This window comes from Microtus pennsylvanicus, chromosome 1 (genome assembly GCF_037038515.1).
Source record: "Microtus pennsylvanicus isolate mMicPen1 chromosome 1, mMicPen1.hap1, whole genome shotgun sequence".
Classification (NCBI taxonomy): Eukaryota; Metazoa; Chordata; class Mammalia; order Rodentia; family Cricetidae; genus Microtus; species Microtus pennsylvanicus.
In genome coordinates, this window is record NC_134579.1 from 74,386,797 (window position 1) to 74,458,885 (window position 72,089).

Below are 72,089 nucleotides of genomic sequence, written 5' to 3' on the forward strand. Positions count from 1 at the left end.
AGTGACGATCTGCCACCTAGTGGACAAAAAGAGAAAGGCCATCACTTTATCTTCAAAATCTAATTTACTAAAAATGTCTGTTAAGGCTACTTTAAATTCACTAATAGCTTTATTTGGCAAATTTTCCTCAATTTGTTTAATCAAAATCACAACTTATAAATTTATTAAATTTGGATTACCCTAAACCATGCAGGGTTTATGTGGTGTGAGCTATAGCATCCATCCATGAAGGTCTGTTGTTCACTTTTCATCCCTCCCATCCTACCTCCAACCAGCACTCTTTTTATTCTACCACACAGCCTGGACATGTCTCCAGGACTCACATAACATCTTCTTTGCCAGCTGTTGGCTGCCAGGACCAGCCCTTCTCCAAATTTCCTAAGAATGTATCATTTAAGGGTTTACTATTATCAAAGCAAAACATCTGTGAATCCCCCCTCCCCATGTTGTGTGTGTGTGTGTGTGTGTGTGTGTGTGTGTGTGTGATCTTAAAACTACTCTTATAACTTGATTTTTCATCCTGAGTGTTTATAAGGATGGGGCATGGCAAATAACTAGCACTCAAGAGCACTGACTGCTCTTCCACCTTGTGTGCCAGCAGGTGGCTCTGTAGTCCCTAATAGCTCAACATTCAAGCCTTTCTGGGTCACAGGTGGTTGTGACAGAAGACAAAGTCCCTTGCAGACCTTTCAGGAAGACTGTCATTTTGCATCCGCACTGATGCTCCTGGCATCAGTAGACACCAGTGTAGGACAAGCACCCTAGAAGATGTCTCTTGTGGATTTCCTACAAGAGGCAAACATCCCTGAGCCAGGTTCCTCTACTGTCTTCCCTCACTCATTTCCCATGTATGGATTGACTATTTATAGCCATCACATGATTCCCAAACTTAAAGCTACAAGAGATGACCACAGTTTTCTGTGGCCAGCTAAATAGTTCTGGGTTTCTTTCCAGGGTACAAGACACTGCTAGGAAGTGTTGTATGTCTCTGAAACTCCATCTAATCATTGATGTTGCAGTGCAATTTATTCTGCAGAGTAGTTGGAACTTGCCTTTCAGCTCCTGGGTTACCTCGGTTCCCACCAGGGTGCAGAAAGCACTTCAAATGTTTCTTCTTTAAGATTTTTCTTTCATTTTTTGAAAATATAATTTAATGACAGTATCCCTGTTCCCCTTCCTCCTTGAAAACCCTCCCATGTACCTCTTCTTGTTCTCTTTCAAAATCATGGCCCCTTTTGATTAACTTATTGCATGATATATATATATATATATATATATATATATATATATATATATATCATCAGATGTCCTTGTCCCCTCAGCCCTTTCCCTCCCTTTCCCAATTCTCCCTCATTAACACCTGGCCTGATCAGGAAGTTGAGTTTTGTATGTCACCCAAAACCTTCTTGCTAGTTGGGTTCTGGTTACAACTAGAAGGTCCTGTTGAGAACCCGAATAATTAGTGCAGGGAATTTCCCAGTGGGCCTTGTCTGGGTCAAAGCATTCCCCTGTTGTTACTATGAGGGTTCACTCTTGTCCCCTCCTCCTCGTCTTGTGGGGCTTTTCCAGTTGGATAATAGCTGTGAAAGCTTCAAATCAGTTTTCCTGGAGAGGAGAGAAAGCATGAGGGAGATAATGAGGGAGAGGAGTAGAAAAGCTGAGTGTGTAAGAGGAGCTAGAAATTTGCTGTCTAGTGCGTCTCTGACTTTCTTCTCGGTGTTTAAGGACCACCAGCATCGTGGAGGAGCACTTACTCCAGGGTGTTGTCTGGCTCTCCTGTTGTGGGGGGGCGGTGAAGACTGGTGTTCTGGTGCAGGTGGTATTGGTGAGGGCAGGATGCATGAGATCCTGCCCCTGATGACTTTCATGGCAGTTGGCCCCCATCCCTGCCTGGCTATGTTTGTGCTTAGGAGAGAGAGGCAGTCATGTGGATTTGGTCATGGGCCCCAAAGGTGCAGAACAGGCTCTGCGTCCTGCCCTGGGAATAGCACAGTACAATTCTGGGATGCCCAGGCAGGGACTTCTTGACTGTGAGTTTTGTCAGATGTAGTCAGATAAATCGTTGTTGAATCTGGGCTATGCAGTGTAGGGTGTTGAACAGCAGTGTTTGCCTCTCTTCGTTAGTTTCCCGTAACACATTTCCTCATCATATATCTGCTCATACATTATGACATTAAAAATGCCCTTCTACACTGCCAAATTTCTCTGGGATGGGATGGAAATCAGTTGACCCTTTCCCATTCATGCTGGGAATTTGGCTGTGTTGATCTTATGCAGGTCAGGCACATGCAGTGTAGCCTCTGTGTGTCCATGTGAATGTGCTGGCAGTTCTGGCAAATGCTTTTTCACTGCTGGTGTCTCCTCTCTCTGACTCAACCTTTGACCCTCTTCCATGATAACCTCTGAACCTTGGGTATGTGTATATGTGTGACGTAGGTGTTCCATTTAGTGCTGAGCACTTCACAGCCTTATATTTTCTGCATATTGACTAGTTATGAGCCTGTGTAGTAATCACCATCTACAGTAAAAAAGAAGTTTCTCTCAGGAGGGTTGGGAGATACACTGATCTATGGGGATAAAGATAAAAACCCAGAGGTCAGTTATTAGTATGTCAATTTAGTAGAATAATAATGCAAGGTTATTTCCTACAGCCTATCACCTAACTGGTCAGATTTTTTAGCCAAGTTAACTGCATCAGCATGACTTCTATCCTATATAGTTGGTCTGAAATCCAACCCAAAATTGGTTGCTTACTCTTTTAATATTTGTTCCACAATTGAACCTATGTGCATAACTTTCCAGAGAACCTGCTATTAAAGCAGACAGTTCACAGTGGCTAAGAGTGTTGTTGACTTTTCTCAGCCAGTAGTGTGCATGGCATCTTCAAATACTGAAATCTAGCTGTTAAGAATAAAGTTTCTAAGATTTGGGTACCAGTCTAATGTCTCCTTGCCCTTGATTTCTTCATTCAACTATGTGGTGTCTTTTGCAATGGCAACATCAAGTTCTATAGAGCAATCAAGAGCAATGGCAATAGTCTGCAATGTGTTTTCTTTTGCATGTATAATATGGAACCTGGTTCTGGATTTTTTTTTTTTGAGACAGGCTTTCAGTCCTGGCTGTCCCAAAACTTGCTTTGTAGATCAGGCTGGACTTGTACTTAGTGAGATCCACCTACCTCTGCCTTCCGAGTCCTGGGATTAAAGGTATGCTCCACCACCACCTGGCTTGGTACTGGGATTTTTATTTGATAAACTGTGGTGTCTTTGAGCGGGCATTACTCCTCTTCATGGAGGGTAGCCTGTTTGTCTGACTGGTCTATACATTTTCCCAACTTACTCTACCTGGGCTCTTTGTGTTCATATGTCAGTGATGCCACAGCCGGGACCCCAGACAGCTTCCAAGAGCTGAAGGATTTGGTATGTTTAACTTTTTTGCACCCTGAGTGTCTTAGTCAATGTTCTATTGCTGTGAAGAGACAGCATGACCACACGGCTTTTATAAATGAAAGCATTTAATTGGGCCTTGATTACTGTTTCAGAGATTTAGTCCATTATTGTCATAATGGGAAGAATGGTGGTACACAGGCAAATATGGTGTTGGAGGAACTGGAAGCTCTACATCTGGTTCAGCAGGCAGCAGGAAGGAGGAGCCACTGGGATTTCCTTGGGCTTCTGAAACCTCAAAGCCCACTCAGGTCATACACTTTCTCCAATAAGGCTACATCTACCCCAACAAGACCACACCTCCTAATCCTAAATAGTGACACTCCTTGATGACTAAGCATTAAAATATATGAGTCTCCTGAAGCCATACTTATTCAAACCACCACACTGATGTAAACAGTCCCCTTTCTCTATACATTGCTGCTTTAAGTCTCTTGTTGTGAGGGGCTCTTCCCTGTTGTGTACTTCAGCTCCATCAATAAAAGGTTTCACGTCTGAATTGGGGAGCAGCTCATCATTAAAGTTTGGCTATGAGAAGAAAACTCTTTTATAATTTCTCTGTAATAATGGAGGGGTCCCTCCCTTGTTTTTAGACAAATCTGTGGCTGGATAACATAGCTACCATCATCTTGGGGGGCCAAGAATTTTCTGTAGTTGATACATTGGAATTGGCTTGCCCTAGAATGCAGTGGGCTGGAGTCTGGCAGAGCTGGTTTGCTGGTGGAGGCCAGTGAGCATTGTATCAGGTGGATGCCACTGACAGGGCAAGAACACAAATTCAGAAGTTATACATTCCCATTTTAAATTACTAGTTTGTCTGTTTCCTTGGAAACCAGTGTCACTTCAGTATCCCAAAGATGCAATCTCCTGCAGGGTGATCAAACCCAAGATGGCTCTTAACTGGTCTGGACCTCCAGCTCTTTCATTCTCAGACTCTGGTTCTGGGACTCACATTCCCTTGGTTACTGGAAGCGGTGCCCTGGAACCCTGACCGGAGCATGTGATTCCCAGATTTATAGACCTTTGGTGGCTAGAGGCCTGGGATCAGTCTCTCTGGATCAACTGGGGTCTTAGTAAAGGGAGATCTAGCTGGGGCCTCCAGAAATGTGGGAATCTCTCTGGAATAAGCACTCCAACACCAGTGAGAGTGGAAGAGAGATGTCACCAGTAAGCTGAAGCCAGGACAGCTCCTGAGAGGCTTGACTACTGGGTCCAGTTTGCATTCTCATTTTATACTTTAAAGCCACAAGGTCCATGGAGCAGATAAACAATCAAGGTTTTATGGAAACTTACATGACAGTCAGGAGGTTGTTAAGGACGAGGGCCCACTGTTTCGGCTATGTTTCCAGGTTATTCTGATTGAGGTAGCAAGTAAAGTCATGTTTGGCAAACAGGCAGTACATGTAGTGCTGTAAATAAATGCTAACTAAATCAATGCCTCGGCATCCAATAACTGGCCTTTTCTACTTATTTTATTTCAGCATATTTCAGGGTTGTCCCAGAAAGAAGCTGTAATGCTGCAGCTGTTCGTTTCTGGGTGGTACCTGTATAACAAGCAGAGCTATCAGTAAACCAGACCCTGATCTTCTTTCTCCCATGATCAACTAACTAATCATGAGGATAAGGCTGCATTCATGGGAGCAGAAGTCAGGAACTGTAGGCATTTGGGCATTTTCTTCAAGTAACTTGCTTGTGTTCTCAGGACTTGCTGGAGCCTGGCCATGTAAATGCCACTTTGATTTGATGATGGATTGTTAGTGCGCATGTCCTACTTTATGACTTGGTGGATTAGATAATACCTAAGTCATGATGCACAGCTCAGGTCTATGGGAACTTGACATCCAACTGTGAAGTGTTTTGTTCCCACTAAGGTTCAATAGCAGGGCAAGGGCCATCTCTCAAAGAGAGAAACGCGGTTTGTTCCAAAATTCTAAAGTTCTTTTCAGGGATCCATCATTATGCTTCAAACAGGATCCCGTTCTGCCACTGACACCGCAAGCCCCACTGGTGTGTTGGAACTGAAGAGACTTCTCCTGTCCTAGGCCCACTCAAAGCTTGCAGCTTTCGAAGTCATTTGGTGTATGGGCCAGAGCATCACACCCGAATGAGGAATGTGCAGCCGCTCAGATCCCAGTCTGCTCATTGTGCATCATGCTTCTTTCTCGGTAGTGGGCGGAGCCAGGTGCAATAACTTATTCTTCACCTTGGAAGGAATAGCTCAGCATGCCCAAACCACTGGACTCCTATGAATCTCACTGAGTTAGAAGGCCCTTGAAGTTTTTTTGATTTATTTTCCATAATCTGATATGCATGTGCACTATCAACAAGTCCAATATAATTAATTGCTACCTCCTGCTCCTTTGGTACAATCAGCATATTGTCATCAGTATAGTAGATCAGTGTGATATTTTATAGAAGAGACAGTTAATCACAATCCCTCTGGATTATGTTATCACACAGAGCCGGAGAATTAATATATCCTTGAGGTAAAATTGTAAATATGTACGGTTGGCCTTGACAACTGAAAGCAAATAGCTTATGGAAAGGTACTGAGAAAAAGGCATTTGCTAGATGAATAGCTGCGTACCATCTTCCAGGAGATGTTTCAATCTTTTCATGTAAGGATTTCATGTACGTCTGGTACAGCTGCTGTAATCAGTGTCACTACTTGATTAAGGTTTTGATAATCAACTGTCATTCTCTATGATCTGCCTGTCTTCAACACTGGCCAGGTAGAAGAGTTAAAAGGAAATGTGGTAGGACATCTTTCAAGTCATTTATGTCCGCCCTAATTTCTTCTTTCTTTAGTTTATCTTAGTCCCATTGTTGATGTGGCGGCTTTCTCTGTCCCTCTGTTCACGCATCTTACTGTGCTCTCCGTCCATCTCCTCATTCCTATGTCTGCGTTTGGTCCTGTCCTTTCACCTGCAGCTGCACTCAACTTCATATTTTCTCTTCCACACCCATGACTTTTCCACCTTCTTCCCTAGGTCTCAGGTAGGTCCCTGTCTTCCCAATAGGGACTCAGTTTATGTTCCTAAAATTTACATTTAAATTTCTTCTCTCCTCTGCCTGCTGGAGTTTTGGACTTGGGTCTCTTCCAGAGCTAAGCAAATCTGCTTGGATCTGCTTTTGGGGCTTCTGCCCCTCACATGGAGCCATCGTAGATGTTAACCCCAACTGTGAACCAGAATCTCACCAGGTGTTCTGAGAACAAAATTCCTCCAAAGGCTCAGAAGGCCTTCAACCAGAAATGTTAGCAAAGGATCTATGAAAACTGACCCTCCACTCCAGCACCAAGCTTACTTTCCCTCCACCAGAATAGTGCCAGACCCAGGACAGAGGGAAAGACTCCTGTGGGAGGTTAAAGGTGTCTTTCCCAGGGACAGGGTCAGGAAATTTCTGACATTGCAAAATGATCCTATAGCAAAGTTGAAAAGATTTATGTGGGTTGACAGCAAACAAAGAAGTGCTGGCCTTAGTGGAGACCCAAATGAGGAAAGGAGGGTTCTGTTCAGATGATGCACCCGAGCGTTTGCCTGTATCGTGCATGGGATCCTTCTGAGAATGCAAATGAAGGAGAAAGGACAAAGTCAATGTAGACCTAAATCCCACACTGTCATTTACTGCTGCTGATGCCAGGCAACAAATGCGAAAGCTTTTTAAAAAAATATTAAACAGTATAGCAGTCATTTTGAATAGTCTGTGTGAGTTCTCTGATATCGTTCATTTCTCCGGTGCTGGGCTTGCTTCCCGATTTATCCCCAGTGATCTGTATGGAATAGGCAGTTTGAATGCATATGACTTCAATTTAACTTCTTGTTTTAATTTGATGCAACGAAGCACAGGTGAGTCTTAATTATTTTGTGACTTTAGAAGCCTCAAATCTGAGATGAAATACATGAACGTGAAAGAATATAAATAGAATTTAGGGTAATTTGGTTAGGAGATTAAAAAATAGAGTGTATCATTGGATTTTTCTAGTTTTCAGAAATATTCAATAAAGGAAATTTTGCCATTTTAGTTTTTAATAATAAATATATAGAGCAGATTAAAATAGGAAGAAAATCATTTCCAAAAATTCTTTAATTCTGTTGTGACCTCTTAGCTTTTCATAGGTATTCTGAAGTTCTCTGTCTCTGTCTCTCTCTCTCTCTGTCTCTCTATGAGGCATGGCAGTGTGAGTGATCTGATTTAATATTAAAAATCAAGATTGGAATAAAGAACCCAAGCATAGCAGAAATACCTGGCAGTTAGCTACCATCAAACCCATGTGTTATCCAACAGATCCTAACATTGTGCGAAAACATCAATGTGTTTTTCTATCTTTTCATATCAGTATACACGCAACAAAAAGTAACCAGAGTAATTCATCTGATGAACGGCCTGAGCCAGATTCAACTCCCCATGTCCCTAGTTCCCACAAGGTTCCAAGTGAGGCAGCTGTGAACACCACACTGGCATGCATCATACTCAGAGACAGCGTTCTAGAACTGCTGCTCAACCTTGTGCCTGAAGAACTGGCTGACAAGGGCTTACAGGAATGTCCTCAAGGTCTTACATAAAGAGGAGAGCAAAGTCTTAGGCAAGGAGCTGCCACAGATCTGCCACCTTTTTCGGAGAAATGATTTCTGCCGCCCTTCACCCTCGCCAGTCCCCACCTACACCTTCACCTCCACAAACACTCCAGGAAGAGGCAAGTGTTTACTTTGCCACTGTGAGCTGCCTGCGGTTTCCCTCACCGTGCAGCAGGATCCTTAGCTACTGCTCTTCATGTGAGTGAGGTCAGCGTCTCTGCCACAAGTGGACAAAGGACGGGGAGTTTGATGTTCCTACTGTTCTGTGCACTGCTCTGAAACCGATTCCATTCCTGCAGTTCAGAAGGTTCCGCTGTGCTCAGCCAAGCTCGCCTGCCATGCCTGGGCAGCTCTCTGCCGTGGCCATGCTCTTCCTGTCCCTGGATGGTAAGTGACATAGCCCATTTTCTGTGGTGGCCATGCTTTATCTAGTTATTTTAAATCCAAATGGTTGTCTGTGCCGTGGACCTGAAGTGAGGCAGGAAGGGCTATAGATATGGTTTCTGTTCCTTCAGGTATTTATTGTGATGACATTTAAAAGTGGTTAGTGTGTTCAGGCAGGGACCACCTTCTCTTTTTCCCAAGGGCCTTTGTGATTTGAGTAGAATTTCTGTGAACTAGAATGGATATCAACACCAGAAGACATTGTCTTAGACACCCACATTAGTTTGGATATTATAGATCAATGTGAGTTTATAAAAATCACCTTAATCTAGGATAACTGAACCAGGGCTTAGCAATCGGAGCTGTTTTCTAGTCACATACTACATTCTCTATTTTTTTTAAAAAATGTGACTGCTGTTTACATAAACCGTGACATTCAAAAATACATCTGACCAGTTACAGCAATTCAGAAAGTGTAAATTCAGGCAAATAAAAGGTTATTAAAATATTGTTATTGTACAACCAACTCAGAAAGGTTGCCTGGGAGGCCAAGCTTAGAATAATTACTGGCTGTCTTAAGTACCTACTCTCCCCTGAGTATTTTATACCCAAGATATTGAGTTCTATTGGGTTGTTGTTCTGTTCTGCTGTACCAACTAATTTCCAATTCCTTCCAGAACCATGGAATTTAGCTTGTGAGACCACCGACACAGTCTACACTGCACTGCTGAGATGCTCTAGTGGAGGACACAGGGGCTTTAGATATTGCACGGATGTTATGGAAGCTACGTGAAACTTCATGGTAGCTGCCTTAACACACATAGTTTTCTTTGTGGCATTCTTTCAGGATTATATTTTCATGTTCTCAGAAATACATAAATAAAGTGACTTGATTTGGGGATCTAGGGCAATGATAGTATTGGCTTAGCATTGGATCCAGTCACTAGCACCATGAAAAAAAACTTCCACAACTTATTGTTTTAAGCTAATATAAAAAGCAAAAATTGCTGCCTATGAACATACTCTCACCCAGCTAGAAGAGGAAGTAGGATGAAGGGTTCTTTACGCCACAGAACTCAGGCTCAGCTTACAGTCAAGGTTTCATTGCTGAGGAAGAAGAGGCTGAGTTTTGGAGGCAGCACCTTCCCATCTTTTGTTCTGTGGACACATTAGTAAAAGTTTGCCTTTTTAACTACCGTTTCATGTCCTTTTTTCTCAGTGTTATACTGAACGCACACATACATTTGTTTGCTTAAGTGTATACATTATTGGCTAGTCCTTACATGAGGGATAGATGCTTTTTCTTTTTGAGATTGGGTGCCATCACTTTTTTATTATTTAAAACAATTTTTAAATTTAATTGTATTTTGATCATAGTCATCCCCTCTCCAAAGTTATTCCAGATCATCTCCCCACCTTACCTACACAACTTTAAGTTCTTTCTTAAAACACAAACAAAACCCCAATACAACAGCTCACAAAACAAGTAAACAAAATAAAACCACACCCCAAAAGAAAAGCTAAACAATAAAAACAACAATAACCTCTCCAAACTGTAACCAAATATAAGCACAGTAAAAATTTGTGCATTGCATGATATGTTGGTCAACTGCTTCTGAATGTGAGGCCTGTCTTGGAGTGGTTGATATATCCAATATCACTCTAGAGGAGAAAAGTTCTTTTCTTTTTTTCCAGCAAGTATAAATAACAGTTCAGTCCTTAATCTTTACCCTAGGGATTAGGTTTTCATTCATTCATTCACTCATTCATTTAAAAATATAAATATAATATAATTAGAGAAAACTACCACAGCAAAGTTGGACAAAATAAATCAACAGAAGGAAAAAAGCCCGAGAGAAGATGCAAAAACTAGGAATCCACTTATTTGCATACTCAGGAATCCAATAAAACAACTAAACTTGAAGCCATAATACTTAGCCAAAGGTCCGGTATAGACCCATGCAGGCCCTCTGCATGCTGCTTCAGTTTCTGAGTTCATATGAGCTTTGCTTGTGCTGATTTAGAGGGCCTTGTTTTTTTGTTGCCCTTAATCCCTTCCTGTTCTTATACTCTTGCTACCTCCTCTTTCACAGGACTTTCTGATACCTGAGGGAAGGGGTTTGATGGAAGCAAATTAGGGTTGGGTGTTCCAAGGTGTCTCACTCTGCATAGTCTGGCTGTGGGTCTCTGTATTTGTTCCCCTCTGCTGCAGGAAGAAGCTTTTCTAAGGATGTTTGAGCAAGGAACAGATCTAAGGGTAGAGCAGAATGTTATTAGAAGTCATTTTTATTGCCTTTTTGTTAGAACAGTAGTATTTGATTTTACTCTAGGTTCCTATGCTGTCTATTATCTGGGTCTTGGTCACCCAAACAGTGTTGGGTATGGGTTCCATCTCATGGAGTTGGTCTTAAGTCAAATAAGATTTGGTTCATTACTCCTGCATATGAGCTTTGTGCCACCATTGCCCTATATATATTTCAGGCAGGACAACATTGTTGATCTAAGAGTTTGTGGCTGGATCAATGTTCATGTTTCTTTTTAAATTTAGTATGCAGAGTAGTGTCCTGTACCAAAGACGCTAGCCCATGGGGTGATGGTTCTATGTATGCACTAGCTTGATTTCTCCATGTTCAATGAGTTGTGTAGGTTTTGTCTTCAGCAATGAGGCCTTGTTGTCAGTTTATAGAGAGGAAAAAACTCAAGTCTTTTTTAAAGGAAATTTTTTTCATTTATTTTCTCAACTGACCAGTCTCCCCTTCCTCTTCTTCTCCTGCCCCCACCCCCAGCCTCCCATATGACTGCCTCACCATCCACTTCTCCTCTATTTTCATTTAGAAAGGGTCAGGCCTCCCATGGGTGTTAACCAAACATGGTACATCAAGTTTAGGCAGGACCAAGCTCCTCCCCCTGCTCTATCCCTGCTGTGTGAGGTAATCCAGCATGGGGAACATGTTCCCAAAAGCCAGCTAAGCACTCCAGGGACAGGGCATGATCTCACTGCTCAAAACCTCACAGTCAGACCAAGCTACACAATGGCCTCACACATGCAGAGTGAGTGCCTAGGCCCATCCCATGCAGGCTCCCAAAGTCCAGAGTCCATGAGTTTTCACAAGCTTAGAAACTGCTAGTCTTGACAATAGCTTGGATTGTTTGGGTCTAGGATTCCTCATGCAGTATGTTTTATTTTTTTTCTAGTTATATCCGTTTACCTGTAAATTTAATTTTTTTAAACTGCTGAATTTTGTAAGTGTACCATGTTTTCTTTAACCATTATTCTGTTGAGGGACATCTAGGTTGTTTAAAATTTCTTATTATTATGAATAGAGCAACAGTGAACATGGTTGAGCAAATGTTTCTGTGAGAAGATGAGGAAGCATCTTTTGTTTGAAGCCACCATGTAGAATGAGTCCAGTAATTGGAGAGTGTTATGGGTATGGAATATAGCTCAGTAGTAAAGTGCTTGCCTAGCATATACAAAGCCTTGGATTTGATCCTCAGTAGCATAAGTGCCGAGGTTTTGTTGTTACCTATTAATATAGAAAAATTAGACACTTAAAATGTATTGAATGGAAGAAGAAGAAGACCTAAAGATTCTTATAGACTATATTGACTGTTATAAACTCATAAATAAATACCAGGGTAAAGTTATGTTTCTTCTCTTTGCATCTTTTCCCATGTCTCAGCCCAGAGTCAACTACTACAGCTCCTGCAAATGTCTGAGTAAATGCAGTAAGACCAAGAAGTTTGAAGGGACAAAGCTGTTTCCTAGCGCATCATATCAAAAAGTTTCCAAGGGCCAGTCTCAGAATTTTGTCTACTTCTCTGGGTTTATATATACTTACAAAGAAGCAAAGATAGAATCTGGAAGAAAGAGAGACAGAGGTCTTAAGCTCCTTAAAAGATATTCTTGGAGAGAATTTGTGTCAACAGCAGTCACTATATACTCAATGGTCCTGAAGGGTTTCAAAGAAACAAACTTGTTTGAGCATTATAACAACTCTAGAACATCTCTAACACTAGCACCCTCCTTTACTCACTCATCCAGCCCATAGCTCCTGAACACCTTTTATGCGCAGGCACTTGTGGTAAACTATGCACACAGCTCTCAACTTTAGGCTTTTAATCTAGTGACTGAGATGCATAACCAACAAATGAACTAGCAAGTGAACATTTTTTTTTAAGGAAGGAATTCTACAGCCTACTGTCAACGTGATGAGTAAATATCTGGATACTTTCCCCATATGTGAGTACAGATGTGATAGGTGAAGCTGAAACAATGACCATATCACCAGAGGGAGAACCATGGTGATGGAGTCATTTTATATAAGGAAGAAAAAGGGAAGGCACTCTGAAGAGCTAACACTTAAACCAAAACAAGAAGAACCAGAGCTATTACACCTTGACTTTTTTCTTAGTTAATAAAGACCTGATTGCTCAAAAAATTAATAGAAGTTGGTCTATATTTAGAAAAAATAATACAAAAGGGACTATCTTGTGAGAAAATATTCTCTCATCATTGACAGAAATTAAGCATAGATTGCATAAATATATATCGATTAGTCACAATTTATCTATCAAATTATGGTTGGAACTAAATAGGTTGTGAGACTTATTTCAACTTGGAATTACATGATTCCATGAACAATCTCAAACCATATAAATCTCTATTGCTGCCTCAGGCTATAAAATAATCACAGCCACTGTTTATTACAGGCCATTTTATGACTTCCTTTTGGTTTCACAGTTGAACATTATCACTTTGGTGTTCATTGGTACCAAAACCTATGCAGATGAAGGGATTACATGAAGAATGCGTGGAATACAGTCATAAACTTATAAAAAACACATGTGCAAACAAAAATATTACAATGATGGCCTGGCACTAGAGTCTTTGGTGTTCTTCACTTCATTGTTGCAACTTTTGGAAGTTTTCCCCAAATGTGAAACTGTGAATACTGGTTTGCTTATGAGCGCATTACAATGGGAATGGAGGAGGGACCTTGTAAGCATTTGTCCAGTGCTTATAACATTTTTGCTTTCTTAATTTGCAGTAATTTTACATGGCCATCAAATAAGAGAAAAAGACCTTCCAAAAATCAGAGGGTATCTTCAATATACTTTAACAGCAACAAAACAGACCACAGCAAAACCTCTTCTACAGCTGACTAATGAAACAGGTCATGTAACATTAGTAGCAAGATCAAGGGATGATCACATTCAATTAGCTGCTGAAACCTCCACCTCTGAAAATACAGCTCACAGAACAATCAAAGCAGTAATTCCAGTAACCACAAAAGGTCTTATACCCAGCAGCCCAGTTAATGACACCTTAGTCAGACCTAGTAACTCAATCGTGACTGCTTCATCTACGGAAGGTACCATTGGCCCTAGATCAATTGCACATTTACCAATTCATACAACTGGAGCTAGTATATCTACTGTCAACCATATAACTGGGAGAACTACACAGCTTGGTGGTCAGATTATCCTCCCCCAAACATTTTTCACAGCTTCACACAAAAGCACAACCAACGAGAAGCCAACTCCACTCACCTATGTCTCAGGAACATCAGTACCTACACACAAGGACAGCTTACCAATCTCCACTGCCCCCGAAGTTCCTGGGCCCACTCTTGCAACCCAGTTGTCACCAGCTAAAACTGGAATGTATGAAGTCCTAAATGGAAGCAGGCTTTGTATAAAAGCAGAGATGGGACTAGCGCTGATTGTTCAAGAAAATGATACGGTAAGTTGAGGTCATAGGAAGATAACGCTATCTTCAAAGTCTGACTGGAGCTGTTTTCTTGAGAATGAGCAGTTCTTGCTGGGTAGTGGTGGCACACCCCTTGAAGTGCAGCTTTTACAAGGCAGAGAAGAGCAGTTCTCTACATCACTTCCACTTCTTTAGGTGAGACAGGTACCTAGCTGTGGGTTCATCTTTCCAGTGTTCTCTATCATAAAGGAATGCGTTCCAAAAGAAGAGTAAACTAGAGAAGGCAAAGAGAACTTCAGTATGGATACTTCTTACTTGGAGCCAGCATTGCTAATATTAGGGAAGCTGAATGACAATCACAGCCTGGCCTTGTCCCTCTGCATGTCTTCCCAGCCTCAATTCCTTTCTGACATGAAATGTTGGAATCTGATGTTCTCCATGGTTCCAGTCCACTGAGACATCAATACAAAAATCCAAGTTAACAAGAACATTAGGGAAAGAGGTTATACAAAACATTTTACTTACGAAGGAACCATCATAAATTATTTTCTTTTTATCCAGAGAAAACTCACATGTCTGTATTTGAGGCCAAAGTACTTTAGAATACAAACTCCCCCTTCTATCACTTTTCAATACATTGAACTGAACAAAAACGGAATTCCATACAATTTACCTCCTATGAGTTACTCATTAGATGTCCTTATCATGAAAGAATTTCTTCTAAGAAATCTTTTAAGCACATGCTTGGAAGTAAGAGGGTGCCATCCACCAGGGGAATGTGTGGGTCTCAAATGAATATTCATTTATTTATTACTCATTTAGTAGCTTGAACTTCTGGGTCTCTGACTTGGCTTGAGGTTTTTTCCCCTGCTCTCTTACTGAATGGATCTATCTTATTTGGTTTAGGATTTTGCAACTCAGAGACACTTCAACATTGACCCCAGACTAACCCACGCATCTGGGAAATGTGGCTCCCAAAAGTCCAACCTTTTCTTGGATTTCCAAGGTGGATCAGTGAATGTCACATTTATTAAGGTGAGCATGAATTTCATCCCACTGACTGGCTCTCGCATGGCTTGACCTCTCCTCATTCTAGTGCCAGTACTTCAGCTCTAAATTTCAAGCTAGGACCTGGCAGAAGAACACAAAAATCTCTTGAAATCTTTTCAGATAAGAATAAGGAGCTTGAGAGGGAAAGGAAGGAAGTGTTGACATCGTGTTTGCCTTCTTCTTCAGTCTCCTCTGAAAAGTACAAGAAGGATTTCAGTTCCTCTCAGGAGAGCCTTAGCTTTATTGGGGGTCTAGTCACCAGTGCCCTTTGCAGATTACTCAAGGATGAAAAGATTTCTGGAAATTCCCAATGGACACCAGATAAATGGGGTTATTCTAAAACCAACAGCAAATACCAAAATGGGTTCTTTCTAATCCCCAGAGACTAGAAAGGCTCTGAGTTTTCCTAACAGGAAATAGAGACATCAATTGGAGTGGAAAAGGCTTGGGCGTTAAGGGCAGAGTCAGCTGTAAATTTGACGTTGTCACTGATTAGCTTTGTGGCAGTAAGCAGGTGACCTTAATCTGTTTAACTTCTATTTTATTACTTAAAAATGAGAAAAGGGATCATTTCTATAAGAGCATATGCATTGCAGACAACATGGTGAATATTCAACTGCTGCCTATTATATTGAATAAATTACCATGGACAGATATCTGGGGGGAAGGCCAAACAAATACACGTGGTCATGCCACTGTCCAGAGGAACTTATGCCACTATGGAGTCCGTACCAACTGCATGTGCATATACTTGGGGGATATTTCTTAATCTGGAAAATGGAAATTATGAGACAAGTTACTGTGACTTTTATAAACACAGCATCCACCATATTCCCAAACTTAAAACCCTTCAATAGTGCCTCTTTTTACTTTTGCTGTATAGTAGAGTACTTTTTTTTGTAAGGGGTTGAGATAGACTCTTACTATGTAGCCCCGACTGGCCTGGAATTCACTATGTAGATCATATTGGCCTCAAATTCCTAGAGATCTGCCTTCCTCTGCTTCTGAAATGCTGGGATTAAAGGTGTGTTCCACTACAGCCAGCTCAGGCCAGGGGTCTTATAGCCTGGGCTACGAATGCAGAAGTAAAGGTCTCTTTTATGCTGAAATAAATCCCAGGTAAGGAATAATATGAATAGATGATACATAAAAGCAACCTAGACAGGACTTGGGCCACAGATACTTTCCCCTGAAGTATATAGATGGCCCAAGTGTGTGGTTCTATTTGCCTCTAAGACTGATGAGATGGAGTACTTCTGCCTTGTACAATGTCTGACATGGAGGGGATGTTAAAGACAAGTTCATTTTGGTTTGGGTTTAGCAAACAGGGATATGAACTACAATGTATTTATAATTATTTAATTTATTTCATGTATAAATGTGAAACTTTTGAAAGTAATTTTATTTTATATTCTGATTTTGGTTATACTATCATTATTGTTACCCCTTTCTGGTAATAGCAATATGAATCACCAACTTTGAAAAATAGAAAGGGCTTAATGACTTAGCTCAGTGGTAGAGTACACACTTATTATACATGAGACCCTGGATTTAATTCTCATCACCAAACAGATACACAAATTTAATTTTAAATTGACTCCTTCATTCCCAAATTAAATTTGCTTGAGCATTCTGTGCCTCCAGTCTTTCAAAAGATTGTAGGGATATTGTGTTTTTTTTTTTTTACTCAAAATGAAACTCCCCACATAAAATGTGGGACTAAGATGTGGATTCCAGGAAATTGTAGTCTTCTCATTTTTGGTGGTCAATTTAATCTGAAAACACGAATCTATTTAACTCTCTAGACTGATTGACATTCTACCCAGGGAAATGCATATAAAATTTTGTTTGTTTTATTTTCTCCAGAGGATTGATGAAGCCCTCAAATTCCACCCAATGTATTCTTGAGCATGGGTAGTCTGAGTTAAGCCCCTTCATCCTCATTAACCATTCCTACTGCCTTTCATTTTGCCTATTTGCCTGTTTGCATTTTGGAAACTTGAAAACACTGAAATTCTTCTGGTGGAATTTTAGTTTCAGGCTCTAGCAACAAATAAGAAATAGAGAAACCTAGATCCAGGAATCATTCATTACCTATTTTCATATATTGTGTAATATGTTGACTTTTGTTGAATTTTTCAAATATAATTATGACTAGCACAAATATATGCTCTAGCCCTCATATCAAGGACTTAATAGCCAAGATTAGAGATATTAAAACTGAGATTCTCCAAAGTTTAACACACTGCTATTTTACAGGAAGAAACGTCATATTATGTCAGTGAAGTAGGAGCCTATTTGACTATCTCAAATACAGGTAAGACAGCAATGAGCATATCACTTTGCTTTGCTTATGTCATTGACGCCGATACACTTTGATGCTGTTTTTTTTTTCTTAAACAACAAGAAAATAGTCTATAATAAAATAAAGCTTTGGGAGAATTTACAACATATATGTACCTCAGGTTATCTGATCATGGAGGATGGTGGTCTAGATTATATTGGCGACTTATTTTTGGAAATTGCAAGTTCAGTATCCTTTAAACTGATTTCTTGTTGGAGTGCAATTTATTCCGTACTCTGAAATGCATATTAGTCTACAAAAATATGAGATAGCTAGGTACCATGCTCTGTCTGTGTTAGGCACCAAGGAGTCATAATTATCCAAACTGATAAGATTCTGTCAGAGTGAAGTTTGCATTCCAGAAGGAAGTGTACCATACAGAGCTATGTTAAACTACATTCTTATGTGGTAATGAATCCTAGGGAGAAACCCAAACCAGAATGTCAGAGGATGGAGAACTATTTTGTGTGCCCTTTGGGAAGCCTCCAGAGAAGAGACACTTCTTTAAAAGATATGAGGTTTGATCACAGTCTCTCCATTATCTCCATATGTGGATGCCTGGTTTGAGGCAGCTTTTCCAGATGACAATAGTGAAAGAGGCCTGAGTCTTCAGGAGTGAGCTTGCTAAGGTAGCTGTATTCATTACTTTTCCACTGCTGCAGTGAAGCTTTATGGCTAAGGTAACTTAAAGAAGGAAGGATTTATTTGGCTAATTTTTCCAAAGACATAAGAGTTCATTAGCATCAGCATCATGGCAAAAAAGCAGGGCAGCAGTTAGGCACGGTGACTGGGGCATGGGGCAAGAAACAGAAAAACAGAGAACTTACATCTTAATCTGTAAGCCAAGGTAGAAAAATGAGAGGAGAGAGAGAGAGAGAGAGAGAGAGAGAGAGAGAGAGAGAGAGAGAGAGAAAGTTTCTGAAAATTCAGAATTTTTGAAAACTCTAAGACCAACCAGAGTGATGTACTTTCCCCAAGGCCACACCCACAAGCAGTGATACCAACTAAAGACAAAATATTCCATTTATCTGAGCTCATAGGGGACATTCTTAGTCAAACCACCACAGCAGCTTAGGAATAGCAGGATACTAATGTGCCCTAGAGAGTGAATGTACAGCAGATGAGGTCCCAGGGATGTACAGCCCAGGGCAGGTAAGCTAATGACTTGAGATTTTATTCTAAAGTATATAAATATATTATGAGCGGATTTGGGTTAAGGAAATGGGGTATCAAATTTGCACTTCCAAAAGTTCCCTTTAGTTCTCTCATGGAAAATTACCCATAGTGGAGCATGTCTAAAAATTTTTTACCAATGTTCACATTTAGAGAGATAATGCTCCTAAATAAATCTAACAAATCTACAGAAGGCCTCAGTTACCTCCCCAGAAAGTCTAGCCTTAGATACACATTTGTATAGAGCTACTCTACTATGCCAGTTACTGGCTTTGGATTTTTTTCTTCTTTTCAAAGTGGTATCATCTGATTGGTTTAAACATTATTAATTAATGATCTCTCACTAATGAAATTTGCTAAGAAATGAAACCATGTTGGCAAAGTCTATTTAAACCATTTGTTATATTTTATGTAGTTACTCAAGAGAATTTTGTCAGTTATGCTAGTTAAATGTAAATAAAAATGTTACAACTGATTACCAGATGTGTTAACTTACACCTGCCTCATCTAAGCTAGAGAATAAGTATTATGAGTGCCATTAGAAATTGCTTAATGTTATCACTAGGGATGGACCAGTTTTAGCCAGTGGGAGGGTGGTCAACTCTCAAGGAATGTGGGAAAGAAATATTAGAGTAGAAATTAGCATTGAGGCTAACAGATGGGGAAACAATTCTAGGTTCATATGATCAAGGGCTCAGCATTATTAGCATGTGGAACAGTAGATGCTGTAATGATGGTTTTCATGTCAGTGTGGTGCTGGTGCTAGTATTAGTAACATAATTCATTATCACTACAGTACTGATGGATGGCAGCAATAGGCTACCCAGGAGAGACAGACAGATGATATATGGATAGGCAGGTCATATGTAAAGAAAGCTACAGATGGACATCCCATGATGCAGCAGTATAGTATAAACAGATAATTTAGTACATCGTCTCAGGACAGCTTGTTAACTTCATTTTTTCCCCCAACTTGTTAATTTTTGTGAGATTATTCCCTACTGTAACTGGCAAACAGACAAGACGCTTTGGCACTCTGGCCCGTGAAATATTTTTGTCATTCATGAAGGCACAGCATGATTAGAAGAGTGCTTGGTAAGTGCCGACTGGAGCAAATGAAGTTTGGCATATGCTTAGCCCCATCTGCCTTAACAACCTTTTTGGAAAGGGTATACTGACATAATGATCAGGTCCCTTTCCTGGACAGCAAACAGAAGGAGTGGGATACATTTCCAAGGATGGGTGCAGCTTCCCTCCTGGACTGATCGAGTCTCACAGTACGCAGATACTCCATTTGTGGACTTGTCTGTGTTTGTTCTGGCTCACTCTCATGCACTATATGTGTTAAAACAATCTTACTCCTCTTTCTAAAGTTTTTAGGAAACTCTCTATAGCCTCAGGAAGTGACAGCTCTGTCTCCAACAATGTGAAGGAATCCAGAGGAAAAGTACTCAGTTCACTCTTGCCAACACTTCACATAAATTCCAACCAGGGCTACAGAAAAAGCTTGCGTACCTAGAATGTTGTTTTCATGAAGCAAAGATGGCAGAACTCCAAGGGCACACCACCCAAAGGAAGGTGACTAACGTATAGCAATACATTAGCAGGCCAGTAGCACCTGGAACTCAATTGATAGTGTCAGGATTCTTGAATATATCACATTTTATTTTTTTTTCCTCAGAGAAGACTTACCAGGGCATGAAACATACTATGATGCTGTTTGAGACAGTAGTTGGGCACTCCTTCAAGTGTGTGAGTGAGCAGAGCATCCAACTGTCAGCTCAGCTTCAAATGAAAACAATGAACATCCGTCTCCAAGCCTTTGATTTTGAAGGAGACGGCTTTGGAAATGGTAAGTTAACCATCCTTAAGCAGCCCTTAGAAACCCAGGGTTGGTTCCAAGGTATGTTTATTCTGAAGCTTCTAAGAGACCAGAGCACATGACTTATTATAAGATAATAACCCTGTGAAGCTCTAAGAGTTGTGTTAGTATATAGTATATATGCCATATATGATATAAATATGGTATAGATATGGCACACACAAAACTAAATGCATGTCCACTACCTTACTTCAGTAGGATGACTCTTAACTGCTGTAACATTCTTACTCATTTAAACACACACACACACACACACACACACACACACACACACACACACACACACACACACAAAGGGAGGGCACTGTGGGCACCTCTTGTAAATGCTGTTAAAGGCTAAATAACTCCAGCATGTTTAGAGAACACTTTAAACATCTTCACTAAGAGATTTTTTTCTTTAAAATTTCATAATAGATTCTTCACACCTGCAGAAAGGATAAAACAGGATGCATTTTTCCACATTCAAGAAAGAAATAAATTCTGTTGGGGTACCTTTTTCTGGAATATAAGACATTTCATTGGACATTTCTTCATAGCCAGTTTAGTTCATACCTGACTTTTTCTTTGCTTTTGAACTACTACACAGAACTTGCCTGGTACTTCAAGGGGTAAAAACTAGCGCTTAGATGAAGGCCAGCGCAAGGCAAGCCACTTTTTAGAAAAGCTCTTGTCTTAGTCACTGTTCTGCTGTGAAGAGACACCAGACCACAACAACTCATAAAAGAAGGCATTTAACTGTTTCAGAGGGTTAGTCCATTATCATCGTAATGTGGAGTATGGAGGCACACAGTAGGCATGGCCCTCGAACTGAGAGCTTTACAACCTGATCCATAGGCAGCCGAGAGAGAAAGAGAGAGAACTTGGAATTCCCATGGACTTTTGAAGCCTCAAAGACTACCCTCAGTGATGTACATTCTCCAAGGCCACACCCACCCCAATAAGGCATATCTTCTCCAGTAAGGCCCCATCTCTAATCCTTTTAGTCCTTCTCAAACAGAGCCATGAGCCAATGACTAAACATTCAAATATATGAGCCCATGGGAGCCATTCTTATTCAAATCACAACCGTTTTTCATGTCTGAGAACAGTGTTATTAGGACTTCTACATCTGACCAGAAAGATCATAAACCACCTAAAATAATTTTCCTAGAGGAACTCAAAAAACATTGTAAATTATTTTTCAAGCATTGTGAATAGAGGCTCTGTGTGAAGTTCTGATATGAATTTTACTTTGGGCTCCTTTCTAAAACTAAAAATGTGTCTAGAAAAAAAGTCTTCTTATTAGGCAAATAAAGAATTCAGGTGTTGTTTGTGTTGGATCCTGTGTCTTTGAAGGTTTTCTCCAGTCTTTGAGTTTCTGCTTCTACTTGGTGCCATTGCCATAGGGTTCATGTAAGTAAGCATCACTACAGCTAAGCTGTGGAAAGCTGGTCTTAGAGGGTCTGACATCTAGGAAATATTTATTTCTTTGCAAATTCACCATGAAAATTTGAAAAAATCTCTAACACTAATCATGTGGCTTCAGCATAAGGTAGATACTTGCTTGTTTACTTGTGAAGAACCTCTGTGAAGCAGGAAAGGTCTGGTGGATAAAACTTTTCCCATGTCTGGATACCATTACTACTGCTCACAGGCAGATGTATAAGAGAAAGAAAACATCATCAAAGGGAAAAAAATCATCATCAATTCAAGAGACCCTGGGCAAGAGAGTAATGCTTCTTTACTCTTTCTTTGCTTCCCCTTTTCACTAAACTTTCACACCCTACTGTTCTGTCACCAAAAGAATTCTCTTTTAGTCACTGCTTTAGCTCCAAGTCCTCATTCCTAGATTTTGTAATTCATTATTTTAAATAATGCTCAACTGGAAAAATAAATGCCATTCTGTAAACACTACATTTTTTTACCAGAAACAACTATTCTTTAAAAAAGCTACTATGTGAATGGAATTTAAAAAATATATGTGCAAGGACCATAAACACTCAAAGAGAACAAGATTAACACAATGCTGATAGTGAGGGGTGGATCAAAGAAGGGAAATTTTCTATATTTTTCATATTTTCTCCCATTATTTTGAGCAGGAAGTTCATGCAATTTGGCAACTATTCCATGATTACTGCTCATTTATGAAATGCACGTGTTCCTGAAAGTGTCTTAGCTCTTTCCACAGTTTTGAGTGGCTGAGGGAAGCATCTGGAAGACTCAAGAGAGCCTGAAGAGCCCCTAAACATACCCAGAGTACTCAGAAACACCCATTTCCTTCTAAAACAGGAGGTGTTGATGAAAAAGTAAATGTGAGGGCCTGGCTTTCTCCTAAGTGATTCAGGTAATAGCACACACTTGGCTTGGAGAGACGTGACCTCATTTGTCCTCGGTCAAACACTTTTTCTTTAGGCTCCAGCTACGCAATGTCAAGGGCCCTTCTAAAGCTCTGCAGACCAGAGTGGGAGGTGTGGATCCGCAGGGCAACTAGTCATCTTAAAGAACAACCACATTAGACTTTAATCTACTTTGTGGAAGTGGTATCTGCACCAAATGGGAACAAGAGGCAGAACTTAACACGAAGAATAGAGCAATGAGGTGTTTTGTAAAATTGTAATCTTCATTTCTACCATCTTCAACAAGTTCTTTCAGCTGATAGACTTCTGTTATCTATCCCCAGCATCATAAACTGTTCTCCATGTTAACTTAAACAAACTTTCTGGTAGCCGTAACGAGTAGGGGCTTTATTTGAATAGCTAGTATACCAATACTTGGATGTGTTCATTTCTCACAGTTTTGCTTAATTTCTTCAGTACAGAGTGGAGGGTCAGCTGATGCAAGCTCCTAACTCTGTCTCCCTCTTCTCATTCACTATACATACACCCACTCGACAAAACTTTCAACAAGTGGACAGAATTCTGTTGGTGCCTCCTTCTGTCTGGAATAAGGAAGAGTCATTTGCTTCATAGTCTTCCTTTTCAAACCAAGGATAGAAAATAGAAAGAGCAAACATAGGGATGGGAGGAAGTGAGCTGTGAGTCATTCCAAACATCAGGATAACTCAAGCCCATAGTTAGTTCCCAGGCCATTTAAAAACGAATAGATTCCGAAACCTCAAGGAATTCATTGACAGAGTTCCAGTACAATGGTGATAACTAGTATAAGTCACTCACATATTATCCAAGAAAATTGAATTTTTTGATTGACATGCTTAAGTGTGAACAAAATGTAAACAAAGTGCATGGCCACTGGTAGAACCACTGCAGAAAATATAAGACTACATTGAAGCTAAGGAATGAGGTAGGGTTATTGCTTTGCTAGGCATGACATAGCAAAGTGCCTCAGCCTGGATGCCTTAAGAAACAGAAGTTTATGTTTTCACAGTTCTAGGAACTAAGAACAAAGATTAATATGTTGGGTGGCATTAGATTCATTATTTTTTATTTAGTTGGAAATAGATTTTTTTCATATGATATATTCTGTTTATGGTTTCTTCTCCCTCTAATCCTCCCAGTTTCACTTCCTTACTCCTCCCTTCCAGATCCAAACCTTTTCCCTCTCTCTTTAAAAAAGAAATAGGCATCTAAGGAATAATAATATACTATAATATGATATACTATGGAATGATACAACAAGAGAAACCAAAATCAAGCAAATCAGAATATGACAAAACAAACAAGACAAAGAGCCACAAAAAAGGCATAAGAAACATGTATAGACACAGACACACATACATAAGAATCCCATAAAAAACCTGCAACTGGAAGCTGTAATATATACACAAAGGACCTGTAAGGTTAAAAATCATTTCTAATTTATATAATGAAGCAAAGGACCCCCAAAGATGTTGAGTTCATTTTCTGTTGGTCATTTACTCCTGGACATCAAGCCTATCCTTAAGAGTGGTTTGTTTCCCCAGTGAAAAAAATCTAAGTTTTATTTGCAAGTGGCTTTTGACTGGAGATGTTTTCTGGCTTAAGGATGGGAGTATGTTCCCTCCTCCTTTCAGTTCTAGGACACCATATGGTTCAGGCCCTTGCAGTCCCTGTGCATGTTGTCTCAGTCTCCATGAGTTCATATGCACAGCTATAATGATCTGCCTTGGTTCATCTGTGCTCTCCATCCCTTATGACTCTTCCATTCTTTCTGCTTCCTCTTTTGCAGAGTTCCCTGAGTCCCGAGGGGAGGGATTTGATGGCGGCATCTCTTTTAGGGCAAGGTTTACCCAGGTTTTTCATTCTTTGCATATTGTCTGGCTGTCGATCTCTATATTCATTTCCACCTGCAGCAGAAAGAAGCATTTCTGATGATGGCAAAGCAAGGCATGGATCAATGGGTATAGAAGAAAGCCACAAGAAGTCATTTTATTGTCATGTTATTTTGGCAGAATGGTAGTATTTTTTTTCCTTAGGTTCCTGGGATATCTAATCTCAGGTTCTCGGCTACCCATGTAACACTGAGGATGGGATCCTTCTCATAGCCTTAACTCAAATCAGATAGTGTTTGTTCACTCCCACAAGTTTTGTGCCACCATTGCACTAGTATGTCTTGCAATCAGGTCACTCTTGTAGATAGAAGGGTGTGTAACTGGGTTGGTGTTTGCCTTTTTCCCTTGGTAGCATGTAGAACACCTTCCAGTATTATGAATATTAATCTGTAGGAGTGAAGGTTCTGGGTAATCCATTCCTGGAATTGGAGGTTTCACTTGGTGGCAAGAGATGTCTATTTAGGGCTTTGTCTACTCCATTTTTTTATGATTTTATGCCTCTCGGTTTTTGGAGGCCACTGTTGTAGTCACTTTTTATTGTTGTGAAGAGACACTGTGGCCAAGATATCTCTTATAAAGGAAGTGTTTAGTTTGGGGGCTTACTTACAGTTTCAGAGGCTTAGTTCATTATCATCATGGCAGAGATAATGATGGCAGGCAGGCATGGTGCTAGAGAAGTAGCTGAGAGGTATATCCTGAACTGTAAACACAGAGAGACAGAGAAAAACACAGAGAGAGACAGAGAGGGACACAGAGAAAGTGTGTGTGTGTGTGTGTGTGTGTGTGTGTGTGTGTGTGTGTGTGTTTGAGTGCTGAGCCTAGCATGGACTTCTGAATCTCAGAGCCCACTTTTAATGACATACATCCTCCAATAAGGCCACATCTATCCCTATTAGGCCACATCTTCAACCCTTCTAATCCTTTCAAGTAATACCACTTCTTGGTGACAAAGCATTCGAATGTATGAGCCAATGGGGGCCATTCTATTCAAACAACCACAACCAACAGTAGCCTTAGCAATAGCCTGGGTTGTTTTGGGGTTTCTATGGAACATCTTAAGTCCAAGAAAATGATTAAATATAACCCATTTCTGACTGGTCTCCAGAACCCCAGTCCAGAGCTTAGCTGTGAATATCTGTATATGCTTCCATTAGTTGCTCGATAAAGGTTCTATGATGACAATTACGGTAGTCATTAATTTGATTACAGGGGAACACCAGTTTAGCACCCTCTCCACTATTGCTTAGGGCCTTAGTTGGTGTCATCCTTGTGGATTTCTGGCAATTTCCCTAGTGCCAAGTTTCTCCCTAGTCCCGTTATGGCTCCTACATGTCTCTTTCCTTGCTCCCCCGTTCTTTCCCCATCTTAACACTCTCATTCCCTTATGTTCTCCTCCTCCTTCTTCCCCTTCTACCTTCCCCATCCCTGTCTGCCTTCCCTCCCCCACCTGCTCCCAATTTTCTCAGGAGAATTTGTCTATTTTCCTTTCCAAGGGGGTCCATGTATGTCTCTTTTAGGGTTCTCCTTGTTACATTGCTCTCTGGAGTCATGAACTATAGGCTGGTTACCCTTTGCTTTATGTCTAATAACCACTTAGAAGTGAGTACATACCGTATTTGTCTTTCTGGGTCTGGGTTACTTCACCCAGGATGTTTTTTCTAGTTCCATCTATTTGCAAGCAAATTTCAAGATGGCATTTTTATTTAACCACTGAGTACTACTCCATTGTGTATATTTACCACACTTTCTTTATCCATTCTTTGGTTGAGGGGCATCTAGGTTGCTTCCAGGTTCTGGCTATTACAAATAATGCTACTATGAATATGGTTGAACAATGTCCTTGTGACATGATTGTGCATCCTTTGGGTATATGCCAAAGAGTGGTATTACTGGGTCTTGATGTAGAATAATACCCAATCTTTGGAGAAACTTCCACACTGATTTCCAAAGTGGCTGTACAAGTTTTTCCTCCCACACCAGCAATGGAGGAGTGTTCCTCTTACTTGGCATCCTCTTCAGCATAAGCTGTCAATGGTGTTTTTGATCTTAGCCATTCTGATTGCTGTAAGACAGTATCTCAGAGTTTTTTTTAATTTACATTTCTAGGTTGGCTAAGGATGTTGAGCGATTCCTTTAGTATCTTCTGGCCGTTTGAGATGCTTCTGTCAAAAATTTCCATTTGGAACTATACTCCATTTTAAAATTGGATTATTTGGCTATTTTAATGTCTAGTTTCTTGAGTTCTTTATATATTTTAGAGATCAATCTTTGTCCAATGTGGGGTTGGTGAAGATCTTCCCCATTCTTTAGACTGCCATTTTGTCTTATTGACCATGTCCTTTGACTTACAGAAGCTTCTCAGTCTTAAAAGGTCCCATTTATTAACTGTTGCTCTCAGTGTTTGTGCTGCTGATGTTTATTTAGGAAGTTGTTTCCTGTGCCCATGCACTGAAGGCTACTTTCTACTTTCTCTTCTATGAGGTTCAGTGGGACTGGATTTATGTTGAGGTCTTGGATCCATTTGGACTTAAGTTTTGTGCATAGGGATAGACATGGATCTCTCTTTGTTCTTCTACATGCTAACAACCAGGTATGCCAGCATCATTTGTTGAAGAAGCTTTCTTTTCTCCATTGTATAATTTTAACTTCTTGGTCAAAAATCAGTTGTTCATAGGTGTGTGGACTAATATTAGGGTCCTTGATTTGATTTCATTGGTCTACCTGTCTGTTTTGATACCAATATCAGTCTGTTTTCATTGTTATAGCTCTATAGTAGAGCTTAAAGTCAGGGATGATGATGCCTCTGGAAGTTCCTTTATTGTACAGAATTGTTTTGGCTATCCTGTTTTTTTTTCCCATATGAAGTTGAGCATTGTTTTCAAGGTCTGTAAAGAATTGTCTTGGGATTTTGAAAGGAATTACGCTGAATCTATAGATTTTTTTTGTAAGAATGTCATTTTTATTATGTTGGTCCTACCTATCCAAGAGGATGGGATATCTTTCCATTTGCTGATATTGTGTTCAATTTCTTTTTTCAAAGACTTTAAGTTCTTTTAATACAGGTTTTACACTTCTTTGGTTAGTATTACAAGATATTTTATGTTATTTGTGACTATTGGAAGGGGTGATGTGTAGCATGGTTAATAAAAACCCAGAGACAGAAATTAGGATTCAACATGAAGGCCAGAAAAGCAAAACAGCCGGCCACTGGCTCTTACCTCTACCTCAGTCGGGATGGTGATCCTGACTTCAGAAATCTCAGAATGAGACTGTGTGTAAGAGATGTCTCCTCCCATCTTATAGTCTTCTCTAGTGCTGGGATTAAAGGTGTGCACCACTACTGCCTGATTTCTATAGCAAATTAGTGTGTCTACTGGTATTAAAGGTGTGTGATGCCCGGTCTGTAAGTTCAGTTCCACTGTTTTACTCTCTGAAGTTAAGGCAAGCTTTATTTATTAATATACAGATGAAATATCACTACAGTGATATTTCTCTGAATTCTTTCTCGGCCTGTTATCATTTGTACATAGGAGATTTTTTGAGAAGATCTTGTATCCTGCTACATTATTGAAAGTGTTTTTCAGTTGTAGGAGTTCTCTCATAGGATTTTGGGGGTCAATTATATATACTATCTTATCATCTGAAAATAGATAAAATTTTTACTTCTTTTTCAATCCATGTCCCTTTGATCTCCTTTTATTATCTTATTGCTCTAACTAGAACTTCAAGTACTATGATGAATAGATATGGAGGGAGTAGACAACCTTGTCTTGTTTCTGATATTAATGTCATCTCTTTGAGTTTCTCTTCATTTAATTTGGTGTTGAATGTTGACTTGCTGTATATTGTATTTATTATGTTTAGATAAGTTCCATGTTTCCCAGATCACTCTAAGACCTTTATCATAAAAGGGTGTTGGATTTTGTTGAATACTTTCCAGTATCTAATGAGATGATAAAAGATACCAACTTTCCAAAGTCCCAGAGGCTTAAAAAATTCAAGCACCTTAAAAGCTCAGTGTCTTTAAAGAATTTATTGTTTCTTTAGAAGTTCAAATCATCTCTAAAAAAACCTAGTCTGTAGAAATTTCAGAGAAACTATTTGAAATTTCTCTAAAACTCCAAAATATCTTTACTTTGGGCTCCAAAAAAGTAACTTACATACCTTCTTAGTCCAGGAGGAAAGAGTCAGGGCAGAATCACAATCATATCAAAGAGAAACAAAAGTCGAATAGTGTGAAGATCAATGCCAGATGTCTTAATCACATCATGTTCTGCACTCTAATGGGTGTGTACCAAAGCACACATAGAATGTGTCATTGGGTCAGGTTGGCTCTACTCCTCAGATGCTATTGTCCTTGGTGGTCATCCAAGCATCTCTAAAATGTTGATGTGTGCATGACAACTGGACTGTACCTTCATCAACAGCCTTTGCTGGGCCCTCTTCAGAGACAGTGACTTTACCACATGTTGCCAATGCCAAGCTGCTGTCCATGATTCCTTCATGTCTTCAAAAACATCATCCATAGACATTGTTTTTAGTTTCTAATTTTCTATTGAAAATATCTTCTTATACACTATAATTTGGTTATGATTCCTCCTCATCCAACTCTTCCTAGACATTTATTTCCACCTCCTCTCACACCTAAATCCATATCCCTTCTCTCTTTCATAACAAAACAACCAGGTATCTAAAATAGTAATAATAAAATAAAACCAGATTAAATAAAGACAAATACACTGGAACAGGGCAAAACAAAACAAAACAAAAAACAAACAGAAGAAAAAGAGTTAAAGAAAAAGCACAAGAAACTCATAGATGCAGAGATACAAAAATTTGCACATATAGAAATCTATAAAACCATAAACCATAAAATCATAAGGTGTGTGCTATATATGCACAAAGACCTACCTTTAAGGTAAAGAATAACAAAAAATAAAACCTCTGAAATGCCTTTGAGTTACTTTGTATTGGTCATCTACTGCTGGGCATGAGGCCTTCCCTTAAGAGTGGTTTGTATACCTTGTAAGACTCCATTAGAGATAACTGATTTTCCCTTCACAAGCAATTGGAGCTAGTTTCTTGGAGGAGGAGGCTTGTGGAGGCATATGTCCCCTTCTTCTCTCAGTGCTGCGACCCCATTTGGCTTGGACCTGCGCAGGCCCTGTGCATGCTGCCACAGTCTCTGTGAGTTCATGTGTGCATCAGTTCTGTTCTGTCAAGAAGACATTGTGTCCTTGGCATCATTCGTCCCTGTAGCACTTACTATATTTCCATTTCTCTTTTTCTACATAGTTCCAAGGTCTCTCTCTCTCTCTCTCTCTCTCTCTCTCTCTCTCTCTCTCTCTCTCTTTCTCTCTCTCTCCATATTCTCTCCATATTTTCCACTTGTGGGTCTCTCTATTTTCTCCTATCTACTGCAGGAAGAAGCTTCTCTGATGATGACTGAGCAAGACCCTTATCTATGACTATAACAGAATGTTGCTAGGAGTAATTTTATTTCTGTATTACTCTAGCAGAACAGTAGTATTTGGTTTTCCCCTAGGTACATGATCTACTTGGTCGCAGGTTCTTAACTAACTGTATAGTGTTAGGGATGGATCCCACATCAATGAGTGATTCTTAATTAAATTAGATATTAGTTAGTTATTCCCCAAAACTTTGATACTTAGAAGACTATTTTATGTTTTTAAGTTTGGATGCCAGCACAAGGTACAGCCTTGGCCTGCTCTCGATCACAGATTTTGTGTGCTGACCCTGAATAAATACTCCCAAAACATTTTACTTAAATGATACTTCTCTCTATCTCTCTTTTTTTTTTATCACTGATGATTCTTTAGACCACTACAGATTATCCCAGGAAAGGAAAGTTTTCTCCTTAGTGGTCCTGTTTTCTTGTTAATCACAATTAATTTTTCATCTCCAGCTAACCAGAACTACAAATTCTTAATTCAGATTTTCATGTCATGTTCCCAAGAGATGTTTTGCTTCCATCCAAAACTTCACAAGCCAGGCTTCTGTCATCTGTATTGCTTTCTGATTCTCTTTCCAGTTCCCAGAACATCCCATTAATCTCTGAATATCAATGGATTTTATAGCACAAAGTACCAACTTTTTCCACACTCCTCTACCCAAACAACATGGCCCAGGTCTGTCACAACAGTCGTGCACTTTGTGGTACCAAGTTCTCTCTTAGTTGAATTCAAAAATGAAATAAAAAGGAGAACATGACTGCTCTTAGGTTTGATGGCGGAGAAGGTTTATTATAGATAAAGGGGGACCACAGACAGAGGCAGGACTGACTTGTGCGATAAGAGTTTTAGTCCATTATTATAAAGTACTACTCATAAAATATATTTTTTAATTCATCTATTTATTTTAAATTCCTGTCTGCAGCCTCCTGTGACATCATCACCCAATCTTACCTGCTCTGTTGTATTTGTTTTCTCTTGTAGTGGATGAGTGTCTGTCTGACTACACAGTTGTGCTTCCTGTGGTCGGGGCCATCGTGGTCGTCCTCTGTGTTGTGGGTCTGGCTTTCTACAAAATCCGGCAAAGGCATCAGTCAATGGGATACCAGAGAATCTAATTTATAACCAAAGGAAATCAGAATAGTGGAGCTTAGAAAAAAAATCCGTTATTTCCAGTATTTTGGAGGCTTCTCTTATTTGCTACGATCTACTAAAATCAGTGAGTGATTAGTGATTAAAATTGAAGCAGCATATCAATTATGAATATTTTTGTTCATCTCATGAAAGATTAAGAAAGATATTTAAAAGTATTTTCTAGGTTTTGTAGGAAAATTTTAGCAATTCAAATGAATATGTGAGATACATTGAATTAACATAATGTACAAGTGGCAGGTATTTAGAAATTATAAACCAAAATAATTGATTTTAATTAGTCCTACCTGTGTTTGCCTAGAGAAATCCATTTTAGCATTAACATTTTCATTGAAAAATATTTCACTGGGTTTTCTTACCCTCTGTATTGATTTGATGAATGTGTGTCTGACTTGATACTTACCTCCCTTCCCATTTTATTGTTTTTAGTTATCAAAAATAACAACATATCCCATATTGCTTGGTTTTTTTTTACATGAAAGACACTTATTTTTTCTTCATGATTCTTGCTTCAGAATTAATAGAGACTAAGAATTAGCTGTCTGTAGACATAAAAATAAAGCATCAATCATTCCAGCTCTTAGTTAAACAATACGCATGTTACCCTAAGAAATTTTCTTTAATCTTCATAATTTATAGAAAATAAAATCTGCCACCAACCACTTGCACTGGACTCTTTTTTTCTTCCTTCATCCATTCATCAGAAAACAAGATGAGAACTGGAACTCATGTAGGGCTGCTGTGATCTCCTCTGTACATCTGGTCAAAACAGAATGACACAAGTTCTGCCAAAACGTTTTGTACCCATATCTGCTTTATGCTTTATTTCTACAGGAGAAAGGATTTGTCTAAAATAATCATTGGGTAGATGAAAGGAAGACTGCAGATAATGAAAGTGCCTGCCTTTAACAAATCTTTGGCTCCCTTGGAGACTGTGGGACCCTATAAGACATGAGTCAGTTCCTCACTTTAGTAAATGTGCTTGCCTATAGCTCTAAAGATAAGAGAAAGAAATATATTTCTCAAGGTATTTATTGCTATTTTTTCTTACAGCGTATTAGTCAGGGTGTTAAATATTAGAGTGGCATATTGGCAACTGTCTGCATAGTCCAACAATGCTGTCTGTTGACAGAAAGGCCAAGAATATGGTAGTTGTATATTCTATGAGACTAGATGTCTCAGCAGTCCCAGTTTGTTAGTAGAGTCCTGATGCATTCCTGGATAGCTGCTCATCTTCAGTCTGTATTGGAATCCTGAAGAAGTAGGCTCTAATACCTGAAGGGATGCCTCAGCAGTAGGACAGGTAAACAAGCCAGTGAGAGTGAGGACAAGAAAGCAAAAAGCAAAAGCTTCCTTTTTCCATGTACTTTTCTATGGACTGACACAGGAAGGTGTGGCCAGATTTAGAGTGGTTATTCCCACTTCAAATGATATAATCAAGGAAATCCCTCACAGGCATGCTCAGCTGCTTGGTATTTAGGTGATTCCAGATGTAGTCAGACAGATAACGGAGATTCACCATCACAAGCCTACCCTTTGTCAGCTTGACACAGTTATGTTTTATATCAATTTTAAAATGAAAGATCTGGCCCTATAAATTCAACCCATCTTATCCTTTGTTTCACTTGAGATAGGTTCCAATTTCTAGGAATTGAACTTCTGTCTCTTGAAGAGGTCAAATCGAATGCCAAAATTTTGGAGTAATAAGAGTTACCTCTACACCTGTGTCCAGTAGTCCTGGAGTTGTAATGTTATTTACTTGAACTGTCAGCTTTTGTCTTTGATCATTTATAGAAGTCTGCCAAAATATACATTTTTTATTTTCTATTGGAATTTTTGATTCACACACCACATTTATTCCATCATCCAGAACAGCATGGCTTTTTACAGAAGGCACTGGATTTTAAAATTTTTCTTGTGAGACGTGTCCTCCACAGTAACTAAGAATGATTGGACCATGTTTGACCTGCAGGCCTGCAAGAGGCCATCCAAAGATTTTCCCAATAGAAGCTTGTGGCCTTGTCTGTCTTTTGTTGATCTACATTCATTGTTCCAATGTTGGTTTTTGCCACATCTTCTACATAATCCATAAGATTGAGACCTTCTATTTTTGTCATTCCCAGTGGAGTCATTATTTCTAGGAATGCCTTCTTTACATTCTTAGATGTAATTCTACCACAATTAAAACATTTGGCATTTTGATATCTTCAAATGACAAACCTTAATATATTCAGTAACCTTATAGCAATTTTCAAATAATAATCTGTAAGAGCTCAGTGAACTCCTATGTCAATGTTAAATTTAAGGAGGTTTGAAAAAACACTAGTCTCATATGGCATGCATTGACCTTTTGTGAAGCAAATGTTAAATTCATGGTCAATTTATAATAGAATTATCCCCCAAAGATTGGATAGATTTGGTTGAAACTATTTTAGAGCCTGGTCCACAATTACAATGGAGTACCTGGTTCAGAGAAGAAGCTAATACTATTGAACAACAGAGTAAAGCTAGAGGTATGGGAATGTCCCAAGATCAACTTATTGGTGAAGGAATATAAAAAGGCAATCTCTATATGATGGCCACATCCTAGCTTTATTCCATGCAGAAGCTTTGAATTCTTGGGACAGAATTGAAGAAGTATGAAAACGAATTGAATCGTTTACTGAAGTCATACAGGGCCCAAAAGAAACCTTTGCAGCTTTTTTTACAAAGATTGACAGTAGTAAACAAAATAAAACCAAGTTTAGGAGCTAAACAAATTATAATTGAATCTTTGGCTTTTGAAACTGCTAATTCTCAATGCAAAAGGATAATTAAGCTTTTAAATGCAAGGTTAGCACCTTTGGAGGAATGGATCTGAGCTACATCTTATATTAAATCTCATTATCATGATGATACATGGATAGGAGAGTTGATTTCCAGAGTTTTGGGGAAAAATTTACATGTTAACTATTATAGTGTTGGTAAACATTGTCACCTTAAATGGGATTATAAACAGGGTGATCCTAGAAATAATGTTTTTTTTCTTAACATATTCTAAGCAGAATGCCTGTCACTTCTTGATTATGCAGAAGATATGGCAAAGGCAAACATTGGGCTAGTGAATGTAGATCAACAAGAGACATTCAAGACCATCTTTGCCTTTATAAAACTCCTTGAGGGATTGCTCTCAGGCCCTATTCTAAATCCAGTTCAATAACTTCCTGCCGTCATTGAGGAAACTCCTTCCCAGAGCAATTAAAGATAAAACCTGATGAACTTGTTAATTTAAACAAAGCCTTTGATGGTGATAAGGACTTAAATAATCCCAGGAAATTATCATCTGAAGCTGAGAGAAAATTGGCTTTTATTGAAGAGAAATTATAGAAGGTGCAGCAGGATCATGTGGATCCAAAGCTTAACTGAATTCTGCATTCTGGTCATAATATCCTCCAAACATTCCCCAATATGAATTTTAAGCAGAGGAAAGATATCTTAGAGTGGACATTTTTTCCCCCCACATAAACCAAGTAAAAAATTAAAAACATATGTGGAAAAGGTCTCTGAGTTAAACTTTTCTAAAAGGAAAATTGAGACTTTGTCAACTAGCAGGAATAGACCTGCAAAAATTGTAGAACCATTCATTAATAATGAAATTGACAAATTATGGGCAGAAAGTGAACCTTTGCAAAGAGTTTGTGTTAATTTTTTGGGGGGAGAGATTAATAACAAATATCCCCAAAGCAAGAGAATTCAATTTGTAAAGAGAACTAACTGGGTCCTTCCTCAAATTTTATGGGAAACACCAATATCTGGAAATACCACATTTTATCCTGATGCAAATAAATCAGGTAAGGCAGGTTTCAAGTCAGAGAATTTAAGAAAAGTGGATCTAAGACGTTATGATTCTGTCCAAGTCAAAATTATATGCTATTTTCATGGTACTAATGAATTTTAAATAATCTCTCAACACAGATGCAGATTCACAATATGAAGAAAGAGTTGTTTTGTATATTGAAACTGCTGAATTTATATCAGATTATACAGAATTGACTTTATTATTTATTCAGTTATTAGATATAATCAGGAATATGAATCATTCAACATATGTAACACACGTGCAATCCCATACAGATCTTCCAGGTCCTCTAGCACAAGATAATGCAGAAATTGATCAATTATTGATTAGATATGTGCTGGAGGTCTCAGACTTTCATATAAAATGTGCTGTCAATAGGAAAAATTAAAAAAATACTTTTCCATCATGTGGCAACAAGCCAAAGAAATTATAAGAAGATGTCCTACATGTTCTTTATACAACAAATACTACTACTTACAGGAAGTAACCCAAATGTTACTCAAAGAAATTAAATCTGGAAGATGAATGTGTTTCATTTTGTAGAATTTGAAAAACTAAAATATGTGCACCACACCATTGATATCTATTCAGGTTTTCAATGGGCAACTACTTTGACTTTGGGAAATGCTGATTCTGTAATCCCACATTTGCTAGAAACTATGACCATCATGGGTATACTTATACAAATAAAGATAGACAATGCTCTAGAATATGTGTGTAAAAAAAAGAAACAAGTTTTTGTTTATTATAGTAAAAAACATGCTATAAATGTCCCACACAATCCTACAGGGCAGGATGTTATAGAAAGTTCAAATCAAACATTAAGGTATATGTTAAATAAATAGAAAGTGATGATAAAGACCCCCAGAAATAGATTGCATAATGTTTTATTAACTTTGAATTTTCTAAATGCCAATGAGAAAGCAACAACAGTCATGGAGACATTGGATAGTAGATAAAACTGTGGAAATAAATCAGTCAGTATACTTTAAAGATGTACTGACCTCAGAATGGAAACCAGAACATGTGTTACTTTGGGGAAGGGTTTTGCGTTTGTTTCCACAGGACAATAAAAGCTATGGATACCATCATAAATGATAAAGATGTTATTTGAATCATAGACACCTCTTAATTAGAAGAGATGGTAGCTTATCAAACAGCATGACTGTTTAATCTAAACTAACCTAAAAGCTAACAAATGCTTTTCATTTGATCAGATATAACTTGCCAAAAGAGAATGTCCCCCAATCTACAGTTAGGGAAGGGTTTTCTTTCTTTCTTTTCAGAAGAATAAAAGTATCCAGATAAGGAAGCTGAAGACCATTGGACAAATGAGAGGTCTGAAGAAAAAGGAAAAATCATCCAGAAAAAAATGTCCCAAGAAAAAGAGTAAATTGATCTATTGGCATACATATTTTCAAACGGATAAAATTTTATAAATCTCAAATATTTGTTTCTGCTGTTCATTACAGACATATAATATAAATGATCTTTTTTTTTGTAGTACTGGTTCAGTTAAAGTTCAAAGTTGGCTTTGAGTGTTGCTCTCTCTTTCTCTAAACTCAAGCATGCTTATTAATGAAAATCCAAAATCAGTCTCATGTCAGAAGAGCCACCTGATATGGGACAGAAGAAGAACAAAATTTATGGACTATTTTATTGTCTCTAATTTCACAATTCTTTGGTTTTATATTTACTCTTTAACAACTTTTCTTAGGGTATAAATATTATCTCCAAATTTGTAAGATTAATATATAAATATATAGTAATAATGTTAAAGGGCATATTGAGTACTAATTCCAGAAAAATATTTCATCTACCTTCCTCTACATGATTTTGTGTTTGAGTCTCTATCAGTTTTCTGCACTGAGTCATAAGCATGCCTAAGTGTGACTTCTGAAATCTCAAAAGAGAGGAAGGGACCCCAAAATGATGATTCCTCCAGAACTTATGATAGTACCACTAAGCTGAAAAACACCACCTAAAGATTGGTTTTGGACTATAAACTGCTCAGAATAATTTTGAGGTGCCTAGCTGAGATGATCCAGCCTCACAGAGTACTGTAGCCAAGACTTGAGACAAATGTTGGGGGAACCACTTGTTTGTTCTGGCTGCTCTGGAACTGAAATAACCACACAGAAAATGTATTCATTAAATCACTGCTTGGCCCATTAGCGCTAATTTCTTATTGGCTAAATCTTACATCTTAGTTTAACCCATTTCTAGTAATCTGTATATTGCCATGTGGCAGTGGCTTATTGGTAAAGATTTGACATGTCTGACTCTGGCCTCTCCATGGCGTCTCTCTGACTCCACCCTCTTCCTCCCAGAACAGTTCTGTTTTCCCTGCCTACCTAAATTCTGCCCTATCAACAGGCCAAGGCAGAGTCTTTGTTCATTAATAAAGAAAAGCAGCACACAGACATAAGGACCTCCCACACTAGACAAGCCCTGCAGTTTCCCATTACATGGACAACAAATGACAAAACTCCCAGGACTGGAACAATTAACCCAAATATTTCTTTTCAGGATCTCCCTAAAGATGACATCACTCCAGACAGCAGGAAGTAAAATTTAAGAACACAGTGCTCCATTCCTGAGAGGGTGGATGTGAGGTTTTTGGTCTTTCAATGGGTTATGGATATTTATTGCTGCTTAGGAGGTTTTTTTTTAACAAGTTGTTATTGGTTACTGTCAAGAGGGAAGTTGAACAAAGAAGATTAGATTCAGAGTTTTTGTTGTGAAAAAACAGGAGGATATAGATGTGATAAGATAAAAGGGGAGATTATAGAATCTATTCTGAAGACAAGTGGGAGGATATAGATATAATAAGATAAAAAGGTATATTATTGAAACTACTTTTAAATAGCAACTACTAGTTTTGAATATTTTTCATTGGATTAGACTTCTGTATATTGCATACAAATTTGCATATTGATACAAATTTGAGATTGATTCCATTACAACATATGTTTCTAATCTTGTTCAAGGTATTGTACCTATACAGCTCATCTAATAGTGTCTAGTTCTTAAAAGTTATTATTACCAACTATTTGGATAGTAAGGAAATACAGGTTAGTAATTAGTTACCTATCGCAAATAAATTTGTAGGAATATTAGGTATGTTTTCAAGTCAAAGAGACTTATTTTAAGTAGACAGGTTATTTTCAAACAACTCAGAGATCTAAAGAATATGGCATTGAAGATGTTTTAATAACATAGGCTCTTTTTTATGACAAAGAGACATGTCTGCTCCTGACAGCACTAATCTACTTCAGAGAAGATGATGGTCATAGAAGAAACTCCAAATGGAGTTTACTTTTCTCATGGCAAAAGCAAATCACTGGGTGAGAAATTTCTCTTGCCTTGATTGTTGATGGTATGCTGTCCAAACTGGAAAGACAAGACACAAAAGGAATTGACTGCCAAACCTTTTCAAGACAGGGTGGGACTGAACTGCTTGACAGAAAAAATTGTTGAGTATTCTAGGCTTTTATGCTGAGGATGGATGCTCCAATACTTCAGAAGATCTTTGTGTGACTGTCCAGGCAGTCAGATGTTTCTGCCATTTCTCACATTTTTTTTTGGAAGTCACCTGCTTGTACTTCCTGACTACTCAGTTAACATTTCTTCTCAGGTTTTGGAGGTAGTTGAAGACTAGATAGTTATAGTTTTCCTTGTTTACCAGACTCAGAAAAGAAATTCACCAAAGAAGTGTAAAGTATAAAAAGTTGAGAGACAATAAAGGTAATTTGATAATACAAATTAGAATAGAAAATGACTTAGGTACAATCTTTTGGACTCAATAAGATGAGATACATATGAAGTATTTTCTCTGAATCTGTCAAATGCAAATGGATTAGACATTTTTGATGTACTTATTGCCTGTATATAATGTATGTAATTCTTATGCTTAGTTTTTCTTATAGTTTTCTCTTTTATTTTAGACAAAAGGAGAAATATAGTGATATTTTATTTCTGTTTTATTAAATTGGCTGAAGATCAGAGTGCAAAGCTAGCCACACTAGTCAGACATACAGGCCAGGCAGTGGTGGCACACACCTTTACCCTCAGCACCCACACTAGTCAGTGATATAGGCCAGGCAGTGGTAGTTCACATCTTTAATCTCAGCAGGCGTTAGCCATAGAGGCTCGGCAGTGGTGGTGCAGTGCATACTTTTAATAACAACACTAGAGAGAAATTTAAGGCAGGTTGAGACAGGAACTCACTCTTTTCAGTCTGAAGATTTTGTACATGTAAGAACTCTCTAGTGGCTTGTCTGCTTTCCTTTTCTGATGTTCAGACGGAACCCCATATCTGTCTCTGGGTTTTTATTATTTGTCTCACACTCAACAGAAGAACGGATAAAGAAAATGTGGTACATTTCACAATGGAGTATTACTCTGCTGTAAAAACAATGACAACATGAAATTTGCACCGAGTGAGGTAACCCAGACCCAGAAAGACAAACATGGTATGTGCTTACTCATAGGTGGTTACTAGATGTTAACCAGATTACTAACCACAATTTCAGACAAGCTAGGTAACAAGGAAAACCCTAAGAGGAACACATGAATCGCTCTGAGAGGGGGAAATAGATGTGATATTCTGGGTAAACTGCGGGCAAGGAGCCATAGAGAGGAAGGGATGGGGATGAAAACATGAGGGAATGAGATGGTTGACTTGGGCGAGGGATGGAGTAGGGACCAATGAAAGAGATATATGCATATATATTTTGATAGAAGGTGCCATTATGAAGTTAGGGAGAAACTTGATGCTAGGGAAATTCCCAGGAATCCACAAAGAAGAACCCAGCTAAGACTCCTAGCAATAGTGGAGAGTGTGCCTCAACTGGCCTCTTTGTGTAATCAGATTGGTGACTACCTAATTGTCATGAGAGAGCCTTCATCTTTGTTTTTTTTTCTTTTTTTGTTTTTTTTTTTTTTTTTTGGTTTTTCGAGACAGGGTTTCTCTGTGGCTTTGGAGCCTGTCCTGGAACTAGCTCTGTAGACCAGGCTGGTCTCGAACTCACAGAGATCCGCCTGCCTCTGCCTCCCAAGTGCTGGGATTAAAGGCGTGCGCCACCATCGCCCGGCGAGCCTTCATCTTTGAATGATGAAATCAGACACAGAGTTCCACAGACAAGCACTGGGCTTAGCTCTGGGAGTCCAACTTGAGAGAGGGATGAGATACTGTATAAGCAGTATGGGTCAAGATGAAGATGGGGATCCCAAAGAAAGAGCTGACCTGAGCTCCTTATAAGCTCATGGACTCTGAACTAACAGTTAGGGTGTTTGTATGGGACTGACCAAGGCTCTCTGTATGTGGGTAGCAGTTTTGCAGCTTGGTCTGTTGGTGGGGCTGGTAACAGTGGGATCAGGACCTATCCCTAGAATATGAAACTTTTATTTAGGAACATTGAAGGTGTTTTGAAGGTATACAATAAAGTTGGTGATTTTGTTTTTTATTTATACTTCATGTTTATCAATCAGTTTCTAAGCATTTATATTTGAAAGGTGATAAGGAAGCACAGGATTTTTCTGGTACCAAGTTTACTGTGTGCCAAGTAGTTCTGTACACCTGCCTCGTTCTTGCATTTGCATCCCTAGTTGTATCTCTTTATCAGATAATCATAAAAGTGCATTTCTGTCACAAACTGTTTTACATTGTTTTTGTGCACCCCACAGGCATAGAGAATGCTAAGTGATCTATTACCAAATAAGAATAATTTTTGCCAAGTACCATTTGCTGGTCTTTAGTGTTGAAAATTAATAGTTATCCAACATTAGTACTCAGGCCAGTAAGCTTCTGAGGCTCTGTCTTCAGTATTTCTCCCACATATAATGGTACACACATATAAAACATGGACTTTCATACTGAGGACAGGTGAGAGAAGAAAGAACATGTATGTTGGAGAGATAATAAATCATACTTATGGATTTAGAATGCTTGCTAATGCGCGGAGAAGAAGCAGATGACACTGAACAGCAATAGGAAACACTATTGTTGGGGCAAGCTATACACAGAGGACTGACCTTATAAAAGTAGAAATCATTATTTTGGCGGAAACAATTATTCATTTGATTCTTTTTAGATAATATTTTGATATTTCAGATTATAATATAGTTATACCAGATCCATTTTTTCATTTTGTTTATCTAGGCTCTACCATTTATTCTTCATGCTCTCTTGCAAATTCAATTTGGTATTCAATACTAAAAGTTCATTATTGTGAACATACACATACATGTACCATTATATAAACTGAAGATGTTGTATTTGTATATTTAGGAATATATACTTATACACATATTTATGCAATAAACAAGTATTAATTTTATTGTTATTTTAATTCATTTATTCTAGATACAAATAATACTTTTGTTTTATTTTCCTCAGATAAATAAGTCTAATGAGTGCAATTAAAATACATATAAAACAGACAATTATTAAATAAGAACAAGGCATTAATTTGCTTGGCTCAGCAAGTGATGATACTTGCCTTCAATCTGATGATCTGAGTTTAATATTCAGGATGGAGGAAGGAAATTGACTCTGTCAATAATATTCTATCTCTCATACAAGTACCATAGCATGCATATACTCCATAAGTGCACATAAATAAATGAGTAAAAGCTTAACAATGTTTGAAATATTGATAAGCAGAAAGTCTAGCATTTGCTACTACACATTTTCTTCCCAAATTAACAGGCTTTTAAGGGCTTCTTATTCCTGCTAGTGGAGTAAAAAAAAAAAAACAACAGAATTTCAGCGTAAGAGGAAAAAGCAATGCATATAAGCAACATTCATACAATTTGGACATATTTGTATACCATTTACAATTTGAAAATATAACAAAAACACATTCTATGTAATATGTGACATTTATTATGTTTTGTTCCATAAACACTGTAGTTGTGTATATTCAGGTATATTCAATTCATAACAGTAAAATTTACAAAGGCCAAAGAATCCCTTATGGATGTAAGTATATACAAAGAGCATCTATGATTAGTTTGGATCTGAGCACATATAACACCTGTTCATTACAGAACAGTGAATTGTGTGTGGAGGTTATTTTCAGGAAAGGTAAAGATTCATTAGAGGATTCAAGAGGCAGAGCACCAATGACCAGGTCACTGGGATCTGACTGCAGTATGACCATTTAGGGGAACAGTGCCAGGAAGCAAGTGATGCAGACCATAGAGGCTTTCTTAGCTTTGTGATGTAGGTAATGGTCTACAGTAATGGTCTTGCATGGAGTTTTCTATGATAAAATGTGTGAGCTATCTTACTAATGTTGCCATTCTTGATTTTAAATTGATCATACAAGTATTTCTTATATGATCTTGGCCAGAGATAAGACATAAGAAACATTCAGCTCATATTTCAAAATAAGTTCAACAGAAGGATGGTACTCCAGGAAGAACAATTCAGTGCAAACATTCATTACAAGCCAGTTCCTTTTTATTCTCTTTTTCTATTTCATCTGATAAGTATGTTTTACTTTCAGGTTCCCCTTTCGAGAAAGGTAAAGCAATACATTTTAATGGAGAAATGGAATCAGAGCTCAAGTGATTTCATTTTGCTAGGGTTGTTTCCACAAAACCAGGTTGGCCTACTGCTTTTGCTACTCATCGTTTCCATATTCCTTGTGGCCTTGCTTGGAAACTCAACTATAATCCACCTTATTCGTGTGGATCCCAGGCTCCACACACCCATGTACTTTCTCCTCAGTCAGCTCTCTCTCATGGACCTGATAGATATCTCTGCCATTGTTCCCAAGATGGCATTCAACTTCCTCACTGGACAGAAAAGCATCACCTTCCTGGGCTGTGGAGCTCAAGCTTTTTTCTTTATGACCATGGCAGGTTCCGAGGGCTTGCTCCTGGCTTCCATGGCTTATGACCGTTTTGTTGCCATCTGCCACCCTCTTCATTATATCATTCGCATGAGCAAAATGATGTGTCTGAAGATGATCATAGGGTCCTGGACACTTGGCTCCATTAACTCTTTAGCACATACGATCTATGCCTTTCACATTCCTTACTGTCATTCCAGGTCCATTAACCATTTCTTCTTTGATGTCCCAGCCATGTTGCCCCTGGCCTGTATGGACACTTGGGTTTATGTGTACATAGTATTTGTGAGCACCTTTGTGTTTCTTCTGCTCCCTTTCCTTGGCATCACAACTACCTATGGCCGGGTTCTTTTTGCTGTCTTCCATATGCACTCAAAAGAGGGAAGAAAAAAGGTTTTCACCACGTGTTCAACTCACTTAACTGTAGTGACATTTTACTATGCACCTTTGGCCTACTTTTATCTTCAACCTAAGAGTCTCAGTTCTCCCACAGAAGATTAAGAGTCTTGCTGTCTTCTACACTATGCTCACCCCCATGCTCAACCCCATTATCTAGAGCCTGAGGAATAAGGAGGCCCTGGGGGCCCTGACAAGAGTCTTTGGGACATTCTCTTTCATAAAAACTTGATATTTTTCTCACTACATTTTTTTCCCTTCTCCTGCAGAATGTCATAGAGCACTGTTGTGTTTGAAAAATATAAAGTGTACCACACACATATCATACCTACCTGGCAGTTCATTAACATGTTTAATATTCACATCACCACAGTCCATAATTTTAATGTCAGGTAATAGAAAATGAATTGCAATGCTAATGCAACCTGAATTATACTTGAGTGTACTGTAATATGGATATGATTTGTGCTGCTGTTGATGTATTATTTCTACAAAATTAACATAAATGAATTGCTTTGCTCAAGTGTTTTTCTTTTTCTTTTCATTATTAAAATCTTATGTATATTGAATATTTGCAACATGTTGAAATTTGGACTTTGCTCATTTAAGTGAGCTAATATTAACATGGGACCAGTGTCTACTATTAGGAAAACATAGCCATTTCAAAGTCTTGAAATGTTTTAAGAACATCCAATTTTACCACAGCAAAGTACTTCTTCACCCCAGGTAGAACGGTCATTATAAAAACAACAGTGGTTATCAAATGCTGTTGTGAGTAGACAGCTTATTGAAATGTGAATTAATACTGTCCTTTAGGAAGATTATGTTTAGTCAACAACATAAAAGTAAAGAAGAAATTAAGGGACTGTTCAACTCCTCTACTGAATTAGAATAGAATAAGATTTAAGTGTTTAAAAGACATTTCCTCCACACTACTTACTGAAGTACTGTTCCCATTAGGCAGAAGAGGTTCTGGTGTGCTCTGCACTTGAATAAACATAGTTAGACATAATGTTTCATAAATATCAAAAGAATTGAATGTACTCTTGCCAAAGAAGTAAAATTTTTCATATATAAATTGACTAATTATCCTGTTTCCACTCATATACAATGTTCACATGTATAAAATATCACATTGTATCTTGTAAATAAGTACTATTGTCTTAGGCTGAAACATTTATCATATAGAGCACATATTCTGGCCGTCTTATCCTAATGTCTTTATGTAAGACCATTCTAGAGGAACTTAATTTGCTTAGAAATATTCTTGTTTCCATAAGACACTGATATGAAATGATGGTGAGAGGCTATGCTATTTATCTACATTTTTATTTAAAACTTGTTTTGTTCATTGTGATTAATATTTTTGATATATGCTCATATATATTTTACATGTATTTATTGAATATTATAAAATATATATTTAGCAAGTTGTTAGTCTGTTGTTTTCTTTTGTTGGCCTTACTTTCTTTTGGTAGCAGAGTAATGCCAACATTGTAAGAGGTGTCTTGAAGTGCTTCTTCTTTCTATTTTTTTGAATAATTTTAGAAGTATTTGACTGGAGATCTGGTGTGGGACAATTATCTATATTCTGTCAATTTTGTTTTAAATAAATGCGGATTGGCCAGTAGACAGGCAGGAAGTATAGGCGGGACAAACAGACAGGAAGTAGAGGAGGATCAATGAGAACAGGAGAATTCTGGCAAGAGGGAAGCTCCCTCTGCAATCCTGCCTAGACACAGAAGAAGCAACATGTGATTAAACTGCTGAAAAAGGCACTGAGCCATGCGGCTAACATAAATAAGAATAAAAGTCTAATATAAATTATAAGAGTTAATAAGAAGCCTGAGTTAATGGGCCATCAGTTTATAGCTAAAGTAGACCTATTTTTCATTTTTTGGGGACTTAACAATTGTGAGAACAGGGCAGGACAGAAACCACAGACAACAGAGATCTTTAATGAAATTCGGTAGTATATTTCTGTGCATCTTCTCATCCTGGACTTGTGTTTTGGTTGGGAGGATTTTATTGCTATTTGAATATCCTCATTTGTTATGGGTCTGTATAAATTTTGGTGGATTGTTAGTTTAACTTTTGGTACATTGCAAGCACCTAGAAATTTAACTATTTCTTTTATAATTTTTTTTAACTTAACAGCCTATAGGTTATTGAAATATTTTCTTATACTATATTCAATTGCCATGGTATATTTTGTGATGCTTCCCAGTACAGTACTAATTGTGTTAATTTGGGTGATATCTTTTTTCTTTAGGTTGCTCTTTCTGTATTTTGGAAAATGTGGGAATGCATCAAAATTCCCAAATTAATGAATGCAATAAATCACATAATTACACCTAAAAGCAAAAATCACATGATCATTTCAATACATGAAGTTAGAGACTTTGACAAAATTTAACATTTGTTCATGAGGAAAGTCATGGATTAAGTCTAGAGTAAGCATACCATGACCTAGAAAAGACTACACATGGCAGTCCTACATTCAAAATAATCTCAATTCAATCAAAAATCTTGAAGTCAACACATTGAAATCATGAACACCATAGCCATCTCATATGTGCTGAATATGCCAAAAGTATACAGTGTAGAAAAGACCGAAGTTTCCACAAATGGTGCTGGGAAATTGGATGTCTACATGCAGAAGAATGAAATTAGACACTTATGGTGAAAATAAACTAATTTTAAATTGATCAAAGGCCTGAGTGTGAAACCTGAATCATTAAAACTGGTATAAGAAAACATAGGCAGTACCCTACAATATATTTGTGCATAAGGAAGGAATTCCTGAGTAGGATTCGATTTGCCCAAGAATTCAGATCAACAACTGACAAGTGGGACCTTTTAAGTTTAGAATACTTAAGTATAGTCAAGGAATGAACCAAATGAAGAGGAACCCACAGAGTGGGGGAGAATTGCTTCTTGTTATATATCTAATAGAGTGATAATATGCAGAATATATGAAGAAGTAAAAGGAACAAAGAGAAAGGAAAGAGTCAGAAAATCAAATGACCAATTTAAAGATGGATTATGGTTATGAACAGAGATTTTTCAAAGATCAATATAAAATTTTCTAAAAAATAAAGTTATCATCATCTAACCAATTACTGTAATACAAGTAAAACAGGTGAACAAACCCCTAAAACAAAGCATTACCTTCCTCTCTCTCTCTCCATCCCTCACCCCCTTTGTCTGTCTGTCTCTCTCTCTCTCTCTCTCTCTCTCTCTCTCTCTCTCTCTCTCTCTCTCACACACACACACACACACACACACACACACACACACTCAAACCCCTACTGAGATTTCATCTTAAGCCATTCAGAATTGCAATAATCAACAAAACAAAAACATTCTGGGGAGAATGGAAAGGAGACACCTCATCTGCTGTTGGTGGATTTCCAAACTGTTGTAGCCATTCTGAATATCAGTGAAAAGAATTCTTAAAGAAATTTATCATTTGATCCACTCATGTTACTTTTTGACATCTGACCAAAGAACTTGACATCCTACTCCACAGTTGCTTGTTCATCTATGCTCATAGCCTCTCTAACCACAATAGATAGGAAACTGTAACAATTTAAATGTCCTTATACTGATTAGTAGAAAATAATAATGTACTCATAAGTGCCATAGAAAAACATATGTGTATAAAGAAATTTGAAATCATGGAACTTGTAAGTAAATTAATTGAAGTAGAAAATATTATATCGAATAAGGCAAACCACACATAGAACAAACTTCTCATATTCTCACATTTTCTCTCATCTATGATGCCTAGCTCTGCATCTTCAGCTATGAGTATACAACCTGACGTAACCATGTAAACCAATAAAGGAAAGTAAAAAGGTCCCAGGTAGGAAGTGCTACAGAGGGCATAATAAATCTGCAGGGAAGAGGGAGATAAGGAAAATTCGAGATGGTTTTTAATAGGGTAGATGAGGAAGTCATACAGAAAGACAAGGAGAGAAGAGGAAAAATAACACTAAAGACATTGAAAAAGCTCTAAGAAATCATATTGTTTTCCTTTTAACCAAAGCTACAGATAATACATGTAAACATATGTGTATGCATAAACACATGAAGTTTAAATGAAGTTAGGTCTCTTGGGCTGAAAATATTTCCTCAGAGTCATGGACTGTTTAATAAAAATACCAATATCAGACATGAGAAATCCTCTTTTGAGGTTTTTATTAGGGAATGCAAGAGATTTTTCTAAATAATACACTCTACAGGTATTTCTGTTTGTTGCCTTTTAGGTATAGAAGATAAGTTATTATGGCTGTAGCCACCATGTACTTAATATATAATACTCCGAGGATTTGATTTGTACCTGACCTAAAGCCTACTGTCTGAGGACTAGCTTTCAAAGAATCAGAAGTTGCTGTACAAGCACTTCAGGGAGGGAAGGAACAAGTAGTCGTCACCTGCTCTGAAGCCTGTGACTCACACCAATCATCAACACGGCCAGAAATCCCTAAATGTGCAGATGTGTAGAAGTGGCTCTCATCTTGTGGAAATCAACAGCTGTCTAACTGGATTTAAGACCTGTTCAATAGGAGAAAATTCATGCCTGGTTCTGGATACCAACCCTGGCACAGTCATACCTAACGGCAATGGTGGATGTCATAAAACCAGCACAGTTGCTTGTCAAAGATTCAGCAAAGTTAAGCTGCACGGTCACTATCTTTTACGTTTACTTTTTATTCTGGATGTATAGCATTCTTGTTTTATTTTAATACTTGCACTACTTGGCGATATAGGATTGATGGAAAATTTCTTACATATTATTCATGCCTACTCCTAGGAGTACTGCTTCCAAGCTTCCCTGGGAATATCCTGAACATACGAACTCTCCCACTTTTAGGGAGATATCCTTATATACTTGAAAATCTTCACTGCATCCTGAAGCTTGTGGTGTACATAAAGACACCAGAAATCTCATTATGAGGCTCTGCAATGTACTTAGAACATCTAGCACTGTACTTACTAGAAACAAGATAATTAGAACAAATACAAGTTTATTTTTGCTATATGCTCAGGTGATTATGTGGCATGTACAGCTACAATGTTAGATTGGCTGGATTACCTCTGCCTTACACAGGGGCTTACCTTGATGGACAGAAATGCTATGGAAAAATGATAAAAGAAATGAGGTATCAGGACCTCTCTTTTCTAGAAATGTTAACTTATACAGAACTACTGTTGTGTCATATGACCAAGGAGCAAAAGAATGCTGATATTATAAATATGAATAAATTTTATAAAGATATACAAGGCAAACATTGTATTATGTTAGAAATTGAATAATAAGTGCATCATCTTTGGCCTGAGGACCTATTAACAATTGGCACTCTGGCCATTAAGAGTTAGTAGTAACTGCATGGGGCATAGAAATCTGCCAAGTTTGTCTTGGTTATTTACTTTCTGTTTAGCATCCTTTTAATTACAAGAGCTTTCCATCTGAGAAGAGGCTGTCATATGTCTCCAGATATTTGGAGGTTGGGTTATTGGGTAGATAAAAGTTACTGTAAAAAATACTCTGTTCTGTCATGGTTTAACAATCATTACCAAAAGATATGCATGAGGATGTTAAATACATGTCCAGGAATAGAAATGATATGATCTATACCTTGGAGCAGCAGGACTCTATCCCTGCTTACCGAGCTCTGCATAAACAAAGAAGCTTCCTGACTGCCAGTCAGTCAGTCTGCAAGTTTCTTTCAAACACCATGCCTGACTCCATTCTCCCTGGCCTACTTCTTGCCTCCATTCTGGAATGTGCCAATAACTGGGGCTGGGCCCCTGGCACCACCCAACTTCCTGAAAGTGGTGATAGTGAAGTCATGGGTCTTAGAGCAGAGGCAACTACAGCTACCTTCATAAATCAGTACATTTTTTAAACTGCATTGTAAATACTTGTCTTGATACCCAGATTTAAGTATTGGTCCCAATACCTCCCAAGAGAGCTTTTCTATGCAGTAAGTAGAGACCCTTACAAAACTACCAATGGTCCAAGTACAAAGATCACCTGACAGTGGTATGCCTAACCCCAATGGATTCACCTGCATGCGAACTCCTGTGCATAAAACTTGGGGCACATCATAGAAGATAAGTCAGATTTCCACGTGTGAAATTGTGTATCCTGTAAGTGACAGAGAAGCTTCAGCTATGAGACCTCAGCAACATAGCTGCCGAATCGAGATATGGACAGGGACATTACTAAGAGATATGCTAACACGAAAGGGAGATTACCCATGGGGCTTCACCCCCAGACAAAGAAATGCAGGCAGCTAAGGGATGCAGTGATCATGAAGAGTAATTCTCTCACATGGAGGAGCTCTCCAATTCATTATTTAATAACAGGTGGTCAGTTCTAAAATTATGCACCTGGAAATGGAATGGTTTTAACATGTTATTATGACTATAATAATGCATATACATGTATTATTATATATGCATATACATGTAACATTATATTCAACAATGATGATTATGGAGGGGGACAGGAGAGTAGCAAGCACTGATTGCAGCATGGGAGAAATTTGTGTAAGAAACAATGAATGAAAATTATTCAATAATATTTTATTTAAAATGTTAAAAAATTATTTTTGACAGGCTAGAGAGATGCCTCACTGACTATGAACACTTTGTGTTCTTGAAGAAGATATCAGTTGAGTTCCCAACATCCATGTTAAATATCACACAACTGCCTAAAACTTCCGCTTCAGGAGAACTGCACCTCTTTCTGTTCCTTTGGGCTAATGCATATACATCCTTTGTATTCATACAACCTGGAAAACACACACACACACACATACACACACAAACTTTTTGAGAATTTTGTTCAAGTGTATGCTGTGTTTTTTGTTTAATTAAATTTTTAAATTTATTTTATATACCAACCACAGTTTCTTTCCCTCCTCTTCTTCTCTTTCCTCCTGTCCACTTCCTTTCTACTCCCCATCTACTCTTCAGAAAGGGTAAGGCCTCCCATAGAAGTCATCAAATCATGGCATATCAAGTTGAGGCAGGGCCAAGTTCTTCCCCCGTATCAAGGCAGAGCAATGCATATCAATAAGACTCAAACTCATTCCAACAACTCCAATTCCCAATCTCTCTGGAATTCAAAACCTCTTCTTCTATAACCACTTGTTACCTATATATCTTTTACTGTCTATTATCTTTTGATACCTATTTTTATTTTCTCTATATCTTATCTATCATCTACAAATGCATATATACACTATTGACTCCATTTTCTGTTGTTATTATAAACATTTGTTTAGAGATCACAACTTGGGTTTGGGTTTTGATAACCTCTCAGGGGAACTGTCCCTGAAGAAAATTGATTTTGCTTTCCTCAGTAGTCATTGAATGTGTCGGGTTGGCAATCTTGGGATTAGATCTTATGGAATTGTCTTCATCTACATTGGCATGTCATTTGTGATATTATGGATATTTTGTTTAGACAACCACATTTTTGAGATTTCATTCATTCCTGTCATTTCTAGAAGATGCTGCTTGACAGCAATCATCCATGTTCTCTAGCCCTTACACTATTTCTCTTCCCTATTCAACATTTTTTTGAGTCTTAGGTATAAGAGTCGTATTGTAGGTGGCCCTTTTTGTACTGGATACCTCACAGTCATTTATTCTCTGCATTTTGACCTGTTGTAGATCTCTGAAGTAGCTTCTCTATGCTTCAAAAAGAAACTTGTTTCATTACAAAAGAGGAAGTAGTATGTTTCTGTCTAGGACTTATGCTTTTTCTAGCACATTTTGTTAAGTTTACAGCCACAGGCACTAGTTTTTTCTTACTGAGTAATGCTTATTTCCAATTAGACAACTCTTGGCTGATTTAGTTGTTTGTAATTGCTCCAATAATCTCATAGGTAGTGACACTATTAGGAGGTGTCACATTTTTGGAGAGGGATTGGCCTTGTTAGAGGAAGTGTGTCTCTGTTGGGATGGGCTTTGAAGTTTGCTATACTCAGGATACCTACCTCCCAGTGTCTCAGTCAACTTCCTGTTTCCTAAAAGGTGTAGGACTTTCAGTTATTCCTCCATCACCACATCTGCCTACAACCACCATCCTCCCTGTTATTATGATAATGGATTGAACTTCTGAATCTGTGAGTCCCTCAATTAAATATTTTCCATTTAAGAGTTGCCATGGTTGTGGTGGCCTCTTCACAACAATAAAATGATGTGAAATGTCAAAGAACTTAGACTTTTCTTAACAGTGACACATGTCTGCTGCCTGGTAGCACCACTTACTTCAAGAGGAAGATGGCCATTGAAGACTCTCCTTATAGAGTTTATGAGTCATTTGGACAGGAAACTGCTCTTGTCTGGACTGCTTGACTGTATGCTGTGAAATTAGACATGCAGGACCCATAGAAAAATGACTTCTGATTTTGGCCAAAGAATATGAGATGCTTCTTCAGGGTTCCTGCTTCATTAAGGAACTTTCATATATTTTGCAGGAGACTGAAGAAAGCAACTGAAGAACTTTGTCAGTACAAGGCAGAACAGATCTTCAAGCTTCCTGCTTAACTGAAAAATCTACCAGATATTTTGAATATATATGCTGAAGAAGGATGCCCTACGAATACAGAAGAACATTCAGATGCATTGGAGAGGTGAGTGTTTGGGTTCTAGGCTAGAGGACTCTACTCTTTAGGCCCTAGCCATGGAGGCACATCCCACGCCCTACCAGCACTCAACAAAGCCACGTAGACCTAGGAGAAATGTTCCCATACTCTCAGCCATTACCCATGGCATCTGTAAGCACTAGAGTCTTGTCCATGCCTGCAAGGAAGGAACTTTAGAGCCTTATCAGTTATAGTAGAGGCATGAAACCACATGTACCTGGAGAAGGAGCAACCAATTAAGCCACAGGCCCTACATGCACCAATTGGTGGAAGAGATAGGCAGATGGCAGTATAAGAACATATTTAACAAAATAAAAAGCAATATGGCACTGCCAGAAACTAGAAGTTCTACATCAGGAAGATCTAAATATTTCAACACAGATGAAGTAAAAGAAAACAACCTTAAAAATAACTTTATGAAGATGATAGAAGCCTTTAAACAGAAAATGAAAAATTTCCTTAAAGAAGTGGAGGAAAATAAAGAAACAAATTGCAATAAATCAAAGAAATCAAAGAAAACCAAGAAATAAAAACAAATCAAACAAGTAAAGGAAAATGGTCAAGACTTGAAAACTGAAATAGAGGCAATAAAGAAAACATAAACTGAGTGAATTCAGTATTTATCTGTTATGAGTGAACTGGCTCTTTGGAGCCCATTCCTATGGAGGGATACCTTGCTCAGCATAGATGGGTTGCCGAGGGCATTGGTCTTGCCTCAAGTGATGTGACAGACTTTGTTGACTCCCTGTGGGAGGCCTTACCCTCTTTGAGGAGTGAATAGGGGGTGGGATGGGGAGAAGGTTGGGCGAGGAGAAGGATGGGCATGAAAGGGAGCTGGGATTGGTATGTAAAATAAGTTATTTTTAGAAATAAAAGTTAGAAAAATATGAACTGTTAGGGGTTCATTCAAGAGGTTTCAGAGGAGAAGAATTTTAGTATGTTGCTTAAAGATCATTATTGTTATATTTTTACAAAGAAAGTGGCTGCTGTTAAGTTGGGAGCTTAACCCCAACCCCTGACATCTATCCCAGCCCCCTGGCCTGGGAGTTGCATTGGTCTGGACTCCAAATCCCAGTATGGCATGTCCTTATCCCTCCTGTTGGGAGGGGTCAACCCCTCCCACAGGGTATTTAAGTGGAATCCAAGAGGAGGAACATGGGGTTCTGGGTTTTCATGTGCTCACCTCTTTCCTGTCTCCCTGCCATGTGCTTGGCCACCTGAGTGTGCTGTATTTAATAAAACATGGGCATTTTAATTTGGTTTAATCTGATCTAGTTAGATTTCTTTGTGCTGGCTGAGCAGCTTGTCATAGGATTTTTCCTAACAGCCGCCTTTTGCCCTTTTCTGAAGAGTCTGCATGAAGCTCAAAATGAAGAATTTTGAATTAATTCTGTAGGCGAGACAATCTCAAAATTGCCTAGTATAGACTTTGTTGTGTGTTTATTAATGGTAGCTCTAACGAAGATTTATAATAAAAGATAGCAAGCTGAGATGGGTAAATTAGAAAATGTAAATTTTGAGGAGAAAAAGAGCACCAGGAAGTAGTATGTAACTAAATTTTGTGTTGAAGGAGATATATCGATTAAGAAATAAAATAAAGGGAGTGGTGACCTCAGGAAAAGATTCTAGCAAGCTAAATTTCCAACTTTTGAAATGGAATTTAAGGGCAGAACTTAGGTAGGCAGGGAAGCAAGAATTGAATCCTGGGAGGAAGAAGGGCAGAGTCAGGGGACACCATGGATCCATCAACAGAGATAGATGTGCTGAATTTTTGCCGGTAAGCCACTGCCATATGGTGATATGCAGATTAATAGAAATGGGTTAAATTAATATAAAAGTCAACCAATAAGTAGCTAGAAATAATGGGACAAACAGTGTTTTAATTAATACAGTTTCTATGTGGTTATTTGAGTTCTGGGTGGCTGGGAGAAATAGACAGGCTGTCCTCCTACAAATTGGCCCTCCAACATGGTTGATTGTATCCACAAAAAACCTGAGAAAGCTTGAAAAGAAATTCTAGACACAAAATATAAAGTTTACCCCAGCTTCTTGCTGTTTTCTAGTGGCAAGCCACAGCTCCTTTAAGCGAGATTGTCCTGATTCAGCCATAGCAGGATTAAAGCTTGGCCATTTTAAAATGCCAGCTTTCTGAGCCACTGCTGGAGCAACTTCCAGCTCTTTTGGAAGAAGGAACACTTTGAGTGGAGTTTGTGAGCAGACTGCTGAAACTTGCTTCATGGTGGCATGGACTGGCTGTGTGCCTAGAGATGGGACACTGTTCATGTCTCTCAGAGATGGTGAGCAGCTCTGCCATGATAGGCTGTGCAGAGTGAGTGGGAATTATTGTATATATCATAGAAATGCCACACCGTAAGTTTTAGACTGCACAGAGCAAGCAGGAAGTGCCATGTAAATCCTACTAATGGCGCCACTTAAGTTTTTAAGAGGTGGTTAGCATTTTAAGAGGGGCTCCTAGAATTACATATTTGCAATAGTTCAGATTCAGACATAAAATATCTCTAAATGGTTCACAATGTTGGGTAAATGTATGTAGACTTTGAAGAGAGAAAAAAAGAGTATCCAGAGTCATAAAATAAAGTTAATGCTTTAAAAAAGTAGAGTCTTTACAGATACAGAGTACAGATAATCATAGATTAAAAGGAGTAAAGAAAAATAAGCCTCATAAAAATGGAAAATTCACAGAGAGTCTGGATTATGTATGTTGTTGTGTCTTCTTTGAAATTTTTTGACTGTGAAGGAGCTAAATACAGAGAGACATTTCATTGTATGGGCTGCTAAAGCTAAGCCAGCATATATATTTTAAAGGTATATTGATACCAAAATTTGAGTCTAAGAATATGTTGTTTTGGAAAAGAGATTCTTCTTTTGTTTTCACAAAGATGAGTGATGTGGGACAATAGTCTGTAGTCTGTCAATTATATTTTAAATAAATGCTGATTGGTCAGTAGCCAGACAGGAAGTATAGGCAGGACAACTAGACAGGTCAATGAGAACAAGAGAATTCTGGAAAGAAGGAAGCCCATTCCTCTGCAATGTGACCCAGTCACAGAAGAAGCAAGATGTGACTGCTTCACTAAAAAAGGTACTGAGCCATGTGGCTAACATAGACAAGAATAATGGGCTAATATAAGTTTTTTTATTTGTTGAAGATTATTTTTTATATTGAGGAAAGGAAAAAAAGAGATTCCCCCTCCTCCCAGCCTCCCATTTTCCTTCCCCTCCTCCCACCCTTCTCCCCCTCCCCCAACTTCTCTCCCTCTCCCTCTCCAGTCCAGAGAGCAGTCAGGGTTCCCTGCCCTGTGGAAAGTCCAAGGTCCTCCCTCGGCTAATATAAGTTTTAAGAGTTAATAAGAAGCCTGAGCTAATGAGCCAATCAGTTTATAACTAATGCAGATCTCTGTGTGATTTCTTTGGGACATAACAATTCAGGGAACTGGGCAGGACAGAAAACCTCAGATAACAAATGAGAATATGTGGATTGCTTCTAGACCAATATGGTTTGATAGACCCCCCACCCCCCGAAAGGTCACTGTGAAAACCCTCACAAAATTACTTTGCTCAACTGCTGACTGAGATCAACCTAGCACACAGGATATACTATAAAAGATCTGATTAACAGTGCCCCCAATTATCAGGAAGCAGTATAGACAAAAATATGCCTATATTCCCAAATATGGTCTATAAATGTTTTTTTTTAATTTAAAGGGGATATGCTATAGGGATGAATAATTTGCATTGGTATAGATCTGGGTTTATTGATACAAATTTAAAGTCAATTTTGTTATACATATATGTTTTTTTCTGATCTTGATTAAGGAATTGTGTTTGTGTAGCTCATTTAAAAATGTAATGTGTAATTAAGAAGTATGTTGATAGATACTCATCTATAATAGTCAAGCTTGTAGTCATGTTAGATTTTCTAGATGCATAAAGACATATTTTGTTAAATAGGTATTCAAATCTTTCAGACAACTTTTAGAATATGGTATTTAAAATGTTTAAGAACTTAGACTTTTCATGACAGTGAGACATATCTGCTTCTGGCAGTACTAGTTACTTCAAGAGGAAGATGGGCATCAAAGAGGCTCTTTATTTGAGTTTGCTAGCCATTTGAGCAAGAAAGTCGTCTTTCCTGCACTGCTAGACTGGACATGCAGGTCCTGCAGAGAAATGACTGCTGAACTTGCCTAGAGGTGAGATGATCCTTTGTGGTTCCTGCTTCATGAAAGAGTCTGCGAGATATTCTGCAGGATACAGAAGAAAATGACTGAGCTGTCTTTGAAATTTCCTGCTTCATTGAAAAGTCTGCTAGACACTATGGGCCTGTGGGCTGAAGATGGATACCCCAACGTATGGTATAGAAGAACTATGGGTGACTGTCCAGGCAGTGAGATGTCTCTGTCACTTCTAGAATTTTGGAAGTTCCTTACAATGCACTTCCTGTTTACTTAGTTAATATTATATCCTTCTGGAGTCTTTGATAGAGTTGAAGAATTTATAGTTATAGTTTTCCTTAGTTATGATAAAAGCTAAAGTAGATAATATTGTAACTGTAATTCTTGCTAGAATTTTACTATGTTAAAGCCTTCCTTTTAATTTAAAGAGAAAAGGGGAGGTGATGTGGGAGTCCCCTCTGTGTGCTGTAATTACTATTAATGAATAAAGAAACTGCCTTGGCCTGTTGATAGGGCAGAACTTAGGTAGGCAGGGAAGACAGAACTGAATGCTGGAAGGAAGAAGGACAGAGTCAGGGGAAGTCATGGATCCCCTGCCAGAGTGAGACATGCTGAATCTTTGCCGGTAAGCCACTGCCATGTGGTGACATACAAATTAATAGAAATGAGTTAAATTAATATAAGAGTCAGCCAATAAGAAGCTAGAGATAATGGGCCAAGCAATGTTTTAATTAATACAGTTTCTGTGTGGTTATTTCGGTTCTGGGAAGCCAGGAGGTATAGGTGGGACTTCCTTCCACATCCATTTTTTTTTCAAATTCAAATTTACTCCTTTCTGGGTGAACAAAGTTGGTCTATGTAGATTTTCTTGGCAATGCAGTGGGTACCACTCAGCAAAAATGTTGTCCATTAAAGACAATAATATGTATCTATATGCATTCATTATTCCTGCACTAGTAACACTAGAAAGGGAACCTAACTGGTAAAATTATACCCTATCACTCTCATGACTAATATTTATTGAGAAAACATTCAATATTTATTTGAATAATGTTTATTCATTAACAAATTCTCATCTATTTCTATAATGACACCTAGAGTGCAGATAAATATCTTAAATACCATAAACGCTCATTAATGTACTTATTGTGGATTGAGTAGGACAGTAAGATTATAACTCTTCTCATTCTTGCTTCTGCATAGACACTTCACATGCATGCAGCATACATCCTACATGCTAATATTGGGAACACCTCTCAATCTGTAAAAAATTTAAAGATTAGGTCAAAATCTTTCTTTCCTTTGAAGCTTGATTTACTTGTTATTCTAATCAGTGATGGATCTGTCAGCCTAAATGACCCTGCGTCTGAATTTCCACTTTGCCACAAGTCCTCTGTATTAACCTAGAACTAAAGTAGAATTTTTGTCTAGATCAATATTTTAGTATATGTGTAGTCCCATGGTGCCCATATTCTAAAAATGAGAGACATTAATACATATTGACTAACATCTCTTACAGGTTTCAAATCATATTCTGGAATACTGCAGTGCATTTTTGGGAATTCCATTTCTGGAATAATGATTCCTTAGTTTATTTTTAGGCATCCTGTGATTGCAGGAGTGGCATTTGTCATGTATTTTCTCCTCTAAGTTCAGAACTGAGCTACCTCAGAGAAACCAAGTCAGAAGAAATGGCCAAGGCTTTGTCTCTGTAGATTTAGAGACAAGGGATCAATTAGAAAAGAAAAAAAAAGAGAAGCATCTCTGGCTTGCTGATCCAAGGATGTGCATATAAAATATAGCATTATCATTCTGTCTTTCGCTAATATAGTCTGTGAGAAATGAATCTAAAATGTTTCCTGTGTTTCATTTAAAAAATAACTAGTGGAAAATGATGCTTTATCTGAGCTTGTACGTATTTCAGGAGGATTAATGATTTTCTCTTCCTCTCATCGAGAATATTTGACTAGTAGATAATTCTTGGAAGTTTCTTTCCTTGTAGTTTGGTGGAACAAGGGGCTCTTGTATAAGAAGCAGATTTTCATCCTTCAGTTGAGGCTGCTCCACAGTGAGATAATCATGTGGGGAACTTGGTAGTGGATGTGAACAAACAGGGAAAGTGAAGACTTCTCAAGACACACAGAGACTGTCCAAAGGGAACTGCTTTATTGTAAATATACATTTTTTTTCACAAATACTAACTCAGTTGTAAGATACTTGGATAAACTAAGTCCAGAAGACATTATTGTGCATAGTTGGTTTAGGTTAAAATAAGTAGGGATAACTAGGGGAGATTTTAAATGTACAGTTTTCACATTAGTTTAAAATGCTGAGAGAATTGATATAAACGTGTTTGAAATCTACAATGTGCTGCTTCTGAAGATTGCGACCTAAGTAAGAGTCTAAATTTTTCTGGTCTTGTGGTTTCTCAAAAGCTAAGATGTGCAATGGAGGAAAGAAGTGGACCCTTCTGGAGGTCACAATATATGCTCATTAAGGTTCATGTTCTTGGGAGTACCCTGGAGTTTTTAAGACTAAGCAGAGACTCTGATATTTGATTTCATGTTTCGTCTTGTGCTTTGTAGATGTCTTGCTAACTGTGTGTCCTTGTTATGTTTTTATACCTGTGACTTTGGCAAAATTAATCTATCATTTTGAAATTGTAGCACTCCTGTATAATAGGACTCTCCACTCCAGAATTTTAAAGAACTCTGTTTTTCATGTCTTTTGGAATGATCAAGAGACACACTAACATTACATCTGCCTTGCAGCCACTGGAAGATTTAAAGTTAAAGTAATCAAAATACAATTCTTTTTACAACTCTGTAATAAATAAAGCCCACACAAAATACTGAAATTTTTTGGTCTTCAATGTAGAGATCTTTGCTCTGATTTAATGTTTCAGATATTAAACCTAGAGTTCCAGGTATCTGGCATCCTGAAAATAGCTGTTTCCTAAAATTACCTTCCAAAATGACAGTTTATAAACTTTGGGAACAAAATAATTTCTGCTGTAATTCTTTTCCAAAGCATGTTTATGAACCAGTGAGAAATGATCTAAGAGCATACACATGTATATTTCTTTTATTGAAAACAAATGTGTGAAATATAAGTTTAGTGCAGACTCCATGCTCAAAGATGGCTATTTGAAATGCCTCCTGAAAGGACCTGTGGAATGTTCTTTCCTCTGCAGTTAAATCTTTGTTCAAGGCTGTAAAAGAAAGTACCTGTATGAGGTTCCTCTTTATTTACAAATTATAATGCAGAAGACTGATTTTTAACTATTAACTGTTTTCAGCTTTGTCTGTATGAGCAATTGTAATCTATCCTTTCTAAGAGTGATGTTCTTTTCATTTTAACAGGCACACAGGATGAGAGCATGCTCTAACTAAGTGCTGTTCCAGGGAGTAAACATCAGTGAATCATCAGTCAGGAGCCTATGTTCAGGTAGGCATCCCACTGCTGTAATGAGTCCATGTGTGAGTCGTTTTTTGGGACCTGTGGCTCTTTTTCTCATATCCAGATCACTAACCAGATGTTCTTCTTCCATCTAATTAATATTCTCTGTATGGTTGGCATCACAGCTCCTTTCTGAATAAGAACATTTTAGATATGTTTGATGAATGTACCTAAGGGCACATCACTCTCCCTGGTCTACTATCTTATTCAGATCAGAATCCAAGTCCTTCCCCCGCCCCAATACAATTGCCCTTGCACCTTCCCTTCACAACCAATATTCTCATTGTTTCTGCCCTCACTGACTTTCCCTCCCAGGCTTTTCCCTTGTTCATCAATTAGAGAAGTGGGCTTTACAGATACATTCCCACATGATGCCTACACATAGTGGCTTGGGGGCAGGCTCTAGTCCATCTGTTTCTTTTCCTTTGTGTACTATGTTTTTCTTTTAGGAGGACTTACCATGTAACAACAGGTCACTGGCATCGCCTTCTTTATTCGTGCTATAGATTACATGACATTGCATGGCTTAATGAACAGAGCATGCACACATCTGGGAACATTGATGGTGCTTTGAAGGTATACAATAAAGTTGGTGACTTTTTTATTTATACTTCCTGCTTATCAATCAGTTTATAGGCAATTATGCTTGAAAAGGAATAAGGAGACACGGGATTCTTCTGCTGTCATATTTAATCTATGCTAAGTAGTTCTGTGGTTCTAAGAAAGTGGTGGCATCTGGCATGTTCTTGCACATGCATTCCTCATTATCAGTATTGCTTTTTCAGTTAAGTATAGAACTGCTTTTCTATTTTTTCTGTGACATGCTCTGTTTTACATTGCTTTTTTGTTCATCATGGACATAGAGAATGCCAAGTGACCTATTACCACATGTGAGTAGTTTTCATAAAGTACCGTTTACTTTTCTTTATTGCTGAACATTATCAGTAACCCAACTTTAACATTGAGGCCAATAACCTTGTCAGGTTGTGTTGTCAGTATATCTCCTAGATAGAAGGGCACACATATGTAAAGCACAAACTTTTATTCTGAGGACAGGTAAGAGAAGAAAGATAACATGTATGAGAGAGATATGGATTTTGGATGGTTGCTAATGCGTGAAGAAGAATCAGGGGACACATAATAGCAGTAGGAGACACCGTTATTGAAACAATTCCTACACTGAGGATTGGCCATAGAAAAGTAGGCAACATTTCCCCTGCAGGAACATTCATTCATTTTATCCTTCGTAGATAACATTTTTATATTTCTGATCATGATATATCAGATTCATTTTTTTTTCATTTCCTCTAGCCAGGCTTTACCATGTACTTTTCTTGCTCTCTTGTAAATTCAATTTGTTGCTTCATGCAAAAATGATCATTTTTTTTGTAAACATATACATACCTGAATCATTATGTAGACTGAAGATGTTGTGTTTATATATTCAGAAATATATAACTATAGACATATGTATATGCACCAATTATTAATTTAATTTTTGTTTTAATTATTTATTCTAAATATGGCTAAAACTTCTGTTTTATTTTCCTTAGTTAAATAAATCCAAAGTGTGTAAGTAAAATATATATGACATAAACAATAAAAAAAACCAAGCCATTACTTTGTTATTTGGGCTACTGAGAAGGCTCAGCATGTAAAGATGCTTGCCTCCAATCTGATTATCTGAGTTTGATATTCAAGATGGAAGAAGGAAACATACCCTTCCAATGACATTCTATCTTCCATGCAAATACCATGGCATGTATATACTCCCCAAATACACATAAGTAAATGAATAAAAATGTAACAATTTTTAAAATATTTGTGAGTAGAAAGTCAAGAATTTACTACTCATGCATTTTCTTCCCCAATGAACAAGTTTTTAAGAATTTCAGAGTAAGAGGAGAAGACAATGTATATAAGCAACATTTATACTATTTGGAAATATTTGTATGTTATTCAAAATTGTAAATTATAAAAAATACATATTATGCAATGTGTGATATTTATTGTGTTTTGTTGTATAAATGTTTCAGTTGTAACTGTGTATGAGTTGAGATTTGTAAAATCTACACAAACCAAAGCTCCACTTACGGAGCGAGTATAAACAAATAGTATCTTATGATTAGTGTGAATCTAAGCATATACAAAATCTTTTAGTTTTAGAACAGTGAATTGGTAATTATTTTTAGAAAACAATGATTTATTAGAGAATTTATGAGGCAGAGCACCAAGGAGCAGATCCCTGGGATCTGTCTACAATATGGCGAGTTATGGGAAGGGGGCCAGGAAGCAAGTGCTGCAGAAGATAGAGGCTTTCTTAGTTTTATCAGGTGGGTTGATGACCTCATGTAATGGCTTTGCATGGAATTATCTATGAGAAAATGTATGCGCTATCTTATTCATGTTGCCGCCCTTGATTTTATTTATTTATTTATTTATTTTTTAATTACAAAACTGTTTGGCCAATGACTCAGGCATATTCTTAGCTAGTTTTTACATCTTAAGTTAATCTATTTCTATTAATCTATGTATCACCACGAGGCTGTGGTTTACCAGTAATGTACTGGCATCTTTCTCCTTTGGCAGTTACATGGAATCTCCTTGACTCTGCCTACTCTTCCTATATACCTTGTTCAGATTTCTCGCCTGGATTTACTCTGCTAAGCCATTGGCCAAAACAGCTTTATTCATCAGCCAATAAAAGCAGCACATATACAGAAGGATATCCCACATCATTTAGCGCTTCTATAACAGTGTGATATTATTTTTTTTAATTAATTTATTTATTAAGGATTTCTGCCTCCTCCCCGCAACTGCCTCCCATTTCCCTCCCCATCCCCCGATCAAGTCACCCTCCCTCATCTGCTCGAAGAGCAATCAGGGTTCCCTGACCTGTGGGAAGCCCAAGATTTTAAATTGACCATACAGGTATCTCTGAATTGAGAACTTGGCCAGAGGCAAGAAAGAAGGAACATTCAGTTCATATTTCAAAATAAGATCAACAGAAGGACGGTACTCCAGGAAGAACAATTCAGTGCAACCATTCATTACAAGCCAGTTCCTCTTTATCCTCTTTTTCTATTTCATCTGATAAGTATATTTTACATTTAGGTCCCGTTTCAAGAAAGATAAAGCAACATATTTTAATGGAGAAATGGAATCAGAGCTCAAGTGATTTCTTTTTGTTGGGGTTGTTTCCCCAAGACCAAATTGGCCTACTGCTTTTGCTGCTCATCATCTCCATATTCCTTGTGGCCTTACTTGGCAACTCAACTATGATCCACCTCATTCGTGTGGATCCCAGGCTCCACACACCCATGTACATTCTCCTCAGTCAGCTCTCTCTCATGGACCTTATGGATGTCTCTGCCATTGTTCCCAAGATGGCATTCAACTTCCTCTCTGGCCAGAAAAGCATCACCTTCCTGGGCTGTGGAGCTCAAGCTTTTTTCTTTATGACCATGGCAGGTTCCGAGGGCTTGCTCCTGGCATCTATGGCCTATGACCGTTTTGTTGCCATCTGCCACCCTCTTCATTATCCCATTCGCATGAGCAAAATGATGTGCCTGAAGATGATCATAGGGTCCTGGACACTTGGCTCCATTAACTCTTTAGCACATACGATCTATGCCTTTCACATTCCTTACTGCCATTCCAGGTCCATTAACCATTTCTTCTGTGATGTCCCAGCCATGCTTCCCCTGGCCTGTATGGACACTTGGGTTTATGAGTACATGGTGTTTGTGAGCACAATCCTGTTTCTTCCACTTCCTTTTCTTGGCATCACAGCTTCCTATGGCCGGGTCCTTTTTGCTGTCTTCCATATGCACTCAAAAGAGGGAAGAAAAAAGGCCTTCACCACGTGTTCAACTCACTTAACTGTGGTAACATTTTATTATGTACCATTTGCCTACACTTATCTTCGACCTAGGAGTCTCCGTACACCCACAGAAGATAAGAGTCTGGCTGTCTTCTACACTATGCTCACCCCCATGCTGAACCCCATCATCTATAGCCTGAGGAATAGTGAAGTCCTTGGAGCCATGACAAGAGTCTTTGGGACATTGTCTTTCATGAAAACTTGATCTTTTCCTAACTGTTCTTCTTTCCCTTCTCCTGGACAATGTTGGAACAGTGCTGTATACTGGAAATGTAATGTATGACACACGTTCTATATACCTTTCTGGTGATTCATTAACATATTTAAGTCACAACATTACAATCAATTATTTTAATGACAGATATTAGACAAAGGAATAGTATACTAACACAACTTGAAATATACTTGAGTGTAATGTAATATGGATATGATTTGTGCTGATATTGATGAATTGTTTCTACAAAGTTAACCTACATTATTGCTTTGCTCAGTTCTTTGCCTTCATTGTTTTCAATATTAAAAGCCTGTGTGTATTGAGTATTTACAACACATTGCAGTTTCTACTTTTCTCATTCAAGTGACTAATATTTACATGTGGACAGTGTCTGTTATGTAGGAAAATAGAACAATCTCAAAGAGCCATCTCAAGGTCTTGAAATGTTTTAAGAAGATCCAATTTTACCAGTACAAAGTACTACCTCATCCCAGGTAGAATGGTCATTATAAAAAGACAATGGTGGTCAAATGCTGTTGTGAGTAGAAGTATGGGGAACTAGTATCCACAGTTTATTGAGATGTGAATTAACACTGTCCTTTAGGAAGAGCATGTTTTCCCACCAACGTAAAGAAAAAATTATGGAATTTGTCAACTCCCCCTATTAGTCTAAATTGGAATAGAATAAAGTTTAAGCGTTTGAAAGACATCCCCCCCCCACTTACTGAAGTACTTTTCCCATTGGCCAGAATATGCTCTGGTATGCTCTGTAGGTGAATAAATATAGTTAAACTTAATGCCTCATAATATCAAAAGAGAGGATATTGAATGTATTCATGCAAAGGAAGTAAAAAGTTTTAAATATAAATTGACTAATTATTTTGTTTCCATCCATGTACAGTGTTCACCATGTATGAAAAGTGACATTGTACCTCATAAATAAGTAAACTTAATTTTGTATGAATAATTTATCATATAGAGTACATATTCTGGACATCTTTTTCTAATGTCTTTGTGTAAGACTATTCTAGAGGATCTTAATTGGTTTAGAAATTTTTTAGTTTCCATAAAACATTGAAATGAAATGACAGTCAAAGTATATGTTATTTATATACATTTTACTTAATTAAAACTTTTTTGTTTATAGTGGATAAACTTTTTGATATATAGTCATTTACAGTTTTACAGGTATTTTATTGAATATTTTAAAAAATACATTTAGCAAGCTATTGGTCTGTTGTTTTCCCCAGCTGTTGTTATATCTTTACCTTCTTTTGGCAGTAAAGTAATACTAGCATTGTAGGAGGTATTTTGAAATGCTTCTTTCTATTTTTTTTAATAAATTTTGAAGTATTTGACTAGAGATGTTCAATGGAATTCCAGTAGATTTTTTCTGTGCTTCTTTCTGGCACTGAACTTGTTTTTGGTTGGGAGGATTTTATTACTATTTTAATTTCCTCATTTTTATGGGTGTGTTTAAACTTTGGTGGATTTTTAATATTGTAAAATTTTGTGGATTCTTTGGTACATTGTATGCACCTAGAAATTTATCTATTTCTCTATTTCTTTTATATATTTTCAACCTAAGAGGCTACAGATTTTCCAATTATTTTCTTATAACATATTGGATTGCCATGGTATATCTTGTGATGCTTCCAAATTCAGTAATAACTCTGTTAATTTGGGTGATATTGGTATTGTTTTTTTTTTACATCATGCCAAGGCTCTTTACTTATTTTGGAAAACATGGGAATGTATCAACATCCCAAATCAATGAATGTAATAAATCACATAGTTAGACATAAAAGATATCAAATGATCATTTCAATACATGCATAAAGAGCCTTTGACAAAATTTCACATGTTCATGATGAAAGTCATAGAGTAATTATAGAGTAAATATACCTTGGCCCAGAACAGGCTGTGCATGGTAGTCCCATACCCAAGTCATCTTAAATCAATTAAAAATATTTGTTATTATTATTTTTTAATTTATTTATTTTTCATTCAAAAATGTACACTTTCTCCCATTCTCCCATTCCCCTCCTGCTCTCCCACTTACCTTCCTCCCTCTCCCTCCCTCCTTAAGAGAGGGCAGGGAACCCTGCCCTGTGGGAAGTCCAAGGCCCTCCCCCCTTATATCCAGGCCTAGGAAGCTGTGCATCCATATAGACTAGGGTCACAAAAATCCAGTACATGCAAGCTATTGGTCTGTTGTTGTCCCCAGCTGTTGTTATATCTTTACCTCCTTTTGGCAGTAAAGTAATACTAGCATTGTAGGAGGTATTTCGAAATGCTTCTTTCTATTTATTTATATGATGGATTACATTGATAGATTTTTGTATGTTGGAAGAAGTCTACATGATCATAATGGATGATTTCTTTTGATGTGTTCTTGGATTCGGTTTGCCAGTATTTTATTGAGAATTTTTGCATCGATGTTCATAAGTGAGTTTGGTCTGTAATTCTCTTTCTTGGTTGAGTCTTTGTGTGATTTTGCTGTCAGGGTAACCGTAGCTTCATAAAAAGAGTTGTCAACGACTCTTCTCTTTCTATTATGTGAAAGACCTTAAGGAGTAAAGGTTGATCAGCTCTTCTTGGAATTTCTGGTAAAATTCTGCATTAAAACCTTCTGGTCATGGGCTTTTTTTTTGGTTGGGAGGTTTTTTTTTTATGACAGCTTCTATTTCCTCATGACTTATAGGTCTATTTAAATTGTTCACCTGGTCTTGATTTAATTTTGGTATACTGTATTTATCTAAAAACAAGTCCATTTCTTTTACATTTTCCATCTTTGTGGCATATAGGCCTTTGTAGTAAGACCTAATGATTCTCTGAATTTCCTCTATGTCTGTGGTTATGTCCCCCTTTTCACTACTGATCTTGTTAATTTGTGTGTTCTTTCTCTGTTTTTTGATTAGTTTGGATGGGGGCTTGTCAAGCTTGTTGATTCTCTTAAAGAACTAGCTCTTTGTTTCACTGATTCTTTGGATTGCTTTCTGTGTTTCTATTTTGTTGATTTCAGCACTCAGCTTGATTATTTTTAGTCTTCTACTCCTCCTGGGTGAGTCTGCTTCTTTTTTCTAGAGCTTTCAGGTGGGCTGTTAAGTCTCTAATGTGAGCTTTCTCCGATTTTTTAATGTGGGCACTTAGAGCTATGAACTTTCCTCTTAGCACTGCTTTCATATTGTCCCATAGGTTTGGGTATGTTCTGTCTTTATTTTCATTGAATTCAAGGAAGACTTTAATTTCTTTCTTTATTTCTTCCTTGACCCAGGGGTGGTTCAGTAGTTGACTGTTCAGTTTCCATGAGTTTGTAGGCTTTCTGGAGGTAGAATTGTTGTTAAATTCTAACTTTATTCCATGGTAATCTGGTAAGACCCAGGTGGTTACTAAAATTATTTTGTATCTGTGGATGTTTGCTTTGTTACCGAGTATGTGGTCAATTTTCGAGAAGGTTCCATGAGCTGCAGAGAAGAAAGTATATTCTTTCCTATTTGGGTGGAATGTTCTATAGATGTCTGTTAAGTTCATTTGGTTCATTACCTCCATTAGTTCTCTTAATTCTCTGTTAGGTTTTTGTCTGGTTGACTTGTCCATTGGTGAGAGAGGAGTGTTGAAATCTCCCACTATTAGTGTATGGGGTTTGATGTGTGCTTTGAGTTCAAAAAATGTTTCTTTTATGTACGTGGGTGCTTTTATATTAGGGGCATAGCTATTCAGGATTGAGACTTCATCCTGATGAATTGTTCCTGTTATGAGTATAATGTGTTCATCTCCATCTCTTCTGATTGATTTTAGTTTGAAGTCAATTTTGTTAGATATTAGTATTGCCACACCTGCTTGTTTCTTAGACCCGTTTGAATGAAAAACCTTTTCCCTACCCTTTACTCTAAGATGATATCTGTCTTTGTGGTTGAGGTGTGTTTCTTGTAAACAGCAGAATGTTGGATCCTGTTTTAGTATCAATTCTCTTAACCTGTGCCTTTTTATTGGTGAATTGAGTTCATTGATATTAAGTGATATTAATGACCAGTGGTTGTTAACTCTGGTTATTTATTTTTGGGGTTAGAGTTTCTGTGTTTCCCTTCTTTGAGTTGTGCTGGTTGAGGGTCTGTTTTATTATGGGTGTTGTTGGTTTTCTTAGTTTGTGGTTTTACTTCTAGTACTTTCTGTAAGGCTGGCTGTGTTTCTATGTATTGTTTAAATTTGGCTTTATCCTGGAAAATCTTGTTTTCTCCATCGATCGTGAAAGAAAGCTTTGCTGGGTATAGTAGTCTGGGCTTGTATCCATGGTCTCTTAGTTTCTGCAGCACATCTATCCAAGACCTTCTGGCTTTCGTGGTTTCCATAGAGAAGACAGGCGTAATTCTGATATTTTTACCTTTATATGTTACTTGACCTTTTTCCTTTGCAGCACTTAATATTTTTTCTTTATTCTGTATGTTTTATGTTTTGACTATTATATGGCAAGGGGATTTTTTTTTGGATCCAGTCTATTTGGTGTTCCATATGCTTCTTGTATTTTCATAGGGATATCCTTCTTTAGTTTGGGAAAGTTTTCTTCTATAATTTTGTTGAATATATTTTCTGGGCCTTTGAGCTGTAATTCTTCTCCTTCTTCTACCCCTATTATTCTTAAGTTTGGTCTTTTCATGGTGTCCCAGATTTCCTGGATGTTTTGTGTTAAGAATTTGTTGGATTTGCTCTTTTCTTTGATTAGTGTGTTTATTTCCTCGATAGTATCTTCAGTGTCTGAGATTCTTTCTTCTATCTCTTGTATTCCGTTGGTTATACTTGTCTCTGTAGTTCCTGTTCATTTAGCCATATTGTTCATATCCAGCCAACCCTCAGTTTGTGTTTTCTTCATTGCCTCCATTTCAGTTTTCAATTCTTGAACTGTTTCCTTTACCTGTTTGATTGCTTTTCTTGGTTTTCTTTGGGTATCTTTGAGGGTTTTATTCATTTCTTCTAACTTTTTGTTAATCTTCTCATTCATTTCTTTCAAGGAGTTTTTCACATCCTGTTTAATGGTCTCTATCACTTTCATAATGTTATGTTTAAAGTCAATTTCTTCTACTTCTTCTGGATTATGGTGTTCAAGTCTTCCTGTTGCATGATCCCTGGATTCTGGTGTTATCATGTTGCTTTTCAGCTTTTGGAAGAATTCTTGCATTGGCTCCTGCCCATCTCTTCCTTTAAATGTGGCCAGGATAGTCTCGATGGCTTGGTCTGATCTCTCCTGTGGCTAACTGTGTACTTGTTTTTTTTCTTGTTCTGCCTTCTCTTAGGTCCCCTCAGCACTGGAATTGGCTCTCAGATCCTCTCCTTCCTGAAGTATGCTGTGGTGGTGGATCTAAAGACCACAGAAATGGAAAGGAGTGCTTGGGTACAAACTGGGATGGGATAAGTTGAGAAAGCCAGTAGATGGGGAGAAGCTCACATCTATTTGGTCAGGTTTTAGCTTCTGATCTACTTTTGCTGTCTCTTCCCAAGTCCCTGGGCCAGTGAGAAAAACAGCCCCTTGATGGGACCTCCAGATGAAAAGTTTCTGTACCCTGATAAGTCTCTCTACCAATGCAATAATCTGAACCAGACCAAATCAAACTGAATTAGAAACAGCCCAAGTTTAATGGATACCAATGCTCCCAGATGGCCTTCCAGCTCCTCAGAGAGGAGCCAAGAAAGGAAGACCAGAAAACCATGTGTTTGTTCTCTGGGGGTGGGGCAGTTTAACTTCCCTGTGGGAGTAGTCTTGAGCATTTTTGGTGAGGGGTCAGCATTTGGTGGGCTTTCTCAGGGGTGGAGTCTGGACTGAGATAATTCCCAGGGGAGAGGGCTTGGAGTGGATCCACCCAAACATTCTAGACTTTTTGGATTTATGGATGCCAGGAACTGGGCTGTGTCTTCCACAAAACATTCCAGACTCTTCAGATATATGGATGCCAAGAACTGGGCTGTGGCTTCCATCCAAACATTTCAGACTCATTAGATATATGAATGCCAAGTGCTGAGGTGAAGCTTCCACTCCCAAAATTAGCACACACAGTGCTGAACAGTGCAAAATAAGGTGATGTGGGAGTCTTCTGTTTTGTGTTGATTTCATTGGTTAAATAAAGAAACTGCCTTGGCCCTTTGATAGGACAGAAAATTAGGTAGGTGGAGTAGACAGAACAGAATGCTGGGAGAAAGAAGCTGAGACAAGCAGTCACCATGATTCTCCCACTCCAGACAGACGCAGGTTAAGATCTTTCCTGGTAAGCCAGCTCGTGGTGCTACACAGAATATTAGAAATGGGTTAGATCAATATGTAAGAGCTAGCCAATAAGAGTTTAAAACTAATGGGCCAAGTAGTGTTTAAAAGAATACAGTTTCCGTGTAATTATTTTGGGTAAAGCTAGCCGGGTGGCGGGAAGGAGCCCCGCCGCCCCCACTACTACAATAAGGCAGACTGATACCTAGTTTAGCAGAACAAGAATTCTCTCTGGCCATGATTTCGTACCATATTTACTCCTTTGTGGGTGAAGAAAGGAATAAGAAAGTACCTTGATGTGTAGATGAGATAAAAGTTGCCAGAATTTATAGAAATTCCTTTCTAGACTACAGAAACACTGACATGACAAGAACTACTATAGACTACAAACTGGAAGTAAGGTCTATCATCCAAGTTTGACCTTTTCTCCAGGAATATCTCAGTGTTACATACAGACCATATATGCATGGTAAGAAACTGAGAGTTGATTGGTCTGTGTGGACTTTCTAGGCAACACAATCGGTACCACTCTGCATAAAGGGGAGGTATAGAAGTTATCCATAAAAGATAATAATAAACATTCATTTGCATTTATGAATTTCCCACTAGTAACATCAAAAGATTAGAAGTAACTGGTAAAAATTTATACCCCATCACTCCCATGAATAATATTTATCAAGTACAAAGTCATTAAATAACAAATTCTGAGGAGGAAGCATGGTCCTGCCCAGAGCCATGAAGTACTGAGTGGGAAAAGAGATCCACACACAGGCCCAGGGCAGTCTGTCCTGGGCTCCAAGGGGAAAGCATGAGCCAGTCTGGTGTCTTGTGGCACCTGGCAGACAGGCATTCTTATGATGAGTGTGTATTACATATGGTACTGGAGAAAGAGAGAGAGACACACAGAGAGAGATAGAAAGAGACAGAGAGATAGAGACAGAGACAGAGAGAGAAGAGAGGCAGAGTGGTTCATTTCCTGTAAACAAAGGCGTATCTGAAGAGGTGAATGTGGTGATGAGTGGGATGAGGTGGGTGGCTTGAATCTCATACAGGGCCATAGTAATATCTGGGCCTGGTCTGCTACTAGGGGCTGATGTCTGTGTTCATGGCCCTGATGCAGCCACTTTCTATCCTAATGTTCACGGATTTTGATATCACCAAAGGCTGAGAGGATAGGGACATACAAATTTGAGCCTGCCCCTCACTACCTTGCAGTATTAGAGAGAACTGCTCCTGCTGCTCACTGACTGAAGCACTCAGGTGAGAGGGTTCTACACCTCACCTGGGCAGCACAACAGAGCTGACCTTGTTTGTAGGAGCGTGAGCCAGCTGTCCCTGGGAGGGGGGGTGAGGATGGGAGAGGAGGTAGAGTCTCTCCCTCTCATCTGTCATGTGGTGGTATGGGTGAGGGAAAGAGGCCCTCCTCTCTTCACACCTTGGCACCTGCAGCATGTTGGGGACTTGACCCAACCCTTTACCAACTGCAGAACTTGGGAGAAAGGGCCCTGCGCCTTGCATGGTCAGCACAATAGAGTTGATCCTGTAGACAGGGTGGAGCTGAGCTAGTCCTGAGGGCAGAAAAGTGGGATAGCTGGTCCCACCTCCCATGCCTGTAGTTTGATGCAGGGATACCCTCCCCTCTTGCCCTTACCACTTGCAACTGACAAGGGAGCTGAACCCTCCCCTTTACCAGCCAAAGTCCTTAGCAGAGCAGGCTCTGCAGCATAAGAGAGCCAACCCTGTTGGCGGAGGTGTGAGTGAGCCAGTCCCAAAGTTTTGAGCATGCGATGGTTGTCCCCACCACTTAACTGTCACGTGGTTGCTTGGTGAGGGAAAGATGCCCCCTTACCATTTGCCCCTTGCTGCCTGTGACAGACAAGG

At 38.2% G+C, this 72,089-nt stretch overlaps 3 protein-coding genes across 3 annotated transcripts; all 3 read left to right on the plus strand.

Annotated features, from left to right (window-relative positions):
* Positions 1 to 8,361: 8,361 nt before the first annotated feature.
* On the plus strand, positions 8,362 to 31,404 carry Lamp3 (lysosomal associated membrane protein 3). The gene is made up of 6 exons (XM_075955904.1): positions 8,362 to 8,410; positions 13,459 to 14,153; positions 15,027 to 15,155; positions 17,430 to 17,487; positions 20,369 to 20,539; positions 31,271 to 31,404. Exons 1-6 carry the CDS (start codon positions 8,362 to 8,364, stop codon positions 31,402 to 31,404), a joined length of 1,236 nt encoding a protein of 411 aa, XP_075812019.1.
* An 11,659-nt stretch (positions 31,405 to 43,063) lies between these two features.
* LOC142839680 (olfactory receptor 2L13-like) lies at positions 43,064 to 43,639 on the plus strand. The gene has a single exon (XM_075955917.1). It carries the CDS (start codon positions 43,064 to 43,066, stop codon positions 43,637 to 43,639), a length of 576 nt encoding a protein of 191 aa, XP_075812032.1.
* A 19,368-nt stretch (positions 43,640 to 63,007) lies between these two features.
* LOC142843436 (olfactory receptor 2L13-like) lies at positions 63,008 to 63,946 on the plus strand. Its single transcript, XM_075960809.1, has one exon. The coding sequence runs from the start codon at positions 63,008 to 63,010 to the stop codon at positions 63,944 to 63,946; it is 939 nt and encodes a 312-aa protein (XP_075816924.1).
* Positions 63,947 to 72,089: the final 8,143 nt, after the last annotated feature.

Excerpts from the sequence above, each read along its gene's own strand:
- Lamp3 (XM_075955904.1), top strand. The coding sequence starts at position 8,362 with ATGCCTGGGCAGCTCTCTGCCGTGGCCATGCTCTTCCTGTCCCTGGAT. Across the intron at positions 8,411-13,458 it reads GCTCTTCCTGTCCCTGGATG|TAATTTTACATGGCCATCAA; the intron begins GTAAGTGACATA and ends CTTAATTTGCAG. Across the intron at positions 15,156-17,429 it reads TGAATGTCACATTTATTAAG|GAAGAAACGTCATATTATGT; the intron begins GTGAGCATGAAT and ends GCTATTTTACAG.
- LOC142839680 (XM_075955917.1), top strand. The coding sequence starts at position 43,064 with ATGGCATTCAACTTCCTCACTGGACAGAAAAGCATCACCTTCCTGGGC.
- LOC142843436 (XM_075960809.1), top strand. The coding sequence starts at position 63,008 with ATGGAGAAATGGAATCAGAGCTCAAGTGATTTCTTTTTGTTGGGGTTG.